General features: G+C 37.6%; 1 protein-coding gene across 4 annotated transcripts; it reads left to right on the forward strand.

The window, feature by feature from the left end:
* The first annotated feature begins 1,163 nt into the window (after nucleotides 1-1,163).
* BRMS1L (BRMS1 like transcriptional repressor) lies at nucleotides 1,164-28,196 on the forward strand. Of its 4 annotated transcripts, none has more exons than XM_008512950.2 (11): nucleotides 1,585-1,933; nucleotides 4,969-5,059; nucleotides 7,389-7,428; nucleotides 8,860-8,987; nucleotides 10,702-10,781; nucleotides 21,855-21,951; nucleotides 23,005-23,088; nucleotides 23,735-23,799; nucleotides 24,530-24,569; nucleotides 25,024-25,150; nucleotides 26,591-28,196. In XM_008512950.2, the coding sequence occupies exons 2-11, from the start codon at nucleotides 5,014-5,016 to the stop codon at nucleotides 26,706-26,708; spliced, it is 825 nt and encodes a 274-aa protein (XP_008511172.1). In that variant the 5' UTR covers nucleotides 1,585-1,933; nucleotides 4,969-5,013; the 3' UTR covers nucleotides 26,709-28,196. The 4 variants fall into 4 exon arrangements, with proteins under 4 accessions (XP_070444450.1, XP_008511170.1, XP_008511172.1 ...); XM_070588360.1 differs by having other exon boundaries at nucleotides 1,587-1,933; nucleotides 25,003-25,150; XM_070588349.1 differs by lacking the exon at nucleotides 7,389-7,428 and having other exon boundaries at nucleotides 1,164-1,933; nucleotides 25,003-25,150.
* Nucleotides 28,197-72,089: the final 43,893 nt, after the last annotated feature.

Raw genomic sequence — 72,089 nt, forward strand, 5'->3', positions numbered from 1 at the left:
TGGATGGTGGAGGTGCTGCTGGTGATGTATGTTAAGAAAGTGGCTTTGAAAAAGAAAAGGAGTGAAAGAGGGTTGCAGAGAGAATAGGATGTGCAAAGACATTGAAATGGGAAACAGTTTGTGTGTTTAGCAACTGAGGAGTTCAGTTTTGGAGAATATAGTAAGAAGGGAGAAGTAGGCTGACACTAGATAATACAAACCCCTTAATTTGGATTTCACCCTGTAAGAGATGGATAGCCCTTGAAATGTTCTCTGTCATTAAATTCTAACTTTATCTAATTAAAATCTAACTTTATCCAATTATGCCTGGATACTCTTACCATACTCCATCAAATGTCTTTGGATCTCATGTTTGAGAAAGAAATGCTGTACAATCCACAATATTCTATGAAATATCTTTCAATAGCAAATTGCCACTTCAAGAAGAAACCCTGAGGGGGCTGGCTTGGTGGCCTACTGGTTAAGTTCTCTTGCTCTGCTTTGGCGGCCTGGGGTTTGTGAGTTTGGATCTCAGGCATAGACTTGTATACCACCCCTCAAGCCATGCTGTGGCAGCATCCCACATACAAAATAGACGAAGACTGGCACAGATGTTAGCTCAGTGACAATCTTCCTCAAGCAAAAAAAGAGGAAGTTTGGCAACAGATGTTAGCTCAGGGCCAATCTTCCTCACCAAAGAAAAAGAAAAAAGCAACCCTGTCTTTATAATGGATAGATTGTAGATTTGTCTGCAAATGAAGTTTGCTCATCTGTCAAATGGGGATAATAATAGCACCTACCCCAGGGCTATTAAATTGGGAATTAAACTCAATATAACCTATGTAAAGAGCTTACCAGGGTACCTGATACAGAGTAAAAGTGGTCAATTAATATGTTATTATGATTATGATATTTATTGAGTTTTCTTTGTCTGTCATCCCTGTCATTGAGAAAATATAACATTTCATTAAGTCAAATATATGTTTTAACTGAAAACTGAAGTTAAATCAAGACCGGTGGCATTTCGGTTGCATTTGGTAAAAAATAAATGCAAAAAATACCAGATGAAAATGCCTAGATTAAACTTCCGTCCCTTCTATATTATTGATGCAGAAGTTTCAAGAACAATTTAAAGATTCTTGTGCAACGTAGAAAGTGCAAGTTATCGTCTGCAGTTACTAATTCAATATAATAGTTTATTAGTAGCAATAAAGGTTCTTAGGTACAAGAGACGTTTCTCCAGTTCCCCCAAGCTCAAAGAGGAGAAAAACTCCTCAAGCTAGAAATCTTTTCACCTCTGACAGTAACATCTTGGACAGCCAGGGAGCTCAGACAATCATTTGGCGGGAAAAGACTAAATACAGACCAAATTCGCACAATCTGTTTCTGTTTAGTTTATAAACTGCGATCAAGGCTGTCAGCTTTTGTGCCTTGTGGGACTTGAAGTCCAGAGGGAAGAAGTGATCAGGGTTGTCGAGGCTTGGAAGCCAGCAGAACCTGCAGGTCTGCGCAGCAAGGACTACAACCCCCGACACCCACCGCAAGGCCGCGCTGTAATTACGGGCAACCAACCGTACCCGAGCAGGGCAAGCCCCGCCCCCCGGCTCGGAGGACTGCCTCCACCAATGGCAGAGCTCCCAGCGCACAGCCTGCGGGTTAGGTTGTGAGGCTCGGGCCGGGGGCGGGGAGGAGCCGAGGGGGTTCAGACCGAGCTCGGCCGCTGGGTGGGTCGGGGCGTTCGGCGCGCCCTTCATTGAAGCGGCGGTGGCCGGGCTGGGCGCCGGGAGTGGGAAGCGGCGGCGCGGCTGGAAAATGCCAGTCCATTCCCGAGGGGATAAGAAGGAGACGAACCATCACGATGAGATGGAGGTGGACTACGCCGAAAACGAGGGGAGCAGCTCGGAGGACGAGGACACGGAGAGCTCGTCGGTCTCCGAGGATGGAGATAGCTCAGGTGCGCGACCCAGCGGGGCTGGGACCCTGAGTGCTCGCGCCCGGCGCGCGACAGGCCGCTCTCGGCACGCCGGGCAGCTGCGTCCTGCTGGGAGAGCGGGGCGGGGAGAGAGGGAAGGGGCGGAGACTGGCTCCCGGCCCTCGGCAGCACCCGGACCGGCGGCGGGGCGCTGCTGGCTCCAGGCGGGTCTCCGCCGGTGGGGCGGGGCAGGGTGCGGGTCCGGGCTCGCCCCGCTCCGGGACGCCGCGCAGTCCTGCTCGCCGTCGGACCCGCCCTCGGGATCTCCGGGCGCTGCTCGGGGCTCTCGACGGACGCGGGGAACGCCCCGCAGCTTGTCTGGGAGACCCTGGAAACGCCTCCTCTACCCAGACCGCCCACTTCTTCCCTTATTTTTCTCCTGTGCAACCCTCACTTCTCAACATGGGTGTGCTGTCGGGCCGACGGTAGATTGTACCCGCTCTTGGCTGGCTCAGAACTTAACCTCAGCGTCCAAGTCAGCCTGTCAGTCAGCCCTGCACTTCGGTGCTCTTGCGGGGACTGACTTGGGATGTGGCCAGTTTACAGCATCTCTCTGAACTTTTCAGGACTGAGAAGAAGAGCCCAACATCAGGAGCGATTTTGGATCTTCCTATGCGTGTAAATTGGCTGATTTTCGGCAGCTTTGAAATTCTCCAAATCTTTTCTTCCTTGCAATCTTTTCTAACTTTGGGCTGTTTCAGGTTTTTTTGGGGGTCGGGGTGGCAGAAGGAATGGGGGGCACATTAACACCACAAATCAATTTTGCAAACTTTTAGGAACGGTTATTAAAAAAATAAATGGAACTTGTGATTACCTAGATTCTTTTCCTTCTATCCACATGATGAGGATGAGACTTAGTTCTTTCCTGGCTTGATTTTGGCCATGTAAAGCAAGGCTTGGTGACAGGTTGATGACAGTCTGTTATCGCCCCGACGCTCTCTTTTCAGGTTTCCCTTTTAAAGCAAATCTGCATGGAAGTAAGTAATTTCAATCAGTAAACTAGCTATCCAAAAATAAGTGTTTATGAGTAGCTTCCTCGTGCAGCACTGGGCACTACTCAGTGTGAGGTATAAATAAATAGTTATGATTTGATCTCAGTTAAAGAGCTTGATTAAATTGCCACTTGATTAAATTGCCAAATGAATGCTTAATTATAAACAATGCTGTAGGAATTCAGAGGCAGAGGCAATCTTGGCAGAATAGGGTGGTCAGCAAAGGCTAGTTGAAGAAGGTGGGATTACCTTAATTATCTTGAAGAATGGGTACAATTTAGATTGGGGTGGTAATGGTCCAGTTGTTTCTAAAGGTGGAGGAATGTAAGAAAAAGTGCAAAGGTCAGAGCTTAAGGCTTATTTGAACAGTGAGAAAACCAGTTTGGTTGGGAGGAGGATTTGAGCTAGAAAAGGAAAAGGAGGGTATAGATGTGAAAGATTTCAAAAAAGGAGAAAACAGGATTGATGAGTGCAAGTTTAGGAATGAAGGTAAGAGGGAAAACCCACATACAAGGAGAATGGTGGTAGCATGAACAGAAATAGGAAAGTAAAAGGTTTGAAATGAAGATGAAAGAGAGAGTGGTTCAGACATGTTGCTTTTGAGGTGATGGTGTTGTATTTAAGTCAGAGTGCCCAACTGACAGATGGAAATGTGGCAGTGGAACCTGTCTAGGATGGGAAACATAATTTGGAAGTCCTCTGTCTAGCTTTGAAAGTAGGTGAGATTTCAAAAGTGAGGAACACAAAGAAGGAACATCTAGACTGTCTGAATACATTTCCTAGATTTGTAAAACACTTTATCATCAAGTGTGCTTTGTTTTTTTGATGGGAGCTAGGATCTCGCAAAATGACATCTATTTGTTAAAATTCCCCCTCTCTAGTTTTTATGTTGACTGTTGTGATTTTTCACTGGTTTTTATTCCATCCCAGAAAATAATGGACAACTTAATTTGTGAAGAATGTAGTAATAATTTGAACTACAAGTGAGATTTTTTAAGTGCAAAGAAATGATTTAAATAAATTTCAGAGTTTTGCTTCTTGTAAAAGCATCTCTTTTCTGCCATATGTCTTGCATGTTAAACTTGCACAGTTTTAGTCTTAAACCTTTCTACCGAGCAGGTCTTAAGGCTACAGAAAAAACTCTGCTATCCAGAGATATTGGGGAGTGAGTCATCTTGAGGGACCAAATTTTACATAGTCAAAGAGTAAGCTGTTGAGAGCCAGAAAGAATTTTAATCTGTTTTAGAAAAGTTAAAAAAATGAATCATCTACTTTCTTGCTATATGAAAATAACTGGACGTAATTTGATCCTTATAGTTTGACCTTTATTTGATGAAGATCAAGATGCAGATCACTTTGCACTTCATTTATTTTGATGTGTTGAATATATGTGAGGTAGAAATAGAAGATATGGAATATAGGACAGACCTGGTAATTAACCGTTGCTTTCCTTAAAGCGTTGGCTTGTTTTCTTCTCATTCTCACTGACTGACAGTAATGTGGGGTGAGGGAACAATGGGAGTATAAGAGGAGGAGACCAAGATATCCTGTGGTAAATGTAATGAGTTTAGTTTTCTTTTTTTATGTGTCTGGGCAATCAGCCCTGTGAGCAGTTCTGAAAGAAGAATTCCCAAAGTGTTTTTGAGCAATTTTAACCTTTAAAGGATGTCATCATTTTGGTACTTAAGTTCTGGTGAGTGGTGGAAAACAAACCAAAAAAAGTGGGTTAGTTACTTCATAGTCATAGCTTAATGTAGCCCTTTAAAATGATTTAAAAATGGATGAAAATAAGAAGGTCTAGAGAATGCTCTAGTTTTAACTCTCATCTGTATTTTAGGTTAAAACCTATAGTGGAAATTATTTTGGATAAATGTTTATTTTCTCTTAACGCTTAATATAGGCTTTGCACATCTAACTTCATGTTACAGGTTTTGTTTTGTTCTTTTTTACCATTTGAATTAACATTCAGATATATTTGGAACATAAAATTAATTTTATCTTTGATACTTGCCTTTTTATTAACAGAAATGGATGATGAGGACTGCGAAAGAAGAAGAATGGAATGTTTAGATGAAATGTCCAATCTTGAAAAACAGTTCACCGATCTCAAGGATCAGTAAGTAGTGGCTTCAGAAGGTCATTGTCACTGAATCTCAACCATGTCACATGTGTTCCAGCGCAAGAGAAATGGTATTCCCTCGGAACTGTTTCCCTTTTTGTATTTTATGGGACTGAGTGATCTGAAAGGGGCTTCAACCATTGTTTGCCTGCTGAAGACCGTATTAACTAAACTCAGGGTTTCGAGGCAGGTTTTTGGGGATGAAATAAGATTTCTATGAGAATGTTGGTAGTTAAAATATTCCCCCTGGGTTGTTGCACCCAGGTTCTAATCTGCTTTGTTCATTCCTTTGTTAAATAATTGGATAAAGATAGCATTGTTAAAATTTGAGAATAAGAGAGAATATTTCCCAAAGATGGCATAGTGATTTTTGTTTATATCTTAACATTGAATAGTACACACATTATGTGTTTTTTACATGCGTTGTTTAGTTTGCTTCTTGCAGGCGCTCCATAAGGTTGGAAGATAGATAGTCTTATCTCCGTTTTACCTGTGAGAAAGTTGATGCTCAGAGAGGCTAAGTGATTTGCCCATAGTATATCAGAAAGTGATAAATTAAGCCAGGCTTTCTGCCTCCTTGTGCTGCTGTGGTGTTCCTTCCACTGAGGCATATTACACTGGAGGAAATGTAGAGGAGTAGAAAGAGCATAGGTGCTGAACCCAGGCTTTTTTGAAAGATTAAAAAGGAAAAATAATAGCTTCCTTATTATCTGCCGTGAGGAATGAATGAGCAATATGTAAAATTCCTAGCCTTCTGCCAGGCGTGTAGTGAGTGCTTATTAGATACTGTTTTTTCCCCTCTTTATCATGCCAGAACTCTTATGTGAAGTTGGTAACACAAGAATGGGCCCCAGTGATTTGAGAGAACAGAATAGATGCAGATGCAGATTTAAAAAAATCTTGAAGGTGAGCTTTCACGTTGGAACTTGCTGGCAAGGTCATGGGGCGTAGCTGCATTTTAGGAATTGTGAATGACAGAGAGAAACTTCTGAGATATAGACACCTTAATTTATTCAGAAGCTGCTCTTCAGTTTATAAATTCTTCATGATTTTGCTGCTTATTCTTTTTCTCCTACTGCTTCCCTAGGGAGTCCCAAAGAGGAGACGAAAACCCGTTTAATATCTAGAATTTCCACACTAAAATGGGACAGATTTGTTTACCATCTAAATCCTGCTGTTTATGCCATTTCTGGCCTTAACTTTCACTGGCATTAGGATGAATGTGTAGATAATGTTCCATTCTAGTACAACAAATTAATGTAAACAATCCAAAAGAATTACAGGTTTAAAATTTGGGCTTTAAAAAACATGGTATTGTTTTCCTATTTTAAAGCTTTACATTATTGATTTTAAATTAAAATTAGTTTGGATCCCTAAAGAATCCATTATTTGGACAACATGGAGAATTCATCCAGGATCATTCTGGAAAAGAGGAAGTAAATTTGTGCTTTTGTATTTTAGCACAAGTAATCTGTGAATGAATAATTCTCATACAATTAAGATATGCTCTTGAGCTTTTAAAGTGTATTTTATGGTAATCCAAGAAATGAAAATTACTTTGAAGCTCTAGTACAACATATTACACAGAACTTTGCAGCTAGTCAGTCATTAGGCCTCTTGTTCATCTTGGGGCTGGTTGCCTTGATTTTTGCTTTATCGTAGCTCCCTGTGAACACGAGCCAGTTCCCCTACCAGCTTCATTCATCTGTGAAAGTGTTAAAAGTAGGCCCATTACTATTATGTAATAGGATTCTTTCTCAAGGAATTGGTATCCAGAAATAATGTTTTGGAAAAAAATAATTAATCTTTACACCAGGTTTATAAATTTTTTCATCTTGCCTCAATTAGCTTGTTTGTTATTTTGTCCCATTGCACTGTGTGTCTCTGTGAGCTGTCTCAAATCCTCTTTAGAAGAGGTGGGAAATATAATAATAATGATGATGATGATGATGATGATGTAATTATTCTGTTTCTCCTGTTCTAGTACCACAGAACACGATAGCACTCCTTTCATAAGGCAGAAAGTGCACCGTTTGCAGTTTGTATAGTGGTGTAAAGTGACTTCTTCCACCTCCTTAAAAAGATAGAGGAACTTATACCACCTGAGTTTCCATTCATTTCAATGTTCAATATCCAACAAACATTAATTGAGCATCTACTCTATGAAGTGTATTGTGGTTGCTGCTGAGGGACTAAGGATCCTTGCATTTGATGAGTTTATACTTGAATTCCAAGGTTGTAGAAATTATACTGATTTTGAGGAATCTATTCTTTTAAAAGGGTAGTTAATTGCATATTGTTAATTCACATATCTTCTTCCTTCAAGATGCTGTTCACCCATTCAGGATACTTTATCAATATTTTGTGTAAGTTTGATATTTTTCAGGTGCAGTCATCCTTTGTATCAAATTTTTAGCATTTTGCCTAAAGTTGTATTTGTAATTACTATAAGTATCACGTTGTACTTTTCTGACTTTACACATTTGTTTATTATTGTATCTTGAGTTTTAGAAAAATATAACCCAAATGTGACAATGTATTGTTTTGGCAGTTAACTCAGATAATTTTTCCCTTTTTGTTTGGAAAAAAAAAGAATATTTATTGCATTAACACTCAAACTTGCTTTGTTCCTTCAGAATCATCATATAAATCTTTATGCTAATTATAACGATCAATTATAGACAATTAATATTGATTTTCTTAATTGTATTGGTTTATATTTTCAAGAGGAAAGAGGAGAATTTTATATGAAAGCCAGGTATCATGTTTTCAAAGCCAACTGCTAGTTATGCCAGCACCTGCAAGCATAATTGGTGGCTTTTTTTGGAAGTTACTATATGCCATCCTTGTGACATAGTATGACACGGTCTTCACCTATCATAAAGTAATAAACGGCAAAAAAAAGAATTTTTAAAAAAATGATCTTAAATTGTTAATAGGCTTTGAAATTTTTAAGATATCCTTGAAATGCCACAAAACCAGGATTAGAAGTGCCTTTCATAAAGAATGACAGTGTAAACATTTTTCTGTTAAAAAGAGTTAGTTCTGTTCTAAAATAAAGAGTTGTCTCACATACTCTTGTCTTTGATAATCAAGCTAAAGGTATTGGTGTGACAGCTGGCAAATTAGAGTATTTTTATGTAGCTTCGTAAATATGGCAGCAAGGATCCGCTGCCCCGTTTCTCATTTCCCCATCCACTGAGCAGCTCGTTTTGTTATGGCTTCTTCATCTGCAGTCCAGACAGCCTGGGTGCGTCAGATCACATGTTCTATAGTCATGGGTTTTACCTTCATCACTGTGCTTCCTCTTTGTTCTTTTTAAAAATCAAGTGGGCTGAATATTGTAATACTGACTCCTTTTCAGGAGAGGTGGAGAGAAGCCAGGGAATAATTTATTTTCACAACTAGTAATGTCTATATCGAAATTATTCAAAATAATTTCTTTGTTTCTTTTAAATTCAGTGCTTAAATGACCTTTTCTCTTAGAATCGATTTATTGTTCTACAATTAAAACAAAAATAAAAATCTGAAGTGCCAAAAAGTAGTTACTTCAGTTGTATTTTTTGTATTGTGAATTAACCATTAGTGATATATCTTAAAAAAGATAGAAAAACATCTGTTTTGTGATTATGTGCAAAAGTCAAATAATGTCACTGAGTTCTTGAGATCAAGGCAAAAATACATTTGGTAGCTTATTAGAATATAAATGATATTAGGAAGAGATAATGTATAGAAATGGTAATTGTTAGCCTTTGTTGGGCTTTTAAAATTAATATCTTAATTTTTGCTTTGTTAAGACTTTATAAAGAACGCTTAAGTCAGGTGGATGCAAAACTACAAGAAGTCATAGCTGGAAAAGCACCAGAATATTTGGAACCACTGGCAACTTTACAAGAAAATATGCAAATTCGTACAAAGGTAGCAGGTAGGAAAGTGCAACATCTTTTCATGTGGTAGAATATGGACTCTGATAGATTTAAAAGGTTTTATCAACTGAGTGTTTGCTGTTAGTGGAATTACAGATATATTTACACTGACCAGAGTATTTCACTATCAGTCAGCCCACAATTATTTACTAAATGACTTTTGCTTTTTCTTTGCTGCTGTGGGGGATCAAAAAAAAGGCCTCAAATTACTAACAGTGTTGTTCAGAAGATACTTTCTCATGTAAAACAATTAGAAACCATGATACTTTCATTAAGGAATACTGTTACTCTCACAGTTTAACTTCCTATTAGGTAAATTAAGGTTCACTTTAAGTACTTAGTATATTTCATCTATAGGAGTGATAAGGATTTTTTTATTTATAAGAACACTTAAAAATGTTTGATCGGGATATTAAGAACAGGAAATTAGCCTTTAACTCTGTAATTTAATGATAATTTTTTATTTGGATCCGTTTGTGTGCTCTTTTGTGGCTAAATGAAGAATAAAATGAAGATGTGCTGTATTTGTATGGTTAAATTTTAGTCTTCTGTTTATAACTGGGGTCTGGCCTCGGTATTGTGTCCTAGGGCTCATAACAAAGGATGTGTCTATTTGTAGGTCTCTTATGATTTTTCATAATCAAACTAAAAACTGAATTTTAATCAATGGAGATGCTGATTGTTTTGTTTTTGGGAGACGCTAATTGATCCTCATGTGCCTGTTATGTAACACCTAACAAATTGTTGGTAATAGATTCTTTTTGTACTAAATCCACCTTAAACCAAATTTTATTCGAGTGCTTAATATTAAGTATGTAGATGATGTGATACTTAACCTGCTATTTTTATATATTACCTTAGTGTACCCTTAAAAGTAAACATGTCCTTACTTTTCTTCGACATTCTAAAAGAGCTAAGTGAGACTCACTGGGTGTTTAGGAAATATTACTTGAGGCAGTTATCACTTTTCTACTATGTGGCCTCCTTTACTTTTTGATTATACAGAGAGTAGTGTGTGTGAATGTGTTGCTAATGGCATAGTTCCAGATATCTGTCTCTTGCCTTTACTGTACAAGAAAGAGAATTACATTTCTAGGGCCAACTATGGCATAGAGTTTAGCATATACATCTAGAGCTCTTTGTTTGCCATTTTTGTGATGGCGTCTTGCATGGCCATGTTGCCTGTTTTATGCTGTTGCATATCAGTTTACACATTTTGTTATATCAGTTTATATATTTAATCCTCTTGGAAGTTTCAGACTCTGAAAATAAATAATAGTTAAAAATACTAGTTTTAGTGGTTATGGTATCCAGTTGTTACTTTGAATATACATAATTAATGAAACCAGAATTTATTGACTCTGTTTTCATTATGAGTCCTAAGAATTTGTTTTTCGTAGGAAAAGAGTTTTATTTTCATTTTGATCATTCTTTATCAAACATTTTGGAGTATTCTTTAGAAGAATGGGATAAGAAGTAAAATTTGCAGTGTAGTTTCTGTCTAGCTCTTAAATTCTTAAGTTTTCTATTCTTCTTTGATTTATATTTTAACTGAGCCTTTTAATTTTTAGTTTGTAAAAATAGAGTTAGAATCACTTGTCAATTTCTTCTTGATTCATCTTATAAAATACAGTTAGGACAGAGTTTCTGTAGGGAAGTGATAATGAAACTCCTTATTCCTAACATAATCAGAGTAATTGTGTTTGGTTGCAGGAATCTATAGAGAACTCTGCTTAGAATCTGTAAAGAACAAATATGAATGTGAAATTCAAGCTTCTCGCCAGCATTGTGAGGTACTGTTATTTTGCTTAACTTTTAAGCTAATTTCAGCTCTTCAAGTCTTTTTCTGAGTGCAGTAGTTAAAAAAGTAAATAAGTGAGATAAAATTAAATAGTACTTTAGCTCATCGCTTGTATGATTTCTTTCTTTCTTTTTTTTTTTAAATACAGTTGCATTGGAAGCTGTATAGGACACACAGAAGAGACCATAGAAAAAAACTAAGTGAGATAATTTTAGAAGTTTTGCAACTATTACCTTAAAAAGACTTTGTAAAGATTATGTCATATAGCATCACTGAAAATATTAGTATAATTAGTATAATCAAGTTAAGACTCAAAAAAATGTATATCCAGGACTATAGTTAGGATGTTGGTCTATATTATTAATTTCTGACTCTCTAGATCTATTTCTGCATCTTAGGGCAGATAACTTTTCATAAAGCCTAGACAAGATCATAAATATACTAGTGGAAATAAAATGACAAGTTCTATACTGATTCTTATCTTCCTTTAATATACCAAATCTTTATAAGTTATCAAAATACTAAGAGTAGATGGGTATAAAAATGATGGAGTTTGTTTCATTTTCTTGATTGCAACTGGGATGAATTATGTTTTGATGTTTACTGGTTGCTTGGACTTTCTTTCCTAAGAAGTACCTGTTCATATCTTTTGCCTTTATGTTGGGCCATCAGTCTTTGCCTCATTGACTGTGGAGGTTCTTTATATGTTCTGGATACAAATGCTTTGCTGATTATATGCTTTACAAATATTTTTACCCAGTGGTGAGATGTCTTTTCACTCTTTTTGATGACTCGATGAATGAAAGTTTTACATTTTAATGTAGTTGAATTTGTCATCTTTCCTTTATGTTATGTGCTTTTTGTGTCTTCCCCGTTTTGAGATAAGAAGATGTATTTTCCTTTAAAAGTTGAAGTTTTGCTTTTTAACGTTTAGATTGCTAAACTACCTTTAATTTTTGTGTGTGGTATAAAGTAGGGATCTAATTTTATTGTTTGCTTGTGGATAGGTAATCTCCACATTACTTATTACATACTCCATTGTTTTTCTGCCAATCAGCATTTCCATCTCTTTTTTGTGTCAAATGTCCACTTAATGTTTTTTCTATTTCTATAAAAATATACCTTTGGGATTTTCATAGAGATTGCATTGAACTTGTAAATTGCCGTTGGGTAGTATGGGCATTTTAACGATGTTAAGTCTTCTGATCCATGTACATGGATGTCTATTCCATTTATTTGTGTCTTCTTTAATATCTTTCATCAGTGTTTTGTAGTTTTCAGTGTACAAGTCTTTCTCCTCCTTAGTTTATTCCTAAGTATTTGATGCTCTTGTAAATGGGATTGGTGTTTGTCAATTTCCCGTATCTCCTTATATTTCTAGGAGTTTTTGCTTTGTATATGTCTATTGAGGCTATTTTATCAGACTCTCACATTTTAGAGGTTTACATCTTTTAATAAGTGTAACATTTTATCCTTTTTTAATGCTCTTCTTTGTAATGATGATTTTTGCCTTGAAGTCTATTTTGTCTGATCATTAGAAATAACTAAAACAGCTATCCTAGTTTTATTTGGCCTGGCATTTGCCTGATAAGAGGTTTTTTTTATCCTTTTGTATCCTCCAACTTTTTCTGGCCTTATATTTAGGTGTATTACTTGTAAGTAGTATATGCCTTGATTTTAAAAAATCCATCTTAACAATCCATGTCTTTTAACTGGTAAATTTAGTCTAATTATATTTATAGTGATTATTTTGATTTTTAATACCAACCTATTTTGTGTTTTCTAGTTGTTCTGCTTTATCCTTTTTTATTCTTTCCTGACATTTTTGGGGGTGTGTATGATTTATTGAGTTCCGTAAAAAATAACATCATAAAATCATACCATTTCTATTATTTATTTGTTTATTTTTTAAAGATTTTATTTTTCCTTTTTCTCCCCAAAGTCCCCTGGTACATAGTTGTGCATTTTTAGTTGTAGGTCCTTCTAGTCATGGCATGTGTGATGCCACCCCAGCGTGGCCTGACGAGTGGTGCCGTGTCCGCACCCAGGATTCAAATCGGCGAAACCCTGGGCTGCTGAAGCGGAGCACGCGAACTTAACCACTCGGCCACGGGCCCGGCCCCTATTTCTATTATTTTAATGTTTGCCCCCATACCTTCTCTTTCTATTATTTTAACGATTACCTTAAATTTTCAGCTTGCATACCTACCTTAGTAGGATCTAAATATTAATCAATAACTCTGTCCTCCTCCTGAGCTATAAAGGACCTTACAAGTCTCTAACTCCAATTACTCTTTCCCAAATTACAGATGATAATTGTTCACTATCTCGGTTCCATCTTGTTTTTTCACCCTTCAAATGAGATGTTATTTTGAGCTCATAGATGTAGTTCTTTTTAGGTTTATCTACATTTAACTAGTTATTTTGCTCACTGTTTCTGAGATGCAACTCTTCCTTGCTGGTTTATTTTTTACTTCTTGAAGAACATCCTAGGCATTCTTTCACTGAGAGTCTCTTAGTGGTAAGCTCAATTTTTATTTTTCCAAAAATAGCTTTATCTGTAGTAATTCTGGAAGGACAGTTTAGAGGGATATAACATCCTAGGATGACAATTATTTCTTCTTAACATTTTTAGGATCTTACTTTCCACAGTCTGTGCTTAGAAGTCTACAATCATTTGTAGATAACTTTCTTTTAGTTCCTCTCACTGGCTGCTTTTAAGCTCTTTTCTTTGTTACTGTTAAGTTTCTCTACTGTGTGTCCCCACAGAGATTATTCTTCTCAGCTGTTATCTTTTCTGATATTGCCTCTCTTCCATTTTCCCTACTTCTTTCTTCAGGAGCTCTAATCAGCTGTATGTAAGTCCTCTTTGTGTCTTTCATATTGCTTAATACTTAATTCATATTTTTTATTCAATAAATCATTACCTGAAGTTCTTTAGAATCTAGTTCTGCTGTCTTTAAATTTCTGCCAGACCTCACAGCTTATTTCCTTACTTCATCATTCTGGACTAAAGCAGGCTTAATGGTAGGAGTTCTTTGAGCCTTGGGCAGAGGATATAGCGATAGTGTCTGCTTTTATTTCCGCTAGGTTGTTTCAGCTAGGCATCCTGGCCTGCCACCAGCACGTGACTGCTGTGGTTTTTTGGCTTGGGATTTCCTGGAAGATGCAGGTAGTCTGTATTAGAATCTCAAATACGTGGAGGTCAGGCCTGAGATGACATCTTTTCAGGGAAAACGTTTTTCCCCACTTACTGCCTGGGCTGAGACAGTTGTATTTCCCTCAGGTGGGTCTTCTCTAGTCTGCCTTTTCATGGAAGGCGGTAACCCTTCAGAGCTGTGCAGGATCCTAGTTCTCACTCCCCACTTTGCTTCTGCCCAAGATCTTTCTCTTTTTCTCAAACAGCCACTAAAAACCCTGCCTTTCTGTTATTGACACCAGCAAATACACTCAAGAAGACCCGAGCTTCACCATCCGGTTAGCATGCTGGTTTCTGGCTCCGTGTTTACTTTTGGTCGTTGAGGGTCTCTCTGATTTTCTTAAGAGCTTAGCTGTACCTCTAGAAGGATCCTTGTGATATTTTATCTAGAGTATCTATCTAGGTGTTTTGGGAGTTTTGTTTGTGTTTTGGGGATATGTAGTCCACTATATTGCCAGAAATAGAAGCCAACAAGATAGCTTCAAGTAATATTTTTTACTTAGACAAATAGATTGATATTCTTTCTGTTCCATCATTTTTCAGCTTTGAAAGTCTTCCCTCCTCCATAAAGATGCTAAATATTTACCTAAATTTCTTCTACTTTGGTTATGGCTTGATGTTTTTTATGTTTAACGTATAATTAATGTTATAAATAATTGTTTAATTATATAATTAATCTGAAGGTACTCACCAGTAATTCAAGGACATTTTAGACAGAGGGAAATAAAGGGTGAAAGGAAACTTATCTTTAGAGTGTTATGTGTTTTATATTCACATTCTCATTTTAATCCTTACAGCAACCTTATGGAATAGGAATTATCTTGATTTTATGAATGAGGCTCAGAGAGGTTAAGTAATTTGCTTGGGGTCACACAATTAATGAGCAGCAGAACCAGGATTGAAATCGTTTGATCTTTCTAGTATTCGTGCAGTTTATCATTAAATCTGAATCTTATTATTCAGGGCTTTTCACCTGCTTATCCCTTAGTTCTGCGTTTGACTCATATAGAAAAAACTCTGAGAGGCAAGGGAAGTGGGAAGAAGGAAGACACGCTGCCAACTGTCGGAATAAAAGTTTGATGAGCAGCAGATAGGAAGGAGGGGCCAGGAGCAGAGGCTGGAGCTGCTTACACAGGTGCGTGTGCAGAGAGCACGCCCAGACCCACAGAGGCAACCACGGCACTGGATGGTTTGTGTCAAATTCGGGCAGGAAATCACGTTGACAGAATACTACAATGTGCCAGACACTGAAACGGGGAGGTACTTTATTTGGGTTATCTCATTTAAGCCCCCACAGGGCTGGAGATGAGTATTAAGAGCTGACAGCAGGAGGGAGCAAGGTCTCCGTCAGGCTCTTAGGGTTCAGGGTTAGGATTCAGTTCTTGAGAAGATTGATGAGAGCTCTTCAGGGCTCTGATCTTTTGGTTTCTATTCATTTAATTGGTTTTTTTTTTTCTGATTATAACATTAATGTGTCTACTGAGAAAACTTGAGAAACAAATCTAAAGAAGGAAATAAAATCAACCATAATCTGCTAAACAGAGTTAATCACTGTTAAAAAGTGTGCATATGTTTGTAAAATTGTTTTTCATATACCTGGTATGACTATATATATACTATTTTGTATCCTAACTTTTTTTTTTTTTTTTAAGGATTTTATTTTTCCTTTTTCTCCCAAAGCCCCCCGGTACATAGTTGTGTATTTTTAGCTGTGGGTCCTTCTAGTTGTGGCATGTGGGACACTGCCTCAGCATGGCCTGATGAGTGGTGCCATGTCCACACCCAGGATCCAAACCGGTGAAACCCTGGGCTGTGGAAGCAGAGCAGGAGAACTTAACCACTCAGCTACAGGGCCGGCCCCACGACTAACCTAACTTTTTTACGAGCAGCATTTCATGAGCCTTTCCCTACATCTCTAAATACTCTTTGAAAATTTGCTTTGAACAGATAACGTGTGTACACATTTCTGAAGGCACAGGCTTATAAGGAGCAACAGCAGTCCCCTTTCTCATCTCTCAGTCCTGTGTCCCAGCGGCAGTTCTCTCTCTCTCGTTTAGCTACTGCTTCTGCAATTTATCCTCATGTTTCTAAATAATATCAGGTTTATGTTTCCTGTTATGAAAGCCGAGGATTCCATGATAGTTTGCCTCATCCCATTCTCCTAATATTGTTATGCCACAATTTTTGTTTCTGTTGTAACTAACCATTGTTTACTGAGCCAAGAGTTATACTATGCTTAAACTTCCCTTCTTGTACAAGTATTTTTTAACCTTGGAGTTAATAATTGCTTCATTTATTGTTAGTTTTCTCTGTCTTTACCAATTCCTTCCAGATTCCAGCAGATCTAAGAAAGCCCCCTAATGCTGTTTTCCCTGTGATCAAGTGCATCAAGTAATCCATGAGTCCTATTTTCTTCTGGAATCTTCCCTCATGGGAGCAGCCCCTAAACTCCTGGATCCCCTGTCCTCCTGCTCCATCCTTCAGATGCTGTCCAGGCCAGCTGCATCTCTGTCTTCATGGGCTGTCTCTTCAGCATCACCCTGGAGCTCCCCTTTACATTTTTCCTGCTAGATATTGTTTTCTTTTTCAGTTTGTAGAGTAGCTTTTTGAGAAAAGGTATATAGAACTCAGTTTTTTGAGACCTTTTGTATTGGTTATCTATTGCTTTGTAATAAATTAGTCCAAAACTTAGTGGCTTAAAACAACAAACTTGGGGCCAGCCCGGTAGCACAGCGGTTAAGTGCACACGTTCCGCTTCTCAGTGGCCTGGGGTTCGCTGGTTCGGATCCCGGGTGTGGACATGGCACTGCTTGGCACGCCATGCTGTCGTAGGCGTCCCACATATAAAGTAGAGGAAGATGGACATGGATGTTAGCTCAGGGCCAATCTTCCTCAGCAAAAAGAGGAGGATTGGTGGCAGATGTTAGCTCAGGGCTAATCTTCCTCAAAACAACAACAAACATTTATTATTTTGTGGTCTCTGTGGCCAGGAATTTGGGGGCGCCCTTGCTGGGTGGCTCTGGGTCAGGGGATCCCATGGAGCTGCAGTGGAGAGGTCAGCCAGGGAAGCACAGACCTGAAGGCTCGACTAGGGGCTGGAGCATCTGCCTCCACAGTGACTCTCACGAGGCTGTCCAGTTGTTGCTGATTGTTGGTTGGAAACCTTAGTCCCAGGGGCCTCTGCACTGACTGAGGGCCCCCACTGCCTGGTAACCGGCTTCTCCCAGAGTGAGTGATCCAAGAAAACAAGACAGAAGTGACTGTGATTTTTATGACCTAGATTTCTGCCACATTCTGTTCATTAGAAGTGAGTCACTACGTCCTGCCCGCATTCAAGGGGCGAGGAGTTAGCCTGTACCTTTTGAAGGCAGGAGTGTCAAAGATTTATTGGACATGCTTTAAAACTCCCACGTCTTTCATGTCCAAAAGCTCATACCTAAAAGAATATGGAATTCTAGATGGCAATCATGTTTCCTCAGAATGTTGAATGCATTGTTCCATTGTCTTCTAGCTCCCAGTATTGCTTATGAGAAGCCTCTTATCATTTTGATTCCTGATCCTTTGTATGGGACCTGTTTTCTTCCTAAACACCTCTCAGATCTTTTTTTTAATCTTTGATGCTGTGGAATAGCACAGATGACATGCCTCGATGTGGGTCTCTTTTCGTTCATTATGCTGAATACTCAGAGGACCTTTTAATCAAGAAACTCTTATCTTTAGTTCTGGGAAATTTCTTGTATTGTTTCTTTAATACTTTCTTCTCCGTAATTTTCTGTTTTCTCTTTTTGGAACTCTTATTGGTTGAATGCTGGACCTCCAAGATTGATCTTTGAATTTTTTTTTGTTCCTATTGTCCCTCCCCCTCCCTTTCTTATTTTGTTCCCTTTAAGAGTGTGTTCAACTTTCTCTTCCAATTCGTTTACTGAATATTTTATTTCTGTTATATATTTAATTTCCAAGAGCTCTTATGTCCTCTGATTACTCATTTTTTATATTTTTTATAACATCTTGTTCTTTTTTCATGAGTGTAATCTCTTTTCTCTCTGAGTATTAAATATAGTTACTTTGAAATTTTTTCCTTCTTGACTTGTCTCTGTTTTTTTATACTTCTTTTCTGTGTTTCTCTCTGCCTTTCGCTTTGTATGCTTTTCGCAAATGACTAGTCATCTTTGGCCATTATTCATATTTAAGAGTGAGTCAGTAAAACCTGCCTGTGTGCAGAGCTTGTCAACTACTGAGCTCTAGAAGTTTTCTTCTCACCGTTGAGCCTAACATGACGAGGAGGGGCCTTCTCTCTAGGACCTTCTGTCTGTTTTCCCCTAGAGCGTCTATCCCGACCCTCCTTCCTTTCTTTCTAGATCTGACAGCTGTCCTCAGACTTTTTAGAACATTGTCCCTTCTCTCACATTCTTTCTTTACAAAGTGCACACTCGTGGATGGCGTAACGTAGTGCAGATCTCGGTGTCCTGTCTTAGTTTAGTTACCCTGTTCAGAGATTATGGCATGAGATTGTGCCCCTCCCTTTGTGAGAACTACAAGTGGTGTTTGTTGATTTATTTTGTGCATATTTTTTGTTGATTTTATTATGTCTAAGGGAAGAGAGAGTTTATGATCTGAGTTCATCTGTAATCTTATCCTAGAAGTCTCTCCCTACTTTTTTGAACTCTGAATTTTTACTGTCTGCAGAGCAGTAATATGGATCACCATAATTTGTATAGCCAGTATTCTATCAGTGGATTTTACTTTGTTCCTCATTTTATGCGTTACAAATACTGCTATTGTGAGCATCCTTTCACATACACCTTTACCTGAGGTTTCTATTTCCTTAGGATAAAATCCTCAAAGTATAATTAGTAGATCAAAGGATACAGTCATTAAGGGCCTTAATATTTGTTTCTAAGTTACTTTCCAAAGTGTTGAATTGGTTTATACACTCAGTATTAGTCAACATTGTTTATTATAATTGAAAAAATAGAACAACCCTGCCAACTGAACAATAATATCACATAGTACCCATTTTAATTTGCATTTGTGTTTTCTCACTCTCTCTTCTTTGGCCTATTTTGGCAGAGAGTATGGAAAATACTTAGATTTTTCTTACTGATTTATCCCTGCTTGTTTAATGCTATCTTAGGGTTAAGCTCTTATCATCTTGCAAATATTTTTTAATTGCCTTCCTTTTACTTTTGTTTGCTTTTTAATGTGTTTTTAATTTTTATGTGATTAAATGTATTAGTCTTTTCCTTTATGACTTCTCCTTCTAATTTTGTGCATTGAAAGGCTTCCTTCATCCCAGCATCAAGTAGTCACCACCTTTTCTTTAGTTCTTTTAGATTTTATTTTGTAAATTTAGCTCTTTAATCCATTTATTTTTTTGTATAATGTGAGGCAAAGAACCAGAGTTGTTTCTTTTTATAGTTAAACTCATTTTTCTGTTGTCAGTTATTGTCATCAGATTTCCAGATGACTTGAAAAGTTACCTTATCATATACCACAATTTCCCATAATCAGATCTGTTTCTGAGCTTTTAAATTCTATTCTGCTTATCTTTTTATTCCAGTGCAGTACGCTTTTAAAACACTATGATTGTAGAGTTTTAGTATATTTTGCTCTCTGGTGATGCTAGCCCTTCAAAATCTCCCAGAACACCAGTCCTGAAGTCAGGGCGCCGCCAAAGGGGACTTGGTTCTGAACACAGGCCGGGGGGAGACCAGCACAAACGCGGAACCTCGGAGCCACTTTCCTGGGGCCCTTCGAAGCTGCCCTGATGAGGACAGCAGGGGTGTCAGCGTTGGAAGGGCTCAGTGAGCAGGTTCACTAAGTACATGTGTGGGGATTGGAGGGGTATGGGATCTGGAAGCCAGATATGTAGTTATAATTAGTGTTTTCAAAAAGCTGAAGTACCTGTTGAACATAGAAGCCTCTGCAGGCACCAAAGCAAGGAGTTTGGATGCCCTTGTCTTTTCCAGGCGTCTTCCAGCTGCTCCATTATGACTTTCTTTCCTCCGTAGGGAAGCCTCTGGAGGGTCTTGTGGCGGTGCGGATAAAGGAGAGAAGAACACAGAAATAAGAATGAGAATAGATTCAAGGCCCTTCTCTCTGTACACCTGAAAGTGTACCTAGAATATCTTTAGAGATGCCTTCAAAGCTTCAGGCATTTCAGTCCCACTGTGGCTCTGTTTTTTAATTATAAAGGATGATTAGTGGATTTATTTTAGAATTTCTGCTTGGCCTAGGACAAATTTGTCAATTGAAAGGAAAGAGAATGCACCAGTTAAACTTTCATATTCATAAAAGCAAAAGCATTATCGCTCTTGCTCTGCATTCAGAGTCGGCCTTGGTTGGACAGTCCAGGTATGTTTACAGCGGTCATGCTCTCTGGACCATGGCTGGGGCCTGCTCTCCCTTTTTCTCTGATATATAACATTTCCCAATTCTTCTAGCACAATGTAGATAAGGCTGGAATATTTCGTAAGACTTTGTAGCAAAGACAGAGGAACAAGTAAAAGGGGGTAAGCATAGAGAGTAGCAATGAGATAATTTCTCAAATGAGATCTAGTTTTAGTCTTCTTCAGCTTTGCTTTCTCTCTAGCTCCTGGCTTGAGATTGACAAAAGTCATCTTCTCTACCACTCAGGAGAACCTTCAAGTATGTGTGGACTCTCAGTTTCAAACCTGAAAGAGAGGACTTCATGACTGACACCAGGAATGCTGCCAAATGGCTGTGGTCTATGCCTTCCGCTTAAATCATATCTAACTGTGTAGGCTCTATGAGACAATCGTGTCTAGCTAGATCCCAATAGCCTAATATCCTTACTGGAGATGAGCATGTGGTGGGTGGGTTGGGAGTCTGACATAAGCTTTTTACATAATGAATCTGTATATTAGACTTATGCACATTTTATGGTTTTTAAAATAAGGGGTACAGGGGCCGGCCCAGTGGTGCAGCGGTTAAGTTCACACGTTTCGCTTCTCAGCGGCCTGGGGTTCGCTGGTTCGGATCCCGGGTGTGGACATGGCACTGCCCGGCATGCCATGCTGTGGTAGGCGTCCCATGTATACAGTAGAGAAAGATGGGCATGGATGTTAACTCAGGGCCAGGCTTCCTCAGCGAAAAGAGGAGGACTGGCAGTAGTTAGCTCAGGGCTAATCTTCCTCAAAATAAATAAATAAATAAATAAAATAAAATAAGGGGTACAGTGTTTTCTAATTAGAAGAACAATGGGCTACAATTAGTAGGTGTGGGTTCTAGTTTGATTTGCCAGTGAGCAGTCTTGTCTCTTTGGGAAAGTCATTCGATCTTTCTATAGTTTTGTTGAGAGATTTGGATATAATTAGTGTGTAATTTTATGATTTTGTAAATAATTGGGTTATTTAAAATGATTATAAAATTTGTGCTTGAATCTTTCTTTCTATGGTATATATTAGTCTCTTTTAATATGATGCTGAGATGTCAGTGAGGAATAAAGGCCCGATTATTGTTCCAATGAGAAAACATGATCCATTTTATAATGATGTACTTTATAGGACAGCTTCTCCATTATGGTGACAGGTGGGACCTGCTTATATTTAAAAGGGGCCATGAGAGCTTACTTTACCTTTTTATTAGGTAAATATTTGCCTCTTTATTTATCACGTATAAATTTAGATGTTCTTAAACAATTGCATGTAGTTAAATCTGTATTTAGATTCTCTATTCTATAGTTTCATTTCTTTCACGTAGTTGACATTTCATCTTTAACATTTTTAAGTTGAGCTAAAAAAAGCAAAAGCGCCATATGTTAAAGTACTTTGTTATTTAGTACTCTTCATTAAGATAGACTGATTTTTCCTTTCTGCTTATGTGTAACCTATTTTTTTTCCCCAGAGTGAAAAGCTTTTGTTATATGATACCGTCCAGAGTGAGCTGGAGGAGAAGATAAGGAGGCTCGAAGAGGACAGGCACAGCATTGACATCACCTCAGGTGACGGCCGTGATGGGATTGGCGTGGTTGGTTAAGTGACGCTGAGCCTTTGGTTTACTGTCGTGCCTCGTGATAGCTTAGCCTCCTGCTATCAGGGTATGTAAAGTGAGGTCTCCTAATGAGGGGAAGGGGAGACTTCTGAAGAACTTGACAGGATTGTGATTGTTGCTTTGATTTGAGCTCACACTTCAGAAGGACATAGAAAATGGAGCACATGAAAATGGACAAAATCGAAATGTGACAGGAACTGTGCAAATGAGAACAGTAAGAATGTTATTATAATATAGGAATAGGATTGGAAGACAGTAAGAATAGTATTGGGAGACAGTCACAGTATATGTTCTTTCCTCTGAGTCTTGAAAGACCGTCACGTGGAAGAAGGAACAGAAACCTTTTCTCGTTAGGACCGTGCATATCGGGGCGAATGGATAGAAGTTTCAGGGAGGCCGGTTTGTGTCTCATAAAAAGGAAAAAGACTTATTAATAATTAGATCAATCGAATGTGAAATTGGCTTTTTCAGGGGTATTATGAAAAGGCTTTCTACACTGTGTGGCAGGTTTACTGGGTTATCCTACAGTTCTTGCATATGTATTATTTTACTGTTGTAAGTTTGATTTCTTTAGTATAGAGTAGGCATAGTGGGGTCAGACGAGCTGAGCCTTAATGCCCCTGCTCCATCATCTACCAGCTGGGTGAGTGGGTGACAGTTTAGCTTTTCTAAATCAGTCTTCTCATCTGTCAAACTGAAATGATAAGAATACCTACCTCAGAGGTAGCTTTGAGGATTAGATGAGACAATGCATGTAATGTGTATTTAACAAAGTGCCTGATGCATGTTCATCAATTATTAGTCATTAAGTGCCAAGTTGATGTTTACTTTAATAAAGGCAGAGAAAAATTCATCTATCTATAGCTGCTCATGAAATTATATAGTCATATGTGTATATACATAGCCACCAATGCCATTTTGCTACCAGGAAATTATATAGCCTTTTTTCAACCCCTTTGATCTCCAGAAATCAGCTAATACTTGATTTTTATTGACTTGCCAGAGCTGTGGAATGATGAGCTCCAGTCAAGAAAAAAGAGGAAGGATCCTTTCAGTCCTGATAAGAAGAAGCCAGTTGTGGTTTCAGATATCCTTTCCTAAATTCTCGGGGGGTTCTTTTGCCTTGATGTGAATTTTTGCCTTGTGCATACCTCTGTAACTTCTGTTAGTACACTGACTTTATTTGTATGATCCTGGAATAAGCAAAAGATGATTTATAAAACTGATTGAAGGCAGAAGGGTAGATTAAGGGTAAGATTAGATTAAGAGGGGTGGGGAGGAGTAGAAATTTAGTTACAATCTCAACTTTGAAAATTCATATGGCCTTCCAGTTCACAAGGGCTTAGATGTGCAACAGCTGTTTAGTATATAGCGCGATTGTTTAATTCTGATGTGTACTTTTTAACATTTTTAATGTTTCTGAAATTGGAGTGCCTTTAAATTAAATTAATAGATGCATTCAATCTCGGCATTCCCTATGTTGCCCCCTGCACCTCAAAACAGTGATTAGGTTGGTGGTGTATCTTACCATCAATGATATCATAGAATTAAGAGAATATCGTTATAACATCTGAAGTATTGAAATATATTTTATCCTGGTACTAAGTTTTTTGAAGAATAATTTGAAGTCAGAATTCAGTATGCCAGAGGATTATGGCCAGAAATCATCACTCCGTTCTCATATAATTCAAAGTGTGAAATTCTTACAGCTAAATTGACCTTGACTTTTCAACGTCCATATATAGTTTATATGCTGCAAGATCTTGATATTCTTGAAGACTGGACAACAATTAGGAAGGTATGATTAAAGAGCAATGGAATATAAGTATGTTTTTATAGCCTACTTTTTAAGATTCTATGGTTTTTCACTAATATATCAAAATACGATTATTGTAAATATGCTTTACTTTGTAACAATCTCTCTAAGGCAGTTAATGCTAATACACATAATAGTGGATTGCAAGAATATTTTAGGAGAGACATGTCAGCAGCTCGATTATATTTTCTCCTGTAATAATGTAATTAGCAATTTATGCAAAAGTATACAGAAAAGCCTTTATTTAGGTTGCCCCACAAGTAATAAATAACCATTCTATGCCAGTCCTTCGCCCGGTCCTGGCTTACAGAGGCACTCAATGTTTGTTGAATAAACAAAAGTGGATGTTTGAACCCTTATTACGTGTCTTACAGTCTGTCATCAAACATTCAAGAGTTACAGGATTTTCTGTGCTTGTTTGAAAGTGGAGACTTGTTTTCCTTATTGAATTTTTCCGTTTTTAGCAACTTCTTAGTTGAGAGTTAGAGATTATTCCAGGTATTGATAACACTTCCAGGAGAAATTGTTATTCTTTGTATATATTCCTTATTCATATTTCTTAGACGTGAACAGTTTATTAGAGCAGCTGAAGATTATATTTCACTGTTTGTTATTGAGGTTATCAGTATGTGGTAAATATTAAATAGATACGAAAATATACTTTTAGTCTATGAACTCAGATGATGTCTTCCTTCCTCTTTTTTTTATTAAGGCAATGGCTACATTGGGTCCACACAGAGTGAAAACAGAACGTAAGTCATTTAGTCTAAGTTCAGAAATCTTCCCTATGAGGACTTGTTGAGTCAGGCTTGTTAACTCGTCTGCAGACTGAAGAGCTCCCCCAGCAGGGGTTTCATTTCATCAGTAAACACTATATCTGGAATTAGAATATTTTAAATCCTACTTAAAATTGGCACTAGTAGTTGATAATATACCTGCTTCCCCTCTGGCACTTGTCTAGTTGATGAATGATTTATTGTACATTGTTTAGCTTTTGTTTAGTAATTAAACTAAAAACTTAGTGAATTTTATAAAAAACGTAAGAAATTTCTCTTATTTCTATTAGATTTAGGTTTGTTATCTAAGAAATATTTTTAGTGTTTTTTCACGTATATGCATGGATTGGTGTTAATTCTTAATGCTCTGCGCTTTTGTTCTTCTGACAATGTCTTATTAATATAACAGTTTTTGAACTGATCCCTTTAGCACCTGTGAAACTGGAAAAACATCTGCACAGTGCTAGATCTGAAGAGGGAAGATTGTATTATGATGGTGAATGGTATATACGTGGACAAACTATATGTATTGATAAAAAAGATGAATGTCCTACAAGGTAAAAAGCCTTTATCATTTCGGTCTTGCTCAGTATTAGAGTTTGCAACATTGTTATCAATAAATATTTGCTGCCTCCATAGGCATACATTCATAGTGCATCATTAGTTCTCTGTGGATCCTTTTTTTCTCTTGACATATGATTTGATTGGCATGTGTGTACATCAGTGTTAGTATTTATACACCAGAGTTACATATTAAGTTCGTGAATGCAGCATTAATACAAGTGGAAATGTTGGAATTATTTAGCAGGTAAGTGATCCTGATTGTTAATTCTTATAGTTGATGAATTGTTATGATCTTAATATTATGACCTTTAAATTAGACTACTATGAATTTTTGGTGGACCTATTAATATTAACCCTTAACTTTTTTGGGTGTATTACAGTATTTTGGATAAAAAGAATTTGTATCAATTAGAATAGGAAAGGAATGGAAAATTAATGAAAACTTTAAGAGGAACAGTAATTAAAATATAGCTTGAAAGTAAAAATTGCCTTTTAAAAAGACCCAATCTGTCTAGGCTTAAATAAAGTTTATATAATTATGTATATGGCCTTCTAAGTTTTATCTGGTTGTGGCCTTTGGAAAATGTGAATGCTAATCACTGCTTCTGTTCCTTTGGTAGTTTAGGATGTAATTCTCAGAGTAGTAACCTTCTACAGTAGGAAAACATCTTTTCCTAGGTATCAGTGGTAAATAAAGTGTTTGCATTTAGTCTAGAATACTCATTTTCCAAACACAGTGGTTTTAATTGGATTGTAATTTCATCTTTAAATTTTTAGGATACCAGGAGTGTTGTGTACAATAACTTTTCTCATAGAAGCCCATTGAACTAATCACTAGGTTATAAACGATACCCCTGGATTCTTTGCTTTATCGTATTGCTTTTGAGACATTTTACTTGCTACTTAGCATGAAAGTGGTTGAGATGAAATAGTATTAAAGAGGATTAAACACAAATCTAGTTTTAAAGAGATTTCTACATAAAGATGAGTAGTGTCCAGAAAAATTCGTACAAGTACCGTAGATGGTTTGACCCTGGGAATAAGGCATTGGTGTTGGAAAGATTTCCTACAGCCCAGGCTGCTGTGAGTTGGAGGTGTCATACCGCCCAAGTAGCGATTTTAGCTGCACTCTATATTTTTGGGGGGTGGGCTGGGTATGGAGTGGGAACAAAGTGCATTAATAGTTCTAGTAGTGAATTTTACCAACTCTATTAAGAAAAGAAAGGTGGTTATCTATTAAGTGTTGCTGAATGTGATATTTTTAACAGCATGCCCTGCTGATAGTGCAGTGTTCTGGTAAATGACAGTTACATCCCTGGATCTACTCTTGTGGTCCAGCTATTTTGGTTTTATAGCTGGTACTCTAAAATGAGTGGAGGAGGCATATTGTAATTCATTCATTCATTCCTTTTTTTTTTTTTTTTCCTTTTTAGTGCCGTAATTACAACAATTAACCATGATGAAGTTTGGTTTAAGAGGCCTGATGGAAGCAAATCTAAGCTTTACATTTCACAGCTACAGAAAGGAAAATATTCAATTAAACATTCATAATCATGATTTAAGTGTTATCTAAAGCTACCTTATTAGTGTTACCAAATGTGATGTGCCATGGGAGTAAAAAATGTATTCAGTAACTTAATATTCTCATCGAATCATGAGAGACTGTGTATTTGTAGGTAGTACTCTAAGTAGACCTCATGTTGATATGTTATTAAGAGACAGTAATAAAAGTTTAATCATGATCATTACATTTATTTGCCTTGTAGGTCCAATGACCAATAGGTATATATGGTAGGGGTTTCTTACTGAACTTTTTTCTTTGTTTTTTAAAAACATTATGCAAACCTGTCTTGTCTTTAGTGAACTATGTTGCTAAATGGCTGCATTTATCTGCCATTTTTTGATTTTCCATGTCTTTGTCTTTCATCGTGTGTTTGTAAATAAGCCTGATAAAATGTTTCCTATAAATGGTTTGTACTAGTACATTAGTGTTAAATCAGAACTGAAATTTAAACATATATACATGAGTATGTATATTTGGCATCATCAGCTTACTTAGAACTGATGGCCTTACTCTACAATCTTGTTTTACCCCAATTTAGCTCTTGGGTTTGAAAGCTAAAAGGAGCACTTTGGTAGACTAGCAGCTCTCCTCTCCTCTTCCTTGACTTGACGGTGGTGACCGATTTTTACAAATTACACTGAATGTTAATTAGTAACATTAGTGTCAAGTAATAACATGCTTCTGCCTGTATTTCTCGTGACCCGTTAGAGGGCAAGTTTCTGCGCCTGGTGTTCACGATGCGGTAACTGACAGTGGACGGTAACTGACAGTATTGTGGTGCTTGCTGTACACGTCTGATCTTTTGAAACAGAGTTTAGTAAGCATTTTCCAGAGGTAAAATTAGGTTGCTATCCTAATTTTATTCCTAGGGCAAGATAGACTGGGATAATTTCCTTGAATCTTTTCCCAAATTAGCGTTTTTATCTTTGGTCTTTCCACACTTTAAGGCCACTTGGTGCAATTGAGGAAGCATTGGCTCCTCTTCCCTTAGCCACATGCAAAATTAGCTTCTAAAACCTCAGGAACAGTACAAAGAATCGAAACCCTCACTACAGCAGCGCAGTTGGCTGGAGTATATCTTAAGGGACAACCAAATCAAGTATTCCTGGTGGTCTTGTGCACTTTAATTTCTGTTCTAACGAGACTTAAGAGGATGAGGAAGAGATCTACTTATTAACACTTAGGGCAGGAATATCTGCATTATTCCGTTTATTTTCTTACTCTTTTACCTCTGCAAACATCTTCCTGTGCAGATCACTACTTCACCGTTGCCAAATGTTAAAATATTTGACTTCTGAAATTCGTTATCAGCAAAGTTATGTACGTTCTGTTTCTAATGAACATTAGCAAATGTACATAATGTCACAATCCAATAGTATTTGACAGTACTTATGTATACAATGTTTCATAAGCATTTTTAATAAGATTTGTATTTTTAACTTTAGTATATAATAAAAAGATGTGTTTGAGTGTCATCTGTAGTGTCTTGAGTTACTTGTCCATAAATTCTTTTATTATTTATAACCTATCCACTTCTAAGAACTATTTGAGCCAATTTACACTAATAGATATGGAGTGTTGGAGTGTTGAACAAATGTTTCTGCTTCCCTAAAGCACAATTCAACATCTGTTGGGGCATATCTAGATATTCAAGATGGCTAAGTTATACTTAATTTAAAAATATGCATATATGTTATACTTTAATAAAAAATGTACTGTCTATGCTCTGAAATTCTAAATGGACTATCTTTATTTTAAAAACTATGCTTTAGTACATTTACTTTCAAAACATTAATATTTATATCCAATGATTCTATAATATTGATGTTGATTCAGGTAAGCATATGCTTATTTTGATTTTACTACTATAAAATGTATTTTGTTATTGGCAGTTTGCCATTAGACTTGTGGTCAAAGGGTTCAGTTTAGGAGAATTGCTGTGAAATGTGATGTCACAGCTGCTGCTGCTGTTATGTATATGATCAGCCTCTGTTTTAGGATCAATTTATGGGCCTTTCCTGTGACAGCTCCCAGTATTTCCTATTCAGTCCAACCCCTTCCTGCCATTTCCCATTAAAAAGAATCCAGTCATCACTAATCCAATTCGTCACTAACATTAACAGACATTAACATTAATGGCCCACTCATCATTCTGTCCCTTTCTCTCACTGGTTGCCTGGGTGTTGAGTACTTTTCATTGGAACCTTCCTCGTGTAAAAGTTGTACACATTGTTACTCAGAACTCAAACACCACTGACAGAACTGTGTATATACCTTATTGATGGTTATTTAGAAAGAAGAACAGGGATGTTTGCTGTTATTTCTAAGATTTTGTTTTTAGACCTAGTAAGACCAATGCACTAAAACTGAACCCAAATGAATTTCTAAGATAAGGAAAATGGATATAGGATGAATGAATATACTAGTTAGAGTGTACGTAGTTTCTTGCCAAATTGGAATATAAAGTTTTAATTGCTAAAGATAAGGAAATCTAAAATATTAAAAAAAACCAAACGTGAAAGCTCAGAGTGAGGTTAGAGAAAATGCGTGTTCCTTGTATTGTCTTTAGGGATGGACTAGGGGAATTGTGGCTGGCTCCTCAAGTGGGATTAAGCATGGAAGTGTCCCCCATTGGTCACTGTGGCCCAGAGTCTTCCCCTTTACTTGATAGGCCCAGAAACTTGAACTCTGTCTATATACCCTGTTATGGGCTGAATTGTGTACCCCCCCAAATTAATGTGTTGAAGCCGTCATCCCAGTATGTCAGAATGTGGTTGTATTTGGAGATAGGGCTTCTAAAGAGGTGAGTAAGTTAAATTGAGGCTGGTAGATTGGCCCTAATCCAATCTGACGGGTGTCCTTATAAGAGGAGGAAATTTGACACCAGATGTGTGCACGGAGGAAAGATAATGTGAGGACACAGCAAGAAGGCAACCGTCTGCAGAAATCAAACCTGCCAACACCCCATCCTGGACTTCTATCCTCCAGAACCGTGAGAAAATAAATCTCTGTAGTCTGAGTCACCCGGCGTGTGGTATTTTGTCATGGCAGCCCTCACAAACTCACACGTGCCCAAGGTGACAGCTCTGGAAGCAGCAGATTGGCCAATTCGCAGTGGACTGAAGTGACAGCTGAGTGTCAATTGCATCGTTTAGAGTGGGAAGTATAACAGAAGGAGACCTGACTCCTCAAAGCAACTAGTTGGCATAGTCTTTCTTCGAGGGGAATCTTTGTGAAAGTAAACTTGTTCTCGTGAAACTTCAGGGAGGGACCAGTCCTTCGTGGAGGGTACCTCCTTCCTGCTTTTGTGCTGGACACATTGCTATAATCTTACTTTTGACTTTCTTTTTTCTTGGTGCCCTACTGACCCAGATCGCTCCCGTGTTAACGCGCTGCACAGTCCTTGCCCACAGCCCCTCTAAGTCCTTCTTATACCCTGCGCTCTGCCACTCTGGCCAGTTTGTTGGACCAGTGTGGCCCCTGACTTCTGGGCAGCTGGGGATAATAATACTTGTAATCAGAGTGCTTGTCATGTGCCAGGAACTATATTTAATATATAATTAACAGAAAAATCATCATGTAATATTGTTCATGCTTAAAACAAAGTGAACATAAATGTAAGAATTCTGGTATGTTTTTATAAATTTACCTATGTTAGGAATTTCTGGTCATCATGTTTTTCTTAAGACATGAGAGGCAAAGGACTGTGGCAGAACATATATATATATATATATATATATATATATATATATATATATATATATATATTTAAGATTGGCACCTGAGCTAACATCTGTTGCCAATCTTTTTTTTTTTCTTTTCTTTCTCCCCAAAATCCCCCAGTGCATAGGTGTATATTCTAGTTGTAGGTCCTTCTGCTTGTGCTATGTGGGACGCCGCCTCACTGTGTCCCGACGGGCTGTGACATGTCCGTGCCCAGGAACCGATCCAACGAAGCCCTGGGCCATCGAAGTGGAGTAGGCGAGCTTAACCACTCGGCCACGGGCTGGCCCCCAGAACTTATATTTTGAATGTTCTGAAATTGAGTTGATTATCTCAAGTTGCTAGTCTTTCTGAAAAATGTGTGTTACATCTATCTATCTAATCCATCTGTCTGAACTAGAAAGCAACCATAAGTCTAAAATTTCTTTGCTCCTAACCCTGAAGCTAATGTATTCTCTTTCAAAGACACATTATGAAAGGAAGTCAGGGGAAGGTGTAGTAACAGTCTTTAAAGTTCTTTTTTCCTTTCCTTTTCCATTTTCCTGTATATGATAGCGCTTTGAGGTGGGTGACCTTGCCAGGAGACTTTTGCATTCTCTTGAAGAATGAAGTGCCGTAATTCTAGTCCAGATGCAGCCACGTGGCAATGTTGCGTCTCTGCTAATAAAGATTACAATTTATGTTAAACCACTTAGAAAACCATCTCCTTGAGCAGAGGTTCAACGACGTCTACTATTAGAAGGATGTTGAAAGAAATATCATATTTCATTTATTATTGAAACAATTTGAAAATGGCATTGTAAGTAGCAAAGAGTAAAGTGCTTTCACTTGTTTGATGACAAATTTATGATTTCTGTTTATTATGTTTAAGTACATCTATAGGTAATTGCACTTATTAAGGAAAAGTGATTTTTTTTTTGCAGGCTTCAGGCACTGTTTAAATTATTCATTGACTAGAGCAGTTTTTGATTTGAGGCTTACACTCCACGGTGTTAACTTTTATTTTATCAATATACTTATGTATGCATATGTAATCACAGTAGCTACACACAAGGGCCAACTTTGTTTGGGCCTTTCCTACATGCACTTGAACTGTACCCTCTCTCATGCCAAGGGTTCTGTTGGGGGTCTGGGCACGGATGAAGGCACAGGGTTGCACCCAGTCGTCACCCCTCTCCTCCTTTAGAGCTCTCCTCGCCTCTCCCTCCTCCTGGTGTGGCTGCTTAAGGGAGTTCTCGGCACCAGTCATGCCCAAGCTGACTCTCTGGGCAAGGCTGTCAAGGCGGGAGGCGACGCAAGAAAGAGAGGCTGCTGCTCCGGCCACTGTCTGCAAGATGCCTCCTGTATTCTCTCCTGGATCTCTGGACTTTCTCTTTTTCTACCTCCATTTTCAGCTTTAAAAGGTTCTGTAAGATCCTATGCCGTATATTGGTGGTTTTTCTGCCAGTTAAATAGGGCATAGCAGGTCCTGTTATTTACATTAAAGGAATAGTGTCTGTGCTCTTCTGTGCTTCTCTTTTTCTTTCTTTTTTAATGTACTGTATCTCGGTGATCCTTCCACATCAGCCCCTAGAGAGCTACCACATTCTTTTTAGTGATGGCGTGGTGTTCATCTTATGGAATAACCACATGGCGTTCCGTGGTGTGGAATACCAGCACAGTGTGGTGGACATATAATTGTTCCTTCCCTCCCTCCCTTCTTCCCTCCTTCTCTTTGTTCCTTCTTATCAAACAAGGCTGAAGTGAATACTCTTGGACATATATCTTTGACCACGGGGAAGAGTATATTTGTGGTATAGATTTCCAGTCTACTTGAAATTCCTTGGTCAAATGGTAGGGGAATTTTATATTTTATTAGATATTGCCAGATTTCCCTGCAAAGAAATCGTACCAGTTTACACCTCTACTAGCAGTGTATGAGGATGCCTCTTTCTCCTTATCATCAGAAATACTGTTGGTGACTGATTTTCAAGGTCATTCTTCTACCTTCTCTTTACTTGTTTGTTTACCTTCAGGCTGCGTGCTAGGACCTCATTCAAGTCCTTTTTGAAGTTTCCACTCACTTCTTTGACTTCAGCTGCCACCCATGTCCCGACAGTCCCAAACCTGAACCTCTGCCCTCGCCCCGGTTCCGCTGGGCATTTCCATCTGCTCTTCACGCTTTTTTTTACACCTAACACTTACAATCCCAAATATTATCTCCCCTTCACGTACCTCCCCCAACCCCACAGGTAGTCCTGTTGTGTTCTCATCCTTGATTCATGCCTCCATCCGCCCAAATTCAGACCTTGGAGAGGCCGTGGCAGGTGGTCAAATTCACGGACTTTGGAGCAAGACTAACTAGGTGTGAACTCTGCCACTTATCAGCTGTATGACCTTGGGCAATTTCTTAACTTTGTGTGCCTAAAATATCCCCATCTGAAAATGGAAATAATAATAAAACTTCATAGGGTTGTGGTGAGGATTAATGAGTTAATATACGCTATGTGCTTAGAACAGCGCCTGTTACATGATAAATCCTATATGTAAGGGCTTTTTATGTATTTTGACTCCTCATATCTAATTAATTACCAAGCCCTATAGATTTTAACTCCAAAACATTTCCTGAAATCATCCTCTTGTCTCTAGTCCCACTGATGCTGCCTTAGTTCAAGCTGCGAGTTTCTTTTCCTGGGATGACCGTGGTGAGCTAACGGGTCTCTTCGCTTCCCGCCTTTGCCCTCTGTAGCAAATGTTATATTTCTAAAACCCAGAACTAATTTTTTTACTCTCTGCTGGACTTCAACTCTTTTGTCTGCCCAGCACTCCAGGTCTTCTTTTTCCAGGAAACGCTTCTTCCCAACTGTGTGGTGCCAACGGGAGCATCCGTTTCTCTCCTCTCTGCCAATCTTGGTCACAACTGTTTGAACTAAGCAGGCACGTAATTCAGGCTGCCCCACTTAGAACCCTTCCCTGAGATCTTTCAAACTATAACTGTGGAAAGAGAGTCAGTCTCCCTCTTGTCTTGAAACTGGCAAGACAACAAAGTTTTGGAATTATAGGCAATGAAGTTCCTGCCCTGTGGAGAAAGATGGCATAAAGCTGAAGAGAGGAGAGATGACAGATAGAAGCTTGGCATTTAACTTTCTGCTTTCAGCTGACCCATGGTCCATCAGCCCCCCAATGTTCCTCACGTTAATGGGTCTTTAATCAACTTCCCTTTTTCTAATTTTTTTTGAGTTGAGTTTCTGACTCTTGCAACATTTATCATGAACACTAGAGCTTCATATTCTGTTGATTTTCATTTAAAAAATTATAGTAAAATTTTATAATTTCACCACAAATTCAAGGAATGAAAAATAAAGGCACTGGTAGAATTGCAAAGGTACATGTGAGAAAGAGAAATGCAGCCTCCGACTACGAGGAACTGCCAGGCGCTCTCTGCTAAGCCTTGGTGTTCTCCTGAAGGCCACTATGACCGGACGAAGTGAGACAGAAAAACAAGACCCCTCCCCCTCATCATCTTGTCTAAGTAGAAACAAGGTCAGCCTGCAAACCACAAAAACATAAGACCTCCCCCCATCCTGGTGAATACGAACAACTGCTGCTGCTTTATTAATGACACTGTTGCCTCATAAATAAGGTTTATTAGGACACCCCATCATAGAATTGCCCCCACTTCCTGACATTTCCTTGAATCCTACCAAAAGCCAAACACAAGCCCAAATCCTGAAAGCCCTTTGTGAATACGTTCTGTCTCAGACACCCACAGTTCCCTACGGTGTGTGCTCTCCTCCTGCAAGGAGCAAGAAGCCCAACTTGTTCGACTGCAGCATGTTCCTGGTGGTCTTCGGCTAGAGGGCATTGACACACGTTTAAAACAGTCTTGGCTGGGTCAGCCCGGTGGTGCAGTGGTTAAGTTCGCACACTCCCCTTTGGCGGCCGGGGGTTTGCAGATTCCGATTCTGGGCATGGACCTTATCAAGCCATGCTGTGGCAGGTGTTCCACATATAAAGTAGAGGAAGATGGGTACAGATGTTAGCTCAGGGCCAGTCTTCGTCAGCAAAAAGAGAGGATTGGCGGTGGATGTTAGCTCAGGGCTAATCTTCCTCAAAAAAAAAAAAAAAAAACCCTACCAGTTTCGGTTGAAGAGTTTTTCATTCTATTTAACCTCAAGATACTCAAGTATATTTTGGACAGTTTCTGGGAGCTCCCAGTATATTATTATAGTTATAATGACTGATAAAACACGCTATCATAAAAGACAAGGCGAAAGGACATTTCATGAAAAGCCTGTTGTTCTGCCATCGAAGTTAGATAGCACTTTGCTTTCCAAACTAGCAAATAGTGTTAATATTTCTACCACATTAACTAGGGACTGTCTCCTGGAAATGTAAAAGCTCTAGTACCCATGCATTTTGATTAAAACCTGAAGGTGGCAGTAAATTCCTACAAGACTTAGGTGCTTAATTTAGAATTTGTATTTGTTCTCCTAATTATTCAAAATCATGTAGTGAGGCTGCAGTTGTATTAATTCTATTACGTACTTATCAAGGCGTATTCAGGAAGAAGATAAAGTTAGAAACAAGGATTATATTGTTATTACCGTTTATTGACTGAGAAAGATTTACCATGTAAAAGGCTTAGGAACATTGCAGTGGATTATATGCTTTACAGTTACTATAGAAACACAGTATGTAATTAAACAAAAGGAAACATTAGAACTTTTAATACAGATCAAAGTGCTCTGAAGGGATGTGGCAGTAAAGAGACAGTTTATATTTGTCTATTAAATTATTAACCCTAGGCTTTTGCTCCACACTTCTCCAATTTTATCCTCAATGTTCTTCAGGTAGAATTTTGTATAGTTGTATTTTTACCCAATGACCTACTTATAATCAATAGAATCTCTAGACTATTATTAATCAAGAATGGCCTAATGAATAATTTAATATAGAAAATTTACAAATAGCAAATTTATAAAGATTAATCTGTATTGGAAAATGAATTGCTTCATTGGTCTTTTATATAAAGATCTAGAAATAGATCATTTCATTGTTCCTTCTCTTAGAAGATAAGCATTGTCATTGGTATGTTGAGTTATACCAAAAATTATAACAAGGTTTTAGTGACCTCAGTGTATAGGCACAAGATTTTTATAGCTTTAAAAATTAGGAAGCATAGAATTTCTATAACCTTTCTAGATAAAAGGTAAAATAAACAAGAAGTATACATATTAGAGTGTAAATACACAAAATAAAGTAATCAGTCTTGTTGAGCAAGATAAATAATGCTCTGTTTTAAAGACTTCCCTATGATGATGCTGACATGGAAATAATTATCAGTTTAGAAATTGTTGATATGGATGATCTGAATTTTCAAGATATTTTATCCCTCCACTTAATTTTATTTAACTCTTTTCTTTCAAAGATTTTATATTTTCCTTTTTCTCCCCAAAGCCCCCGGGTACATAGTTGTATATTTTAGTTGTGGGTCCTTCTAGTTGTGGCACGTAGGACCCTGCCTCAGCACGGCTTGATGAGCGGTGCCATGTCCGCGCCCAGGATCCAAACCAGCAAAACCCTGGGCCGTAAAAGCAGAGCGTGTGAACCCAACCACTTGGCCACGGGGCCGGCCCCTATTTAACTCTGTTTTTAAAGTCATACTATAATAATAGCTACTTTATTAACAATAGTAAATGCAAATTTAATTTTCACAATTCTGTAGAAGTTTTTTTTTCTTTTTTGGTCATCTTTTTTAGGCAGTTAGAAATTTTACAGAGACTGAAAGAGGATAGTCATGGGTTTGATTTTTTTTTTGACCGGGAAAAGTGTAAAGTTAGAAATATAGACATATGACATATATTTATTCCAGAAATATTGACACATGTTCACAATAAAAAATTTCCAAAACATCTATTTTTAATATAACAATTTTCAATAATTATAAATGACTAGTCTGTTTCATTTTTAAATAGTGCGTCTATTTGTTTGTAATACTTGAAAATGTGGTAAAATTAAAAAAGAACGCCTTTTAACTATAGATTCTATATAATTTAGAGATCTTTTAACTTATGGTACTTGAATTCCATTTCGTTCGTTGGTGAACTTAATAGTAAATATAAATATAACACCCTATGGCCTATCACCAGCTTAAAACTTAAAATGTACCAACGATATCTGCATTATTTTGTAGTTATTCACTAGTGGTGGTTAATACTGGCTGCCAGCAGAGGGCGCTTTGAGGTTTATCTGTTAGAATTCCAAGACGTTGGTGGCGGAAGAGTCTAGACTCTTCAAATGGGTTTCCTAGGAGTAAAGACATCTCTAACATTTCTTTATTGCCTATGATTTCCTGTCTCGTTTTACAAACTCCCAGACTGTCTGGCAAGGGATAAGACGGCCATCTGAAAAAACCAGCTGCCGTTCCTAGCAGACAGAACCACAGGTGTCTAAGAGACGGTCTTGTGATGTGAAATCTGAGGGAGGCAGGAGGCTCCCTGGATTTTTCTCCCAGACTCTTTCCAACTGACTCCATCACCACTGTCAGAGTTCTCCCCTAGAGATCGGTATGGAGCCCAGAAATCAAAGTTTGTGGTTTTAAAACTGTCTAATTTAGTCAACAAGAATGTAAACACCAAATAGAAAAGAGGAAGCCTGAGGGGGAACCAACGCTGAGGCAGTCGTCCGGATGACCGAGGGCGGCGGTCTTCATCCTTTCTGATAGGGATACATGTCCCAATACATCCATGTGTATGCACACCATATACCACACACACCCCTAAAACAAAAGTGCCTTGAAACAATATTTACCCTTATAATGTATGAAAGAGGTATATATAATTCTTAAATACTTAAATGAAACCTAGAAAATAAATTCTAACTGGGTTTTTCAAGGAACCTGACACACTTGATTTACAAATGTATAAGGAAGAAGAAATGCCAAGAATAGCCAAAACACTTCCAAAGAAGAATAACATGAGGAGATAGCCCCTTATCAGATACCAGAATTTTAATAAAGATTCAGTTATTAAAACAGTGAAATAGTGGCATAAGCATAGGTGATGAGATCCATGGAGCAGAACAGAGCTCAGAAGCACACTCATCACCCTTGTGCATCTACAGATGTTTGATTTATGGCAGAGGGGGTGTTGAGAGCAATGAGAAGAGTGGACTTCTCAATAGTGGTTTTGGAAAAATAGTTACCCATAGGAAAATATGGAAATTGGACTTCTACCTTTACAGAAAAATTAATTTCAGATGGAAACTTCTGGAGCGATGATGATGACAGCAGCATAGTTTTTCAATCCCTTTTCTTCTCCACATAAAAACAGTCAGAGAAACTAGATAGGAAGACTAGAAACTGATGGACTCCATTTACAGCAAAACTAAATGGAGAATTTTCCCTGAAAACCCCGGCCGACAAGGCAGTGGTGCCCAATGCCATCAGCCACAAAGCACAAACAGCATCTGTGGGGAGGAGGAAGAAGGAGGCAGCAGGGAAGAAGCACACCCTGAAAGTAGCCAGCAGTTGTTCGCTGGGAGGTGGGGTGGCCAGTGTGAGGAGAGCAGCTGAAACTTGGAGAGATTTTCTCTCTCCAACACCGAGTGAGTGCAGGAGGCCGGCAGTAAGAAGCTGGTGGAGCTGGAGGAGTCTGGCCCCATGGGCTCTCATAATGGACCTGTCAGGGCCCTGTGGGTCAGGGCCCCGCAGTGAGGAGAAACTTCTGGGAATGGCATCAAAACTGAGCAGGATAGAGACAGTAGAGATGAAGGAAAAGAGAAAGTTCAGCTTGAAGTGGGGTAACAGAACCAAAGAAGTCCAGAAAACAAGCTGCCATATTACTGAGCGCCACTCAGAAACAACTGAAGAGGGAGCTCTGTGATGCTGGAGAAGGTTTTCTGCACCTGGCTTGTCTAGGGGTCCAGAAAAGCCATTTTCGTATAAAAATAAAAAGTATCAAGGTCAAATCCCATACAAAGTTATTACCAGACAAAGAGAGTAAGGCATAGAATAACATTCCTATGCCAGAAAGATATGTCCTCAAAACAGATCAAAGCTGTGATCCAGGGGATGGGTCCCATGGCCAAGTGGTTAAGTTCACGAGCTCTGCTTCAGCAGCCCAGGGTTTTGCCAGTTAGGATCCTGGGCGTGGACATGGCACGGCTCGTCAGGCCAGGCTGAGGTGGCGTCACACATGCCACAACTAGAAAGACCCACAACTAAAATATACAATTATGTACTGGGGGGATTTGAGGAGAAAAAGCAGAAAAAAAAAAGAAGATTGGCAACAGTTTTTAGCTCAGGTGCCAATCTTTAAAAAAAAACCAAAAAAAACCCCCCAACAAACTGTGATCCACTATTTCACAACAACTGAAAGATACTAAGGAAATGTTACAAAACATGAAAGAACAAAACATATCACAATTAGAAAAACTCAGAAATGAGGTGACAGAGGTCAGCCAGAAATACAAAATAAAAGAAGAAATCATTTCAAAAGTGAAGACTAAACTAGAAGATACACGAGTGAATAAACCCACTGCATATTGCCTTAGAAGAAATAGATGGGGAAAAAGAGGAAAAATAAAAAATGAAAAATCAATGAAGTGTGAGATTAAAAGGATTCAAGAGGAAGTGACAAATATTGAAGATAGACAACGAAGATTGATTCCATGGATTATGGCATCCCTGAAGAAGAAAGCCAAAGGAAAGGAACACAACAAATACAGAAAAATATAATAAGGAAAACTTCCCTGAAATCAAAAAAGATTTGAATTTTATATTGAAAGCATAATTGAGAATATCAAATCAGAAGAACCAGTCACAAGACATATTCTAGTAAGATTACTGAACTTTTAGGAAAAAGAAAAATTGGGGGGATATCTAAAAAAAAAAAACCCATGTGACTTATAAGGAAAAAACTTAGATTATCATTGTATTTTTTCAGCAGAATGCTCTATGCCAGAAGAAAGTTGAGAAATGTATTTAAGATACTCAAAGAAAGAAAGTGCAAGCCAAGAATTTTATATTCAGCAAAACTAACTTTCAGAAATAAAGGGCACAGGGGCCAGCCTGGTGGCATAGTGGTTAAATTCACACATTCCGCTTTGGCAGCCTGGGGTTCACAGGTTTGGATCCTGGGCGTGGATCTAGCACCACTTGTCAAGCCATGCTGTGGTGGCATCCCACATAAAATAGAGAAAGATTGGCACAGATGTTAGCTCAGCAACAATCTTCCTCAAGCAAAAAGAGGAAGATTGGCAACAGATGTTAGCTCAGGGCCAGTCTTTCTCACCAAAAAAAAAAAGAAAGAAAAGAAAGAAAGGGCACAAATTGTTGTCAACAGACAAGAACTCAGGACATGTTATTCCAGTGAACCATACTTCGGAAATCCACAAGAGGATGAGCTTCAGACACCAAAGTGCCCAGAGGCACATCAAAATAAGGGGATTAAATACATACTTTACTGTACAACTAGGACTGAGGGATAAGAGCAGTGGCGTGTTGTTTGAGAAATAACATACATTTCAAATTAAAACACCTTGTTTTTCAGCCTATACCTATAACTTTAGTGTGAGATGCTATTTCTTGGAAAATCCATTACCAGTTTTTAAATTTATCTCCCCAACAACTGAGTCATGGAAGTCAGACTTGGTAAATGCAAGATTACTCTCTGATTCAGCAAAGAAGTCACTCATGCATGTTATTGATGAATGAGATTCCTTCTAACATGAAGGTTGGTTGATACTTTTGTTTATATTAATAAGACAAACAATGTGAACAATGAAGATATGTATCAGAACTTCACTCGTTTGTCAATAATGCAAGTGACCTCTGATGAACTGGATAATAGTTTTCAAATATTTCCTCACTTTTGGGTGCTATTCAAAATGTAATGGCTACAGACACAAACACTTTTAAGTTTAATGTGCATTATTAACATCTTCTCCATCACTTTCTTAAGTCTAGACAATTATAAAACGCAATAAATCAAACTCTAATTTGTAGAATTTGCTGGTTTCTCTGGTGTGAATGCTCTCACCACAGCTGACTTCAGGCTACCAAGACGATATCACTGAATGTGGAGCTGGAAGCGTCGTGCAGTGGCTCACCATTCCACAGTCACACAGCGTTCCACCGTGCAGATGTCATAGATGTGAAAAACCTTAAAAGCGTAGCTAGTAAAAACATGCAGTAAAGTAATTAGGGAATGATGATTTTTGAATTTTCTACGTTTGCTTTTAATATAATTTATTTAATTGTACATCTATATAATTTCATTTTAATAATGGATGTGTTTAACAACCAGCTCACAAGATTCCTGAAAATGTAACAACTGGCTCTCCTGAGGTGGTGTGAGCTGGCTCCAGCCCACCACCACACAAGAGGGAGAGTGTGTAGTAGGTAATTGTTCTGACAAAGCGAATAGAGTACAACTATTTTAAGAATAGAAGAGACGAATTTTTAAAATGTTTTCAGTAGTCATATTGCTGGTAATATTAGTGTTATTCTTCTGAAACAGTATGAGATAAAATAAGTAATTACGGGATATATTACTTCTATCATTCTCCACATTCTTGAGAACCAGAATTCTCATATGGAAGAAAAGAGATATACATGTAATAGAAAAGAGTTTACCTAAAAGTTTGGGTTGAAATTGCAATTATCAATATGGATGCAATAAATATTTTATGTATATTTACTAGTTCTTTCCACTGAACAGGCCTAAAAACAACGATCAACCCAGAAATAAAGAGCATCGTTCGTACCTAGATTGTGGTACAATCTACAATTATCATTACAGTTTCTCGTTAAAAGAAACCAGAGGTTCTTAGAGAAATGATCAAATCTAGGACTTGGGCAAGAAATGAGCAAGACAAGCCTAGAACATCTGTATTACCAGAGAGAAAGAAAAACCAACAAAAATTACTAGAGTCATGTCAAAAGGATTTAGGGGCCAGCTTTAAAGGGCTCCTAATGGTCAAAGATGGGGCAATTTGAGCAAAATAATGATAATAATTACAATGGATCAAAGCCCATCAACATGTTTAAATCGAAAAGTTCTTAATGATTGTATGTCTGTGTGTGTGTAACTGTATGTGTGTGTGTGTGTGTGTAACCTTTAGAGAATGACAAGGAAAAAATTCATTATCTTGAAAACTGATGAACAAAAGGCAAAGAATTCAACATTTATCCTACCTTTCCTTATATAAACTGCATCACTTGGTATGGTAACAAAAGAGTGGATTTTTATAAGGATAATCCAACAAATAAATGAAAATAAAATGACAGAATTTGAATATCACCATTTGCCAGTTTCTAATAAATGGCCATAAGCACTAAACATCAATGGCTGCTAAGTTCACAAAATACGGTGATAATCAGCAACTACATGCTTGTTATCATTTTGAACTTGAGGCTGATCTAGTCTCTGAATCCAGCTGACGATTTGCAGAAATTCAGAGGACAGAAGAAAATCTTGGATTATAGCAAGAATATGCAATCAGCAAAATTCAGTCTGTGGGAAACTACAGTTTCAAACGGCCCAGATTCTTCAACTGAAAAAAGTATAAGGAAATGACAAGGATAGAGGAAGAACTTTATAGAATAAGAGATAATTAAAAGACATAATTTTTTTTTAAACCAAGCGAGACTAGCTGATAGTGTAGGTATGCACATTTGGGTAACAAAACTATTTTTAAAAAGTGAGGCAGTGATTAGTGTAACAGCCAGACGGTGGTGACGTATGTGGGGAGAGGAAGGCTCGTGACTGGGATGGTACACGCGGAAGCAGCTTCTTGAGCTTCTTAACCGGGGGGTGTTTGCCTTACAGTAATTTCTTGAGTTATACATTTGTTGTATATGGTTTTTCTGTCTTCACGTTTTATTTTACAATAAAAAGATTCTAAATGATAAATTCCAAATGGATTTTTGGTTTGCACCAACACACTCATCCATCTCACCTGTGAACTGGGCCTTGCGTTTTCCCTCCTGTCAGCTAATTGTAGGGAACGTCTGGTAGGCCACAGATGCGTGCTGAGGGAGAGGGGTTTGTGCAACAGAGGCAGGCGAATGCGGAACTGGGCAACATGTTGTGTTACTTATCTGTGCCCTCTGGGTTCGCTCAGTCTCTCCTGCCCCCCATCTTATGTGCCACGGGACAGCAAGTGACTCTGCGACCAGAGCTGTTCCTCAGGAGCTGCAGGGTCAGGTGCTCAGCCTCTACTGAGCCCCAGTAGCAAGTCAGAAGCTGCTTTTCAGATGATGAATAATCTCTTCTACACTGTGCCTTTATCACGTCTGCTCCACTGTCTCTCTCAGACCACTCATAGCAATTGGCTGCAGTAATTGTTGCAATATGCACATTTCTTGCTAAGGATTCTTTTCTGCTATTTTCTATTCTACTGTGGTAGCCAGTTTCCAAGATGGCCCTTGATCTTGCTCACCTCCTGGTGTTCACATCCTTGTGTAGCACTCTCTCACACTGAATATGACTGACCTTTGTAGCCAAGAGGGTATTATGTAGATGATGAAGTGTGACTTCTGAGGCTAGGTCATAAAAACCATTGTATCTTCTACGCTGCTGTCTCTTGGATTACTCACTCTGGGAGAAGCTGGCTGCCATGTCCTGAGGACACTCAAGCAGTCCTGTGAAGAGGTCCACATGGTGAGGAACCGAGACCTTGCTGAACTTGTGAGCAAGCTATCATTTCAAAAATTTTATATAAATGAAGTCATGCAGTAGGTGATTTTTGGGGATTGACTTTCCTCATTCAGCATAATTCTCTGGAGTGAGACTGCAGCTTTTTCTGTGGTGTTTGGATAGAGTAGAGCGGTTATCGTCTGCAAGTTTCTGCCTTGCTGGGCAGCCTCTTTCCTAGAGACAGCAGGCTTTGTTGGGGCTTTTTTGGTCTACACCCATCAGAAACTGTGGGTTGCCGGCTTCTTTAGCTCTGAGTCTGAGATATATGAGGCAAAATGAAAACCCAGGGAATTAACCATCAGCTGTTCCTCAGATTCCAAGACCTCTAGCCAGTCTGCCTTCTTTTTCCACCTTACGGAGTCTTCTTATGTTTGTTTTCTATATCACATCCAGAGTTTTCAGTTTTAGTTAGTGGGAGGAATAGGGAAAACTACGTCTACCCCATCTTCTTGGAAGTGGAAATCTCCATGGCTGCCTCTTAACTACACAAAAGGAAACTGATTTTTTTTGGTGAGGAAGATTGTCCCTGAGCTAACATCTGTAGCAATCTTCCTCTACTTTATATGTGGGATGCTGTCACAGCATGGCTTGATGAGCAGTGCATAGGTCCACACCATGGATCCAAACCCGTGAACCCCAGGCCACCGAAACAGAGCGTGAGAACCCAACCACTACACCACTGGGCCAGCTCCGAAACTGATTGATGATGTAGTTTTATACTTTTTTGTCTTTATGGTTTAAATATTTCAGTCGTGGTAGAGAACATGTTGATCTTTATTCATTTGTTCAGCTCTTACTATTCAGTTAAGACAAATAGAAATAAACATTCAATTAAAAATGAATAGAAGTAAACCAGCTCTTTGGATAGTCTGTGTTACTTCTGATTGTTTTGTCCTTATGTGGATGGGTGTAGAGGAGAGAATGAGAGTCTGAGGGTCATGAGCACCTTGCACTGGCTCCCAAGGTATTTTGAGGAACCTCACACTCAGCAAAAAAGTCTCTTTCATGACTGAATTATATCCCCAAAGTCTTATAAAATGTGTTTTCTATTGAAAAGTTTAACATGGGCTCTCTTGTTTAATAAATACACACTGAATAACAGAGAGTTGCTCCATACCTTGCCCTTGAGTTGTGCTTCCCCTTACGGAGGACGGGCGGGTTTGGAAGAACCAGCAATATGGCACAGACAACTTTTCTTAACTTCAGGTAAAGCCTGCAGTTCCATCCAGGGTGGTGGACAGATAGAAAAGAATGTTTGAATTAGCACAGAGCCAAAGCTGAACCAGTGTTCATGCTTCACACAGAGTGTGGGGAAACACTACCCCAACTGTGCAATGAATTACTTCTGGTAAGACGAGAATTGCCTACTTTTAATCTGAAAAGACGTCTAGGCTGAATGTCACTTCTTAGACCTTCAACATCAGTGGTTGAACATGATTTTCTCCTTGTGCTTTCCAAAAGAAAACATCAGTGTGTAACTGGAGTGTGGGCTTTCGCCCAGTCATTTGAACTTCAACGTCTCCTTCCTGCTTTACTTTTACTTGATTTTTCAGAATATGCATGATCTTCCTGGTTGCAATTTTCTTTGATCTTTCTATGCTTTCTATTCTTTCAATTTTTTTCGTAAAAACACCTCAGTATATCTAATTTTCCAACCCTTAGCCTAGCCTTAATGAGATTGATGATATCACAGTCACATAACGTTAGTGACAACAGCTACTTTTTATACAGTCCCCTGTGGCCAGAGCTACCTCTCTCAGTGGTAACTGCAAAAGAAGCCAGAGAACAAACTGTCCCTGTTCTTCTAAGGTAATTTGACGGCTTTGGCTGCTCGTATCAGTCTTTTTGCATCTAACCCACTTTCTTTCCCTTTCACATGGTGATTTACTTGCCTTGATCATCAAGACCTGGTTATCCCTCCACCTATCCAGTGTAACTTTGACCTCTTCATTTCTAGATCCTTGACTTTTTCTTGGCAGTTGACATCTCAGATTCCCTTAGCTGAACTGATCTGTTTCCCAACCTGAGGCTTGTTCCAGACCCAGAGCCTGTGGACTCCCTAGTGTCTGACTCCTAGACTCTAGCTTATTTTTTGACCATCCACCCAAATTACCAGCTTTTGGACTCTTGACTTGTTTCTGGTCTTCACCTTTCCTCACACAATCACATGTGGCGACTTTGTGAAATGTAAACGCCTTCTTGCCAGGCTTGGACCGATGACCCTATCCAACTTTCTCCAGGCTTATATCGACGCTTGGAAAATTTGACTTTTCACATCCAATTGATCATGAAACGCTATCAAATTTGTGTCTTAGAAATTTCTAAAACCCATTCCCTCAGCATTAGGCAGGATTGCTTCAGCTGCAAATTACAGAAACAGCATTCAAGCTAGCTTTGCAAAAAATGGAATTTATTCTTCCCCATTTCTGGAAAAATCCAGATTGAGTCAATTAGACTCATTTATTTAAACAACGTCACCAGGAAACTGCCTCTCTCCATCCCTCAGCTCTGTTCCTTCTGTGCACTCTTTACTCTTGGACAAGCAAAGTTTTTATGGTGGGAAAGACGGCCCTGCGGCTCCAGGCTTACACAGTGCTTACAGACCTGACTTCTGGGTGAGAAAACTGGGGCACAGGGGCGCAGGGTGGGAAGGATACTTACTGTAGCAGGATTTGAACTTTTTACCTTGTGCTACTGATTAGATCAATGCACCCATATACCATTACAAGTTGTATTACAAAGTGGGAATTCAATCCACAGAGACATGACTAAGTAGAATATAAAAACCCCGTTAATTAGGCAGTAGGTGAGCAGGACCAAGTCAACAGAATCAAATACTGTCTAGAGGACAAGCTGGTGAAGAACTGAAGTGTCAGTGAGATTGAACATATGGAGGTCAGTGACGAATTTGACAAGGGGAAGTTTGTTGGGACTAACAGCGAGAATGTGGTAGGTTGAGAAACAAAAGGGAGAGGAAGGAATGAAGGGGAGCAGAGAAGGAAGGAGCTCGTGGGAGGGGAGATGTTGGGAGGCTGAGGGCAAGGAGCCAGTGGAGAAGGCAGTTTGAAGATACAGGACAGAGTAAGGTACTTGAAAAGTCACAAGAGTCAGGCTGCTTCTTCCCTGAAACAGGAGGGAAGAAAAGAACATTCATCTATAGCTAGGTTTGTGTTATTGTTCTGCTGGCACGAATTTGAGGGGGCTCTTTCTGATGGCTTCTCTTTCTCCACAAAAACAGAAGTCTGATTGCCTCAGATTGCCTGCTGAGTGACTTGGCAGGGCTGGGAGGGTGTGTGTGTGTGTGTGTGTGTGTGTAGAACTCAGAAGTTTGAGAAGAACAGAGAGGATTTTGTCTATTTTACAGAGATGTGGAGAATAGGAAAGTAACAGCTAGAAAAAGTAGTTTCTTTTCAGTGTTGAAAGCACATTCGTGGTTGATGACCATAAAACTATAGGAGATTCCGTCTGTTTGACTGTGATTTTTCTCCAGCAAAGCTCAGAGGACAGTGGAGGAGGTAGGGAGTTATGCAGGTTGGAAGGAAATGGGACAATGGAATTTCAGCCTGCACTTTTCACAGGTCATCTATTCTGCCTTCTTTGACAACATTTTCCATTTCCTCCGTGGATGCTGATCTCATTAAGTAATGATTGGTATTTTTATTTTCTTAGAAAACTGTATATTTCATATATTTTTTTAAAGTTTTAGCATAGAGTTGTAGATAATATTTTGTAAAGAAAAAACCCTTCCATATCTATGGTTACAGCCCCCATTTCATTCCTTACTTTCTGTAGGTATTTGTTCTTTTCTCTTGATTAGCTAGAGGTTAGTTTGTTTTCATTTTTCCTTTTCAGAGAACCAGTTCTTAGATTTATTTTTCAATTGCACTGTTTTTAAGCCACTTTTAAGGTTGTTCCTGCCCGTTGCTGTTTCCTACATTAGACAGCAGGCCGTAGGTGGAGACGACACATCTCACCCATCCCAGATCCCCAATAATGCTTCACGCTGATGTCTTTCACAACCATGGGATTTGATTCATTTTTGCAGAATTGACTTAAATCTTAATGTGTGTTATTTTTCCTTGACATTTTGTAGAAGAAACTAGGGATTTTATTGAACTTGCTCTAGTTTTTTTGGTTTAGAACTTGTATGTATGATGGGTTTTTCCATTCCCAACAAATCAACGGCAAATTTCTACCCATTATGTTTTATGAGTTAAAAGGCTTTGCTTACTGGGGAGCATGTAGGAAAGGGAGGAGATGTCAGAAAACTTTACTTTATGATTTTTGAAATTGGAATTAAGAGCTGATGTTTGAATTGTTATCCAGTAGCCACTTGCTGGCTTTGGCTATAGCTTCACTGCACAGCACTAAGTGGTGTGAATACAATAGAACTAAACAGGTTAATTTCTTTCTGCAAAAATGTTTTGGTAGAGTGTTAGTGAGTGGGTGGGATAATGGGCATTTGGGCATTCTTGTACACTGCCTGGGGAGGTGAACATCATTACGGCCTGTGTGAAAGGCTATTTGGCAATGTCAAAGTCTTAGATTATGCACATACCCTTTGTCTCAGAAATACTGCTGCTAAGAATGTATCCTATGACAATAATATAGACGAAAAGGCAAAGATATAGGTATGTACATAGATATTTATTGTATCATTGTTTAGAACAGAAAAAATGGAAACAATGAAAATTTTGAATAATAGTAATTTGTATAGATTTTGATATAGCTATACAATAGGTGGCATATTATGCAGGTGTTTTGTAAAAACACAAATGTGTGTGTGTATATATATATATATATATAATTTGTACTTAAAAATCTGGACATGGGTTTTAGTCAAGGTAGCAGCAGGGTACAGCGGGCACACTCATCTTGGGTAATTTAGCAGAGTTCAATATAGGGATTATTCACAAGGTGTAGGCAGGATACAGAGAAACAACAAGGAATAGTGCAGCTCCTGGAGCTGGCAAGGGCGTGGAGGGTAGGATGCTCTTGTCACCTCTAGGCCTGCTGGAAGGAGCGAGAGGAAGGGGCTGGGAGGCAGAGAGAGCAATAGAGGCTGCCTTGACAGGGTTCGTGACTTGTCCTGAAGCCATGTAGATTTCCCACAGCAACTTTGCAGTGTGGTTGCCGGGGAGCGAATATCTTGGCCTCCCTTTCCTTCCTCCCCCTGCTCTCTTACTGGTGTTCTTCATTCACTGAGCAAAACCAGAAGATAGGCTGCAGAGGGGTTCTTTGCTGTGGCCCACAGATCAGTCTCTAAGGCACAGAGCAGGGTGGACAGGATTGCGAGCAGATCTAGAAGGGTAGACGGAAACTGACCAGCTCAACAGACGTACAGCAACATGTTAATAGAGGTCATCCCGGGCACTGGGATTAGCAGTTCATGTTCTTGTCTTTTCCTTCTAATTTTATGAAAATGAACACATACGACATGTAATTTTTTAAAAGTTTAAAAGGTTTTTTCATGGAAATAGTTTACCTTAAATTCTCTGAAATTTTGAACTTGCTTTGCCAGAATTCAGCTGTTTTGTACCTACACAGCTGAATGCCCTTCTCAACCCTCAATCCTTTCTTACTTAAAAATACCCTCAGGGTTTCTTTAGTTAGAAAACAAGGAGTTTGCTTAATTCCAAACAATGTTAGCCTGTGGAGGTGGGGTGGGGAATTGGCTTTATCTAGGAATACTTGTTGCCTTTTGATGAAATTCTTACGACCACTGTGAAATTTAAAGCCATTATATGTAAGAGTAGTCTGAGTTTCTCAAAAGAAAGGATCCTTAAAAGTCTAATATAATTCTGTAATTCTGATAGAAAGTAGAATTTAGTTGGATTAATAGATAGCATTATGAAAGCGTTGCTCTTGAAATGAATTTATTGGGCTAGATTAAGATAACGTCCTTCAGAGGTACACACAGGAACATTTATGTTATTGATTTGTGAACCCGCTCCCCTATGGAGCAGCTTTAATGTATGCTTTTTTTTTTCCCCCTTTATTTTGAGACCTTAGAACTTTGATGATAATGTATAATCATTCTAAAAATGTTGATAATATCACCTGCAGTTAACTTTCAAGGTGTACCTTCGGTAGAAAGTGTTTTGTATAAATAGCCCAACTATGCATTGTTAAACTTTCTCATCTTCTTTTTCTCAGCTATTGCTTTTTTTCTTTAATGGCACAAAACTTTTAAAAAATTGCATTTTCTAGGGGTCAGCCCCGTGGCCGTGTGGTTGGGTTCACGCACTCTGCTTTGGCGGCCCAGGGTTTCACCAGTTCGGATCCTGGGCATGGACATGGCACCACTCATCAAGCCACGCTGAGGCAGCGTCCCACATGCCACAACCAGAAGGACCCACAACTAAAAATGCACAACCACGTACTAGGGGGCTTTGGGAGAAAAAGGAAAAAAAAAATTGCGTTTTCTATTAGTGTCTTTTACGGGGAAAACATGGGAATGTGTGTATGGCATGTCAAGATGCTATCTATCAAAACCAGTGATAAAAAAAATCTTAAAGGCTGCCAGAGAAGAAAAAGGACATTGTCTTAGTTTCCTATAGCTGCTGTAACAAATTACCTCAAACTTAGAGGCTTAAAACAACCCAAATTTATTATCTTACAGTTCTGTAGGTGAGAAATCTGACATGGGTCTCACTGGGCTAAAATCAAGGTATCATCAGGGTTGCATTCCTCTCTGGAAGCTCTAGGAAGGAATCAGCTTCCTTGTCTCTCCCAGCTTCTAGAGGCCACCCACTCTCCTTGGCTCATGGTCCCTTTCTAAATCTTCAAAACCAGCACAGAGCATCTCTTTAATCCTGCTTCCATAGTTACATTTCTTTTTCTGACTCTCTTCTGTCTCTCTCTCTTCCACTTTTAAAGACCTTTGTGATTACATTGGGCCCACCCAGATAATCCACAATAATCTCTATTTTAAGGTCATCTGATTTGCAACCTTAATTCTATCTGCAACCTTAATTACCCTTTGCATGTAACCCTACCTACTCACAGGTTCTGGGAATTAGGACATAAACATCTTTGGGGGCCATTATTCTACCTAGCATAGCCCATCTTCTGGCCCTTAAGTATAGCTATACGTGTCCCACGTGTCAAATGCATTCACGCTATCCCAAGATCTCCAATTACAGCATCCACACAAAGTAAAAAATTCCTTCTAAATCTCATAACTCAAAGTCCAAATCTCATCATCTAAATCAGGTATGGATGATTTTTCTGCCTACCACATACATGTTACATACAAGGAATAAAGGTAAGGATGACAGTAGCTTTCTCACCTGAAATAATACAAATGAGAAAATAGTGGAGCAACCTCTTTCAAGTAGTGAGGGGAAAAATTGCCAATCTAGAATTCTATACCTAGCAAAAATGTATTTATTTTATTCAATCCAACGGAAGGCAGAAAAAGAAGAAAAAGGGAAAAGAACAAACAGAACATACAGAAAAAATGGTAATAAGATAGATTTTACCTAACCATACCAAAGATGGCATTAAAGGTAAATGGTTCCAACATCCTAATTATAAGGCACAGATTATCAGATTGAATGAAAAAGCAAAACTGAATTATATGCTCCTTAAAAGAAACACACTTTAAATATAAAGATGCCAATAGGTAAAAAGTAACATATGGGAAAAGATATTCCACACTAACTAATCATATAAAAGCTGGAGTGGTTATCAATAGCAAACAAAATGGATTTCAGAACAAGGACTATTAGCAGGGATGAAGAATGTGATTTCGTACAGATAAAACAGTCAATTTATCAAGAGAGTTTAGCATTTATGCACCTAACACAAATTCAAAATACAAGACACACGAGCTGATAGAACATGAAGGACTAGACAAATACACAGTTACAGTCAGAAATTTAAAAACGTTTCTCTCAATGATTGGTAGAAAAACTAGATCGAAAATAAGCAAGGATATAAAAGACTTGAGCAAGACTATCAGCAAACTTGAACTAATTGATATTTTTAGAAAACTCCATCCCACAGCAGAACGCACATTCTTTTCACATGCACACAGAGCATTTACCAAGATAGACCATATCTTGGGGTAGAGAACATGTCTCACTGAGTTTAAAGGTATTCATGTCATAAAAACTTATTTTCTGGGGCCAGCCTGGTGGTGCAGTGGTTAAGTGTGCATGTTCTGCTTTGGCAGCCTGGGGTTCGCAGGTTCGGATCCCAGGTGCGGACGTGGCACCGCTCATCAAGCCATGCTGTGGTAGGCATCCCACATATAAAGTAGAGGAAGATGGGCACGGATATTAGCTCAGGGCCAGTCTTCCTCAGCAAAAAGAGGAGGATTGACAGTAGTTAGCTCAGGGCTAATCTTCCTCAAAAAAAAACCCAAAACTTATTTTCTCTGGTTACTATGGAATTAAATTATAAATCAATAACGAAAAGATCTCTGGGGAATTCCTAAATATTTGGAAACTAAATAACACATTTTTAAATTCTAAATAACCCATGTGACAAAGAAGAATTCAAAATAAAAAAGAGAATGTATTTTGAATTGAATTAGAATGAAAACACAACACATCAAAACTTTTTGGATATTGCTGCTAAACCAGTACTTGTAGGACATTCATAGCACTAAGTGCCTATATTAGAAAAGAAGAAAAGTCTCAATTACCTCAACTTCCACCTTAGAAAACTGGAAAAAGAAGAGCAGATGATACCTAAAGAAAACAGAAGAAAAGGAACAATAAAGAGAAGAATGGAAATCAATGAAATAGAAAACAAAAACAGTAAAGTCAATGAAACCAAAATCTGATTCTTCAAAGAAATCAAAGTGATAAACCTCTAGCCAGATGATGAAGAAAAACAAAAGACAAGACACAAATTACCAGTGTCAGGAATGAGAAAGGAAATCACCACAAGTCTTACAGCTATTGAAAGGATAAAGGACTATTATGAACAACTTTATGCCAATAAATTTAACAACTTACATGAAATGGAAAAATTCCTTGAAAGATGCAAACTACTAAAGCTCATTGACGAGAAATAGATTACCTGAATATTCCTGTATCTATTAAAGAAGTTGAATGCATTTTTAACATAGTTAAAAACCTTTCCACAAAGAAAATTCCAGGCCCAGGTAGAATTATGGTGAATTCTACCAAACATTTAAGACAGAAATAATACCTACACTACATGAACACTTCCAGAAAATTGAAGAGGAAGGAATATTCTCAATTCGTACCATGAGACCAGAATTGCTTTGATACTAATAAGAGAAGAAAACTACAGACTCATATCTCTCATGAACATATATGCAAAAGCTCTAAACAAAATTTTAGCAAATCAAATCTAACAATATATAAAAAGCAAACATTGGAGTGACCAATGGAGTTTATCCCAGGGGTATAAGAATGGTTTAACAATTGAAAATCAATCAATAAAAATCAACATATTAACAAACTAAAAAATAAAAATCATACGTCCATCTCATTAGATACATAAACAGCATTGGACAAAATCCAACATCCATTCCTGATAAAAACTCTCAGGAAACCAGTAATAGAAAGGAACTTCTTCAACTTGATAAAGGGCATTGATGAAAAATCTAGAGCTAGTGTCATACTTAATGGGTGAAGACTCAGTGCATTCCCCTTAAGATCAAGAACAAGGCAAGGATGTCTGTTCTCACTATTTCTACTCAAGATTGTATTAAAGGTGCTAGCCAGTGTAATCAGGCAAGAGAAAGAAATAAAAGGCATCCAAATTAGAAAGGAAGAACTAACACTATTTTTTCAGCAGATGACATGACTGTCCATGCAGAAAATCTGATGGATTCTACAAAAATGATACTAAATGTGACCTTACCAAGGTTGAAGAATATATTTGATTGTTATAATATATTATATGTTATATATATTACATAATGTTATAATATATTATATAATACATGTTATATACTATATATTACAATCAATCGTATTTCTATACACTAATTAGGAACAATTAGAAATTGAAATAACATTTATATAGTGTCAAAGATATGAAATACTTAGGGTTAAATCTGACAAAAGATGTGTAACACCTATGTACTGGAAACTGCAAAATATTACTAAAGGAAATTAAAGACCTATATAAATGGAGAGATGTACCCTGTTACAGATGGGAAGACTCAATATTGTTAAGATATCTAGTGCTCCCAAATTGATCTATAGATTCAATGCAATCTCAGAAATCTCAACATATCGTTTTATAGAAATTAACAATAGATCTTAAAGTTCATATGGAAATGCAAAGACTATAAAATAGCTGAAAAAATTTTGAAAAAAACAAAAACAAAATTCATAGGCTAATATGAATTTTTTTCAAGACTTATGATAAAGCTGCAGTAATCAAGACAGTGTGGCCTGGGGTAAAGATAGATACAGAGACGAATGTAACAGAGTAGAGAGTCCAGAAATACACCTATACTTTTAAGACAATTGATTTTTGACAAAGATGCAAAGGCAATTCAGTGGAAAAAAATCTTTTAAACAAATGGTTCTGGAATAATTGGATATCTATATGCAAAAAAATATATAGAACTTTGATCAACACTTTTTACCATGTATAAAAATTAACTAACGATGGATTATAGATCTAATGTAAAATCAAAATTATAAAATTGCTAGAAGAAAATATACAAGAAAATTTTTATAATCATGATTAGGCAAAGATTTTGTTCGTACATATGACAACAAAAGCACAACCTACAAAAGAAAAACTTGATAAATTGGACTTCATTAAAATTAAAAACTTCTTCTTATCAAAGACCCTCTAAGAGCATGAAAAGACAAACCATAGACCGGGAGAAAATATCTGCAAAGCATATGTCTGATAAAGGATACACAGTCCCGTTTAAAAACAGTCAAAAGATTTGAACAGAGACATCACCAAAATCATATACAGACAGCAAATAAACACATTAAAAGATCCTCAACATCATTATTCATTAAGGAAATGCAAATTAAAACCATAATAAGTACTACCACACACCTTTCAGAATGGTTAAAACAAAAAAGACTGGGGCTGGCCCGGTGGTGTAGTGGTTAACTTCCTGTGCTCTGTTTTGGCAGCCTGGGGTTTGTGGGTTCAGATCCCGAGTGAGGACCTATATACTGCTCATCAAGCCATGCTGTGGCGGCATCCCACATACAAAATAGAGGAAGATTGGCACAGGTGTTAGTTCAGCTCTAATCTTCCTCACCAAAAATAAATAAATATACAAAATAAAATAAAATGCATACCAAGAGACAATGAGGATGAGGAACTAGAATTCTTATATGTAAACTGTAAATGTAAATGAGTACAACCAGTTTGGCAATTTCTGAAAATGTTAAACATACTCTAACCATATGTCCTGGTCATTTTGCCCAAGAGAAATGAAAACTTATGTCTATACATAAACTTGTACATGCATGCTCTTAGCAGCTTTATTTATAATAGCCAAAAACTAGAAATAACTCAGATATCCCTCAACAGGTGACTAGAAAACGAAATTGCGTTATTTCTATGCAGTGGAATACTACTCAGAAATAAAAAGGAATGATACATACAACAACACAGATGAATCTCAAAATAATTGTGCTGATTCAAAGAAGCAAGATACAAATAGTACCCCTTGTGTCAAATTGTAGGAAATGCAAGCTGATTTAAAGTGATACAGTGCAGATCTGTGGTTGCCTGAGGCTGGGGGAGGTAGGGCTTGGGAGGGAAAGGAGGAGAGAATACAAATGGGGAAGAAATGTTGTGGTGGTGATTGCACAGCTATATACATACGTATGTTAAAACCTGCCGAACTGTACACATATGTAATCAGTTTATTGTATGGTCATGTCAATTGTACCTCAATAAAGGTTTTTTTAAAAATAAAGATGCTATATTCATTTTTCCTTATTCTACTAGTAATGGGTTGTGATAGGGATCATAAATCCTTAGAAAATGTTTTTGAGCTAATTTTTATATGTAAAATGTTAGTTTGGGATGCCCAAAAGTTCATGAAACATTTTTTTTTCAGTGATTCCCTTTGAATAATATACCGCAGCGTTACTACGCAATTACATTTTGGTTTTTATCCTTGGAGTGTTGGCCAAGAGTTCTAGACCAACAACAAATTTTGAAATGTTGTTTCTTTCAATGTTATATAAATAATAGTGATAAACACTTCTCAGCGTTCACTTTGACAGAATACGAGGACACTGGAAATTGGCCTATTAACTTCTGACTCGTCTCCCTTCACATCCTCAGCAGGCTGTGTGCATGTCCCAGAATTCTAAAAAGCAAGCGCACGGAGGTGGTGTCTGGGCTGGTTGGGATCCTGGCAATCCCACGACATTTTCATTTATACCCAAAGGGCGCTTTTAGAAAGAAACTGCAGATTTGTTTCCCGTGAAATAATTAACTTCCTTTTTTTTCTTTGATGCAAATTACATGACCTTTTTTGAAGCTTAGGATGCAAAACATACTTGTGACCAGTCAGTGTTTGGGAGCCCTGAAAATTCCAGATAACAGAGATTCTTCATGAAATTTATCTTTGAGGGATATTGAAAACTTGGGAGGTTTTTTCCTCTTGGTTTCTACTCTCAGGTTAAAGATTAGCACAGAGATTGAGCCTTCACTTAAAGATTGTCCCACACATTTCTCAACCAGTGCATTTTCGTCCTAATGGAGTGAAATCAATCTCTTTATGATGTGTTTTGCATCCATTCTCCCTCAATTGCTGGTTGCCTCTAATTTCAGCTAAACTGTGTGATAGCTGACACAGAATCTAAAATAATTGTGTGGTCACTCTTGACTCGTTTCAAGAATGCAGGTATTAAGGAGGTCTCTAAAGGTGAAACAGGGTAAGCGTCATGTGGACGTCAATGGACATTTACGGTTCTTTTCCCCTCCTTTTAGTCAATTATGCGCATGTATGGCTCATAATGAGCACACGTGGCTGATATTTCTAGATAGGGCCAATTGAGGCAGGTGGTTTGTCACTTTCTGAGATAGCTACTAAATGTCTCTGTACCTCATTCCTGACTGCAACGCTCTTGGCTCAGCTGACATCTTTACATTTGTTTGGTTTTATTTTTTCCAGAATTGCAGTTTAGATGATATAAGCTAAGATCTTGCACAATACTCCTTAAATTATTTACCCTTTAAAAACAATACAAATAGGTATATCAAGCTAGCCTGTGTCTGTATATGTTTTGAAACAATAGTTTTGATAGAAAACCATAAAAAATCCAACATAAATTTTATCAATTATATCCTGCACCATATTTTTCAAGTCATAAAGTGCTACATATATATAGATATAGATATAGATATAGCCATATATATATATGCCTTCTTGGTGTTACTATTAAGTAATTACTAGTTTTTGTGTGTGAGTTGTGGCATAGGACTCAATGCTTGGTAATCTGATATGCCTATATTTTGTTTCATTTTTGCTCTTGGCTAGAATGATCCAGATATTTGAAGTATTTGTGGCTCTTTTCTTTTAAAGGTCAAAACATGTACTTTGCGTATCATCAGAGTTCTGTTCTATAGATAACAAAAAAAGGACCAAACTGATAATTACCTAAAGTTTAATAAAAAGTCAAATTATATTTAAGGTGTATGTGTATCTCTTACATTTTTGAATCAAACTTAGTTAGTCTGGGGTCTTATAACTTTTCACCTGGACTCTTGAAATACCCTTTCATTTGGTTCCTGTCGTACTCAGACTGTGGGGTGGCTCCAGTGGCTTCCACTCCCTGGTGTTCATGGTCCTATAATTCTCTCCCCTTGAAAGTGGGAAGGACCTGTGATTTGCTTCTAGCCTACAGAATATGGCAAAGGTGAAGGGGTTTTTCAGATGTAATTAAGGTCCCATATGAGTTGATCTTAAAATCAGCTGATAATCAAGATTATCCTGGGTGGGCCTGAATTAATCAGGTGAAAGTCCTTACAAGAGGGTCTGGGCCCTCCCTGAAGCCTTTCCTTGCTGGCTTTGAATAAATAAGCTGTCACAAAGTAAGTAGCCATGTTGGAGAAGCCCATGTGGCAAAGAACTGTGAGTGACTTTTTAGGAGTTGAGAGTGGCTTACAGGAAAAAACTAAAACCCTCAGTCCTATAGCTGCAAGGAGGTGAATTCTGCCAACAATATGAGAGAGCTTGGAAAAGTGGATCTCTCCCCAGTCATGCCTCTGATGACCTAGCTGACACCTGGATTGCAACTTGGTGAGGCCTGGAAGCAAAGAACTCAGCTAAGCTTGGCTTCTGACCTACAGAAACTGTCAGGTAATCAATGCATGTTGGTTTAAGCTGCTGTGTCTGGGGTAACTTGTTGCACAGCAATAGGAAACTCATACAGCCCCTCGTCTCCAATCTCTTCCTTCTAGTTTTTCTTTCTTGCTTCAGCTAGCATGGTTTTTCTGAATGAAAATTTTGATGGTATTTCTTCCCAGCTTAAAATCCTGCAATAACTTCCCATGATCTAAAAGATGAAGTCTGAACTTCCCAACTATGGCAAGAGTCTTCATGATTTGGTCCTCACCGACCTTTTCCTCTCCTCTCACACTTTACTCCCATGTGCATCCTGTGCTTTTATAATCGGAACCACTATGTGCCAAACCCTCTTTCACCTCCACGCCTTTGCGTGTGGGTTCTTTGTCCTTGGTTTTCTACCCTCTCACCCCTTGGTAGGCATAGGGGTTATTCCCCAGGAGTCCTGTTGTCCTACTTCGGGGTATACTGTAGAATGGCACTTCCCTTCCCCATTAAAGCTAGAAGTGACCATAGGACTTGCTTTGGCAAATGAAAACAGAGCAGAAGTGACCCGTCTTAGAGGTAGAGACGTGAGGAGCCAGTGCGCGATTTCCAACATCCCCTATTCTTGCTAGAACAACTGGCGATGCTCCAGATGCTGGAGGCTCTGCCAGGCTGGGTCCCAGAGTGAGGAAACATAAGAGTCCCCAAGCTGACCTGACAGGTTTTGTGAGCAACTATAAATCTTTGTTGTTATAAGCCACCAAGATCTGGGGATTTTGGGTTCCTGTGGCATAACTTATGTTACACTGGCTGAGACGTCACTCCCTCTGGTTGACATATACATCCTGTAGGACTCGGCTCAGATGTGACTCTCTACACAGAGGGAAGTGTTTTCTTCCCTGTGTTCCAACAGATCTTAGAAGTACCTCTTTATTTCTTTAGTGACTATCTCGTAGATTGCTGTGAGGATTAGTTGATCAAATATACAAGGTGCTTATTAACAATGGGCTGGCACACTGTAAGTGCTCAAAAAAGATTAGCTATTATCACTATTATTATTTTATAGCACTTCTCTTGTTTAAATATTCCTTTTCTTTTAGACTATGCTCATTTGGAGGGCAAGGACTATGTCCTCTTTCATTGTATCGTAGACACCTGGCTCAGGGCCTAGACCACGGAAGGCACTTATTAAATATTCACTAGTAAGTGTATATTTAACGTATACTAGAAATCCCTATTTGTAAGTTTCTCCACGTAGAGAATACTCCCAATGTGTATATTGTTACCATAATTTATAGAGAGAGTGTAGGAGAAAGTTATGCTTTTCATTATTTTCATAGCTATTGAGCAATGAGAACCAGTTATTAGACTACATTCAAGATTTTAGTAGACTTGAATTCAGTCTGTGACCTTGGACAAGTTATCTAACGCTTTTAAGGCTCTTTTCCCTCATTTGTAAAACAGATACCTACCTACTTCATAAGGAATTAAATAACTTTTGTAAAATAGCACAGTGCTTGGCACATAGGAAAACATTTATTTATTTATTTTTTTAAGATTTGACTTAAATATATTGTGAAATCCAATAAGTTTAGTTAGCATGCATCATCTCATACAGACACAATGAAGAGAAAGAGCAAAAAAAGAAAAAATATTTTTTCTTCATTATTTATTATTTGTTATTGTTAGTTCTTATTTTTACATTTGACTTTTCTCAGCTTGAACTACATGTTTAGATGTCTGCTTGCAAACTGGTGGTCTAATACTTTCCCCTTTATTTTTCATAGAAATGATCTGATAATTAATAATTTTTCCCACATGCCTTGAGTTTCACACTCTATTGTAAGTGGCATGAAATAATACTGTGTATATTTAGCAATTTGAATTAAAAACAATACCAGACATTTCTGTTGTCATTGTATAAGAAATTCACTAATGTGTTCAGCATTCTCAATATAATAAAATTCTACAAAGAAACTGTGCTTGTCCCAAAAGATGTTAGAATTGAAAAGCACATCTTACATATCTTTCCTGCCAATATCACAGTGACATCGCTTCTATCTCAAAGAACCAAACGTTATCTGTGTTAAGTCTAGATGTACCGTTTTTTACAGATCCCTGCATCCTCAAAGTTGCCAAAAATACTCGCAGTGGGTAATCTTTAACTCATTCTAGAAAACCTGTTCAATTCTTTTCCAATGAAATTGCAATCTAGTTAAAACTAAGTATGCCTTTAGAAACAGAATAAAAGAGTGAAGAAGATTAAAAAAGAAAACGGTCCAAAATGTGACTCATTCTTTTGGTTTGAGTTTCTAAAGAGATGTGCAAGGGAGAGCGGAATATGGATTTTCATTTCATGGTGAGTAAAAAAATTACCTTAGTGGTAAAATGAACACCGTTTTGCATGAAATACTGCAATTTCTTGAAAGAGTAATTTAAAAACTTATTTGGATCGTTGTTAGCAAAGTTCACACCAAGTTTCTTCAAAACATAGCTCCCAATCTTTTACCAAACTTTTCATAGTATTATAATGGTAGAATAAGGAAAATATTTTGATATTAGAACATATTTCCTCTGCATCATAATGAAACCCCCAATTATCACAGTTCATGATTCCAGCAAGATTTATAGTACTGTAGGTGAACTTGTAGTCTTTTTTCTTTCATATATCATGTTACAAAATTAATTAGAATACTCTGAAATGTAAATTGTGATGAATGAGTATTTGGAATTGATTTTTTCCGGTAAAATGTTTTAAAGGTTAGAAGTACCCTTAAATTGTTGGGCCAGTTTTTGATCTACTTAACTTTTAGAAGAAATGAAAATACTTTATTTCACCATCTATTATAACTTCTTTGTCACAGTTTTTCTTTTTTTAAAGTGGGAATAGAATTTATTGCTACCATAACCAAAAGTGATATGATGGATATTTAAAAAATATGAATCTTATAAATTCATAACTAAAATGACTTAGTGAAATACTGTTTTATTTATGGATTTGTTATTTTCATACCAGGAAATGTCCAGATTACAAAATTCCTACATAGAATTGGCAATTATATATTTATTTGAATGCATAATGGCATTTAATTATAGTGCTGCTGTCACCAATCTTTTCTAGTATCATAGAGGTTAATACCAAATATTTAAAAATCTAACTGTTAACAAGGAATGGTTTGGTTGGTTTGTGTTTATAGAACTTATTGTACTCACGAACAACAGAATAAGAACAAAAGCAATTTATTCTGGGATGCAATATTTACTCCTTTTCTATAAAAGTAAATACTGCACCAGAAGAGTAATTTAGAAAAAGTCTTTTATGAACAAAACATGCCATGTTTCAGCTTTCTAATTTATACAACATCTGCATTTTTAGAGGTATAAATTGTCAACCATGACAAAACTCCCGTATTCTAATATGGCGGAAAAGTCAACATGCTTGCCGTGACAATCCCTTACATGGTCTGGTGCGTTTACGTGCCCATGACAGTCCCTTACGTAGTCTAGCGCGTGTATGTGCTGGAGTCTGGAAGGCAGACAGACCTTGGCTTCTTCCCTAGTTTCTCCTTGCTGTGTGGAACAGGCACGTGACTCGTGTCTCTCGGTCTCAGGTTTATCGTTTACAAAATGGCGTTCAACCATTTATCTCCCAAGGTCGCTGTGAGGTTTAAATAAACCCTCGTAGAACATACTTCCAGGTTCAGGGTAAGCACTTAATACCTGTTGCTATTATTATTACAAGCGTGGTACTTTACACTTTATACCTTACAAAGTACTTTCACATACAGTCTCTCATTTGAGAGAATTAGCTCCTGGTTGACAGCACAACCTTTATCACAGATCTATGTGCAAGTGTTTAATAAGCATGATTGCTACCTGATTTGTTCAGATGAAAAAGCAGCAGATTACAAGCCCTTTACTTTGATGTAAGATCACAATGTGTTAATGGTACGATTTTTTTTTAGTTAAATTGTACCTGACTTCAAACCATTTAAAAACACAATTTCATTCATTCACCCTTGTCAGGTGAAGCTTTATTCCACAAAGCTGTCTTTTATGTCCACTTTATAGATGGGGAAGAGAAATGTGAAATAACTTCCCAAGGCCAGAGGGCAACTGGGTCCATAACCAACCCTCACTTGATGGTGGAATGCTCAGAAAACGCCATCTTCTGCTCTGGCTTTTGATGAATCGTGAAATTTTCCAATCCTGTTGGGAAGCATTTGAATGCACAGAAATGAAAAGCAGGCGTTAAAATAGTGATGGTGTGAAGACTTTGGTGTGGCCCTGCCATCCAGTCTTGGCCATTTGTGCCTTTAATCTTCTCAGTGACCACAAGTGTTAAATTCATTTTGAAAAGTACCCCGCACCCTCCAACCTTAGGAAGGTGAAAAATAGTTTGGGGAACAGTTAAAAGACCCATTATATATCGAGTAATATTCTTTACAAGATTTCCTGAAAGCACTCATATTTGACCCAAAGGTTCAGAATTTTTTTCTCTGTTGGTGTGGATGGAGTTAGGTTCTTGTCAGAAGGAAGTGGGGTGATATTGGCACTAGTTTCAGACTGACCCATGAGGACACTCTGCTTTAGGGGGTATTTCTAGAGGCAAATGACAGTTCTCTCACACCAAAACATGCAGGTGATGGTGGTGGCCAATTTGCGTACTCAGCAAAGATGGCTAGGTCAAAATTGAGCTAATTGACAAATTTCATTTTTTTCCTGGGGACAAAAAAATATTCTAAGAGCTTTGTGGGAAAAGGGGATATATGTGGGGCCACTATTATTCCATTCCGATTTATGCATGTTGCTATTTATGAATGGCTTCCTTTTAATTAGGTGTTTAATTTAAAACAGAACTTGTGACTATAAAAACCCCCAAAGTACAAAGTTGGAACGTTAATCATTTGGGGAGACTCAAAAAGTCTTTCAATCACAAGGCTCTCCTTGATTGTACAGCACATGAAAGAATTCTTTATTATTTTATTGAATAATTAAGAAAACATGGAAAACAGCTTCCACTGCTAAATAAAACCTAATTTCTGTTTTTTTAAGAATTACAATTTTTGTTGTAAAAAGTTCTGCTTCAGGGGCCGGCCCTGTGGCCAAGTGGTTAAGTTCGTGTGCTCCCCTTCGGTGGCCCAGGGTTTTGCTGGTTCGGATCCTGGGCTCCGACAAGGCAGTGCTCATGACGCTGTGCTGAGGCAGCATCCCACATGCCACAACTAGAAGGACCTACAACTAGAATATACAACTATGTACTGGGGGGATATGGGGAGAAAAAGCAGGAAAAAAGAAAAGAAGATTGGCAACAGTTCTTAGCTCAGGTGCCAATCTTTAAAAAAAAAAGTTCTGCTTCAAAGAACATATTTCTTTTTAATTTTTGAGTAAGGTTAAGTTAGATGGGGTTTTTAATTTGGGTGTTTAAACAGAAAACTTTTTTTGAAAAGGAAAAAGTAAAAGTATTTTTAAATTTCTTGTTCCTTTGCAGACAGTTTCCAAATCTGAAGTCATGACTTAAGACAAAAGCAAATGAGATGGGACATTCAATAATTAATGGTCACAGGAAAGAAAGTGCACTACACTGAGTCATCAGTCCGTCACTATAACCCCAAGCCTCTAACACTTTTGAGGAAAAAAATGCATTGCAAATAATGCTTTAATTTTCTCCCCAGATGAAAATTAAAACAAAGTGTTTCATGGAATCATTTTGAGATAATCTTAGAAGTATTAGGAAAAAGGAATGGGTCTGTTTTATACTTCAGGGGGGACAAGGGTCACATTTGAGAACAGAATTCTGTGATGACTTCTAACGGGAAAATAAAATATAGGTGACATCTCCAGGAATCAATATCCTCTTTTCTCCATTTGTGGTGTTTTGCAGGCTGATTAATTTGCAGAGGTTGAGTTTGATTGCTGCTGAAGTAGAAAGCGTTATAGATTCTCTGTTATTCTTCAATCCACTTGGCTGAGGTCTATGGTTCTATCTCTATGTATTTATTTATCTACCATTCCACATGGTGCTTAGCACTGGAGCTCTGGGCCTCTCTGAAGCATATTGTGAAAATCTATTGTGCTGAGCTCGAGTCTCTCCCCGCATACCCCTCAGGAGAGCTGTTCTCTTAGGTAAAGGTAAATGAGCCAGATGGAAAGAGGCATTTAGAAAACAGCTTCGTGTGTATCTGAAGGATGTATCCAGCTAAATTTTGAAAGCAAGAAAGAGACACTAAAGGTTATAAAATTTATGTAATTTATATAGCAATTAAAGAAATAATAACTGAGAGAAAACATTGAATGTGTGGTGTTCTTAAATGGGTGAATGGAAGAGTTCAATATTTCCAATCCTTAATACCCATGGTATCCTGTCTTGGTTATGGCTGTTGACTATCACTCAATCCTAGATAAATATTTTCTTCGGTTTCTATAGTTAATTACATGAACTATACCGTCGATATTCTCTAAATCACCTCTTTCCAAAAGTTTGAGATAGAAATAAAGCATAAAGAGAGAGTGTTTTTTGTCCAATCTAGCTAGAAATGTTTTTGACAGATTACTTCTTTTATCAAATACTTTGTCTTTGAAATATTTCAGCATTACGTAGTGGGATTGTTTTAAGTCCTCTGACTTTTAGGTGTAGGTATAGTTGAAGTTGCATAAATGTGTACGTTGGAAAAAACTGGGTAATGTTTGCATACCTCCAAAGGTCAACTTGGTATAAATACAAACTGAGTCAAATATTACAATATAAATGCCTTTCAATAAACTTGATCCATTTTTTAGTCATTTGATGATAGCTTATTGTACAGCTTGTGAGAGTGACTGTCAAAACCACATTAAAAATACACACTATTTAAAGTCATGCCCTTTAGAAGGATAACTCAATTATAAGCTAAGGATATTTCTTATGCAGAAAGAGATTTATGCTTTAATAATTATGATAATCTATAAATAATGAAAAATTCTTCAATTGGTAGTTGAAAATATTATTTAATTCATCATATTTTTGGAAAAATAGATATAACATTAAACGCTTTAATATAAAGTCCACACATAAAATAATCTGAATTCTTTCCCAGAAGCAAATCCTGAATCATATTGGTGAATAAACACCATTATTGCTGCTGAAAACAGCTACTTAAGAAATCTGCTCCCAATTAACCTCATAGACAAATGAAAAACCATCATCTAAAAACGGACACATTTATTTCTATAAATATGTAAATTCCTCAGCATTTCTACAGTGTTGAAATAAACTGTTTTCAATCTATATTTATAGATCAGAATTGGGAGCAATTTCTCTATCCTTTACAAACAGCCTTGACTGCCTACTCTGAGTTCAAAACTGCCTTCAAATGTGTCATTTTTTGTATACAAAAGGCATTCTAAAATTGTATTATGAAGTTATTGTGCTGAAAGAATGACCCTTGTCATGCTTTGTTTACTGAATGTCAGATTTTCATTTGTATTACAGCTGTGTACCATCGCGGTTTCGGTTTTGTATGAAGGGCAACTAATGCACAAAACAGTCGAACCACAGAGCAGTAATTAGTCTGGAAAAGATCAAAGTGTGCTCTTCTAAATCCAGCCAATTTGCTCTGGGTGTGCAAAACCAATAGTCTTTCTTTTGCTAAGGTCTCTTATTAATTTTTGCTTTCGTTTGTTGCAGAGCAGCTGCTTGACTGTCAATCCAACATCCTGCTTAAAAAAAATCCATTTTGATGCCACAAATGCAATTTCAATGGGTTTAGGAATAATAACCAGCTTTTTTTTCACCCCACTTCTAGGAGATAGAAACTTGAAATGAAAGTTTTCAGCATCTGTAAAGTAAAAGAAAGCAACATAAGGCGTAGCTCTCTTTGGATTTGTGGCTCCAGAAAAAGCTGAAGGACAGTGATCTGTACATATTTCTGCTTTTAGTGCTTTTAACCAGCTCTACTCTCACACTCTGTGTCTATTGCTCTCTTCTCTTAACATGAGTTCTTTTTATCTCTATGGTCACGTTGGAGTTTTTCATAGAAAAATTGAATGATCCAAGTTATTAATTAAATTCTATCTTGCAGGAAAAAAACCTTAAACTAATAGCTTACAAATCTCAGGATGAAAACAGTAAAATAAGTAGAATCACTGTGATTTTCTTGATGTAATTACTGTTATTTTTGAGTGAGTATAGAAGAGGCAATGGAAGGTGCTAAGCCAATTTTATCACAGGAAGTAAGTGAATAAAATTTGTGAAGGAGAACAGAATACAATGTCATCACTTAAAAAGTGAAATATGATCTTGGAGAATACATTTTAAGTGCAGTGTATGCATTTCTCCCCTTCTCTATTTCTGTCATTTATCCTTTCAACATTCTCTCTGGTAAAAAGTAGAGAGAGAAGTAAACTGGTTAGTGTATTGATTCCTATGAATATGGCAGCTTTTCTGTAATTGTGACCTTGAACTCTGTTCATATATTCTATCTCTCTCTCTATCTTTTTCTTAGTAAATTTCTTTACCCAAGTAGTGAATAATAACACGTATTAGCTGAGTAAATATATTTTTGTATGTCTAGTGTTGCAAAAATTTTGCTGGCTTTGATAACAAACCATTTAAATTTGATTCTAAGTTATAGTCCATCCAAACATATGCCAAATATCTGTTCTAGTATCAACGTCACCAGCTAACTAGATACTAAAATACAGTCAAGCAAAACAAAAACTGTAATGATACATAGAATTAGCATAATGAAAAGAAGCACATGCAGTAATTTACAATAACTGATTCACAAACAAATGTGTAACATCCATGAAACAACCAGATAGTTTTGTTCTAGAAATGTTTTCAATTGAACAGGAATTTGGTGCTTTTGAAATGTAAGAAGATGACTCTACAGTGAAATTAAGGTATCTCTTTCTTCATTCAACAGGTACAAGTCAGACACTAACTCCTGATTTTCCTCTAAACTAACCAGGACATGCTCAATGAACTTGAGCTTCAGAGCTCTTCATTCTTTTGTAATATGATTTGGTGTCTTATTAAAATCTGTTGTTACTTCTATAGTCCTCATGATGCATTCCATTCTTTTCCACTTATCGTTATTTGAGTGGCCAACTCTCAAGATGATAGTGTGATGGGAATAAATTTATACTAGAAATGAAATAAATATGTTTAACCTACATTTACAGCGGCTGTTAGATAAAGTCTTGAGGTTCAAATAAAACCCCATTAATTACCTTTCTCCAGTATCATGTAGGCCTTAAGCTGAATCTCTCTTATAAGACAACTTGAAATGTGGCATTTAGCAAATAAAATGGCCTCAGGAATTTGCACACAGTCTCATTTAGAATGTTCTGAAAATCTTTGGACTGAGCCTTTTTTTTTATTGAAGCATAATTGACATGCAACATTATATTAGCTTCAGGTATACAACATGATTCAATATTTGTATATATTGAAAAATGATCATCACAATAAGTCTAGTTAACATTCGTCACCATACATAGTTACCAAATTTCTTTTTCTTGGGTTGAGAACTTTTAAGATCTACTCCCTTAGCAACTTTCACATATGCAATACCATACAGACTGAGATTTTTAAAAAAAGGTGTTGAGAAGAATGAGAGGTACTAGAAAACTCAATAGACATTTTTCCAAAAAAAAAAAGAAAAAAGAGAGAGAAGCTAATTTGCAGCCTGTAGATTGGTCGTCTCATCATAAATTTAGACTAAATTATTGAAAGGATGGTTTGCGAATCCTAGCAAAAGTAATTGTCTCTGGCCAATGTAGTAAGACAAGAAAAAAATGTAAAAAGTGCAAGGACTAGAAGGGAAGAGATAGAAAACTTAAGACAACCAAGAGACAATTAAACTAACGAAAGTTCACAGAGGTTGCTAGATAGAAGGCCAACAATAACAACAATAAAATTATCAACAGAGCTCTTTTATACTTGCGCTAACCAATTAAAAAACAATGGAAAATATGGTGCCTTTCATTATAGCAAAAAAGACCTTAAAGTATTTAGAAAGTGACCTAACAAAATGTAGAAATACTTGGAGAAAAATATTAAAATTCTATTAAAGAAACAAAGAAACTTTTGTCTGCTAAGATCACAGCTTTTAGAGAAGAGTTTGAAACATGATAGGCACTGAAGAAACATTCATTGAATGAATGAATGAATCTGAATAAGTAGAGAGTTATGCCATTCTCATTGATGGGAAAGTAAGATTGTAGAGCCCTCAATTCTCTCTTTTTTTTTTTCAGTGCAGTCCCAATACGGTGGGGGAAGCTGTAAGGAGAAGAAATGGGATTGGAAATGTGGTATAAGGGAGAACAACGACAACAAAAGTAAAAATGAAATAAAACAGTGGCCATGCAGGTACTGATGATGATGGAGTGCTGTGAACCAATCAGGTGGACAACGGGCGCCTGAGAGCCAGGAGGGGCAAAAAGAAACGACATGAAATTTTCAATTAACAGAAACTAGCAAGTGATTAAATAAAGGTGGGGGCTGTGGCTGATGTGCTTGACGGTGATCGCCATCCAAGGAGAGCTTGAAAAACCAGTTGATGTGTCGATTTGAGCAAGATGAAACGAGATAAGCACAAGGGGCAAGTCTTGTTCCTAGGTCCAAAAACTCAATGGCAAATATACAGCATAAAGAGAGATGCCTTAACAAAATCACATGTGAGAAAGATTAAAGAGTTTAGTTAATTTTAAGTTCAGTATGAATTAACGGGATGATATAACTGACTCATAACCTCCCCAAAATAAAGAAAAGCAATCTGGTTTTAGGCTGTATTAATAAAGTAATAAAGAATAATCACATAAGCTGACAACTCTCAACTCTGTATTTGTGAGCCCAGCCTTCTGACATCAATACTTCTCTCTCACAGCATCTCAGATTCAGCAGCTGTATTAGCTTTTTCTCCTAAATCTGCTGTTTTCTTGGTATTTTATGGCTGGGAGGGCCTGTTTTAGAGAGTACACCACCAGTCCAGAGAAGTTACTTATGACCCAAACTAGGGAGTCAGTGAAGTCATCCTCATTTCAGGTCTCTCCCTGACCCTCACATATAGTTGGTTTTCCAAGTTCTATTCACTTTAGTTACTGTTCATGTCCGTCTCCATTGCTATCGTGTTGATTTAGGCCTAATTCCCTCTAATGGACAGTCAAATAGTTTCCTGTATCTGTCTCCAATCTTGCATGGCCATCTACACTATTTTTAGAGTAGGCATTCGAACACACAGATATGATCCTGTTATTTCCCAGCTCTAAACCCTTCAATAGGGTTTCATGCAGTCTTCCCATTGCCTGTGTGCCCTATCCATAAGACTATTTGGAGCATGCAGACCAGATATAAATATATAATATAAATTAATAATATTTATTTATTCTGTGCATGATAAAACGTACACAAAAAGTAATTTTAAAAGGATGATATAATATGAATTTAATTTATTCAAAATATCATTTATTAATATAACAAGTAAAAACAGCAAATGTATTTTTGCAATGTGTTTAAATATGCCTCATTATTTTTCAAGTGTGCAGATGTGAGAAGGACCCTCATATTATTTTTTGGTAATGAAATCACATAATAATGGAAATGCGGCCATTTCAAATATGCTCTGTCCATACACGTTTCTTTTGAAAAACAGTTGTTTTCTCACTCATTGTTGAACACTCACCTTTATTCTGAAAGGGCAGATTGTCTGCTTGTTTGTTTGTCTGTTTGTTTATTTATTAAAGGCTTAAATTTTTACAGCAGCTTTAGGTTTACAACAAAATTGAGAGGCAGGTACAGGGATTCCCCATCCACTCCCTGCCCCCACGTGGCTCCGCCCTTGTCAACATCACTCACCAGGATGGTGTGCTTCCTAACAAAGCTGAGCCCACATAATCGTGCAAAGTCCATAGTTCACCTTGGGGTTCACTCTTGATGTTGTACATTCTATAGGTTTAGACAAATGTATAATAATATAAATCCATCATTATAATACCATACAGAGTATTTTCACTGCCTTAAAAATCCTATTTGTTCTGCTTATTCATCTCTTCCCCAACCCCTATCCCTGGCAACCACAGACCTTTTACTGTCTCTGTAGTTTTTCTTTTCAAGATTGTCATATAGTTGGAATCATACAGTATGTAGCCTTTTCAGGTTGGCTTCTTGCACTTACTAACATGCATCTAAGTTTCCTCTATGTCTTTTCATGGCTTGATGGCTCACTTCTTCTTAGTGCTGAATAATATTCCATCGTCTGGATATACCACAGTTTATTTACCCATCTACCTGCTGAAAGACAGCTTGGTTGCTTCCAAGTTTTGACAATTATGAATAAAGGTGATATAAATATCCCTGTGCAGGTTTTTACGTGGACATAAATTTTCCGCTCATTTGGGTAAATACCAAAGAGCATGACTGCTGGATCATATGGTAAGAATATGTTTAGTTTTGTGAGAAACCACCAAACTGTCTTCCAAAGTGGCTGTATCATTTTGCATTTGCACCAGCGTGGATGAGAGTCCCTGTCACTCCACATCCTCACCAGCATTTGGTGTTATCAGTGCTCCAGACTTTGGCCAGTTTAGAAGGTGTGTAGTGATATCTTGTTGTTTTAATTTGCATTTCCCTGATGATATATAATGGGCAGCGGTTTTTCATATGCTTATTTGCCATTTGTATATCTTCTTTGGTGAGGTGTGTGCTCAGATCTTTTTGCCCCCTTTTCAATTGAGTTATTTGTTTTCTTCTTCTTGAGTTTTAAGAGTTCTTTGTATATTTTGGATAACAGTCTTTTATCAGATGGCATCTTTTGCAAATATTTTCTCCCAGTCTGTGGCTTGTCTTCTAATTCTCTTGATATTGTCTTTTGCAGAGCAGAAGTTTTAAATTTTTTTTTTATTTAAAAAAATTTTTTTAAAGATTTTATTTTTTTCCTCCCCAAAGCCCCCCAGTACGTAGTTGTGTATTCTTCGTTGTGGGTCCTTCGTTGTGGGATGCTGCCTCAGCGTGGTTTGATGAGCAGTGCCATGTCCGCGCCCAGGATTCGAACCAACAAAACACTGGGCCGCTTGCAGCGGAGCGCGCAAACTTAACCACTCGGCCACGGGGCCAGCCCCAGAAGTTTTAAATTTTAATGAAGTCCAGCTTATCAATTATTTCTTTCTTGGATCACGTCTTTGCTGTTGTATCTAAAAAAGTATCACAATACCCAAGGTCATCTAGATTTTCTCCTATGTTATCTTCTAGGAGGTGTGTAGTTTTGCATTTTATATTTAGGTCTGTGATCCATTTTGAGTTAATTTTTGTGAAAGGTCTAAGGTTTGTGTCTAGATTAACTTTTTTTGGTGAGGAAGATTGGCCCTGAGCTAACATCTGTGCCAATCTTCCTCTATTTTATGTGGGACACCACCACAGCATGGCTTGACAAGTAGAGCTAGGTCTGCACCAGGAATCTGAACCTGTGAACCCTGGGCTGCTGAAACAGAGCATGTGAACTTAACCACTACACCACTGGCCCGGCCCCTAGATTAACATTTTTGCAAGTAGATGTCCAGTTGTGCCAGCACCATTTGTTGAAAAGATTATTTTTGCTGCGTTGTGTTGCCTTTGCTCCTTTGTCAAAGATCAGTTGATTATTATCTTTTGGGTCTATTTCTGGCTTCTCTATTCTGTCCATTGGTTTATTTGTTTATTGTTTTGCTAGTACCACACTCTCTTGGTTACTGTAGCTTTAAAGGAAGTCTTGAAGTCGGGTATTGTCAGTCCCAACTTTGTTCTTCTCCTTCAATGTTGTGTTGGCTCTTCTGGGTCTTTTACCTCTCCATTTAAAACACTTCAGAATCAGTTTATTGATGTCCACAAAAGAATTTGCTGGGATTTTAATTGGTATTATTTTTTTAAAAAATATGCTGAGTAGGATGCTAATGAGAATCTATTCTCATCATAGGTAAGGTAAGCAAATTTTGGACATTTGTCTATTTGTAAAAGAAAAATGTACAACACATCTTTATATGTGAAAGTTCTTCTAAGTTCTTTGCTATGAGATAATCAACAAATCTCTTTGTCATACCTCAGATTTTCATGAAATTTTTTACCTCACTAAAAAGTGATTTAAAAATGTTATAGAGATATGGACTGCATTTTAAAGGCTTTGTTTTTTACCAAATTAATGTCACCAATGAAATGGTCATCTGGCTTCACCGTTTTTGCACCCAAATTTGCCTATAAGGATGTAATGAATTTTACTATGGCATTAACTTTGTCACTGTACCACAAGACCTCTTTTTTCCCTCTCTTTTAGTCGTTTGTATTTATACTATGTATTTCCTTAACAGTGTTTTTAAAAGATATCTTTACTAGTGAGAATATATACTCTCCATTACATTTCACTTCATTGGCTCACAAAAAGTTGTTCATTTATTTCATTATGGACACAGAGTCTAACAAATAATCAAGAACAGAAACATGCTAGAAACATTTATAGTTTTTTCCAACTGTTTAGCAAATTTTCTAATACTTATTTCTTCAAATATTTAGCTTTGTTTTCCATTTATTTATTTTTATAGCTAATACATTTTAATTAGTCACTGTCTTAGTTTGGGTTACGAAAGAAGCCGAACTTGAGACACGGATTTGAGCGTAAGCAGTTTATTTGGGAGGAGATCCCAGGAAGCATGGCTGAGAGATCGCAGAAGTGAGAAAAGGAGCGAATGGTGCAATC

Source organism: Equus przewalskii, chromosome 1 (genome assembly GCF_037783145.1).
Source record: "Equus przewalskii isolate Varuska chromosome 1, EquPr2, whole genome shotgun sequence".
Classification (NCBI taxonomy): domain Eukaryota; kingdom Metazoa; phylum Chordata; class Mammalia; order Perissodactyla; family Equidae; genus Equus; species Equus przewalskii.

What these genes read in the sequence shown, in the direction of transcription:
- BRMS1L (XM_070588349.1), top strand. Translation starts at nt 1,792, where the DNA reads ATGCCAGTCCATTCCCGAGGGGATAAGAAGGAGACGAACCATCACGAT. An exon ending in AATTCGTACAAAGGTAGCAG is followed by an intron (nt 8,988 to 10,701) that starts GTAGGAAAGTGC and finishes GTTTGGTTGCAG; the next exon opens with GAATCTATAGAGAACTCTGC. An exon ending in CAGCATTGACATCACCTCAG is followed by an intron (nt 21,952 to 23,004) that starts GTGACGGCCGTG and finishes TTGACTTGCCAG; the next exon opens with AGCTGTGGAATGATGAGCTC.